The following is a 70,550-nucleotide window of genomic DNA, read 5'->3' as shown; positions in this document are numbered from 1 at the left end:
AGTATTAGGATCAAACAACATTGAAAATGTGCTTTTTTCCCCCACCAGGCTGGATGAGCATGTGTCTGGGAAGCCACTGTAACATACAGCCCCGTATATCACCATCACGCATTACTGCTGACAGTGAATGTTAACCTGTCAGCGAATCCCACATGCACACACACATACCAAACACACACCTCAGCCCTGCCCCCAACCCTTCCCAGCCACTATTAAACGTGCACATAGCACTGCGTAAAGGAGAGAATGTGTGGATGGGATATAGGGGGTGATAACCATTACAACCACAGGACAATGCTGCACAGTGCAGTGCACACTGCAATGTACTGCACATTGCCCTTAAACCCATCCCCAACCTCTCTGTCTCCCCATCCCCCTCCTCCCATTCCCCTCACCTCATCCTCACTCCTGTCCCTGTCGCCCCAGCTGGACCCCAAAATGAATCCCTGGTGAGTTTCTCTATAACACACATGTGAACTGACACACCTTGGTCAGAATGCGTTTATTTATTGCTCCAGTGCCTCACGGTTGCAGTTTGCCTTTACCTTTTTTTTTTAAATTTCTAGATTCTGCAACATATAATTCTTGCCAATTTTTTTCAGATACTAGGAGCCATTTACATATTTTACAGTTTAAACAACAGCCTTTTATTTGCAAGCAAATATACAAGACGCGCATGCGGACAAATGTGAAAATGGTGTGTAATTTTTTCTGGCTGTTTGTATTTCTACTGAGAGCCGCAATTACACTGCAAAAAGCAGACGTGAAATGGGCTGAGGTAATTAGCCGCTGCTAAACAGACTGTAACTTTACAGGGAAACAAAGGAATTAATTGCAATGATTATCAATTAAACTACAACGCGGCAGGAGAAAGAGCATTAGTGGTTATTTTCTTTCTTTTAGAGTTGCTCCAACTACACGATTAAACCCGATGTCTTTTTCTCTTATAATCTGTTGCCCCATCTGCCATTGTGGCCGTTCCAATTGCCAGACACCATTAGTTTATTTAGTTGATTAAGTTTTGAGATCTGGTATTAAATAGATATTTCAATAGTGGAATTTCATCAAGGGAATATCTACTTGTGTGTTTATTTTAAAAAACAAGACTGTATCAAAACATACCTGGTCCAGCGACCCAGGTCACCAAACTGAACAAAAGCAGGTTGGCAGCCCCGTGGCAGAGCATGATAGAGAGAATGAGACAGGTGGAGAGGAAGCAAAAGAAAAAAGGAGAAGTCATATTCATCGTTATTCACTGTGTGTGCCCAGGTGTCTGGCTGGGAACAGAGGGACCCATAAGTCAATGTGCAGCCCTGTCACAGCATTACAGCTAAATCAATGTCACTAGAGAGGGAACTGCTGCTGACTCTCATACACGGCACTGGGACTCCTTCTCTACGCAGACCAATAGCATTGACTCCGGAGGGAGTTGGAGAGACAAGATGTGTGCCTGTTTACAATCACTGTCAATACTGTGGGTGGTCTGATGGAAGAGAAGATGGATCCTTACTCTTTTGGGCGAGAAAAAAAGAAAAACCAGTCGCCAGTATCGGTGTTCCATTGTCCTCTAAATGGAAAATAATTTAGGTTTTCTTTTCTTTTGCAATGCAACATTTTTTAGGCAGCATCAACAGAGTCTTCAACTGCCATCTTTAAAAAAAAAAAAATTAGCATCTAAATTAAATCACTTACAGTGGCATGAGAGCAATCTGCTAAATTGATATTGGCTATCTATGTGGTATCTGTGGGATTAAAGTCGTAAGCCAAGAAGAGTGTTAATTACCGTCGAAATCAATTAACCACATTGTCATCATTAAATATTTAAAATCCTCCTTCCTGGTGGAGACTTGAGGTAATCTGCTGTACATTAGATGGGTTAATCCAGGAATTACGCCAGCAGTGATAGGCCGTGATATTTTAAAAACTCACACACATACTGAACATCTGAAGACCTGAGAGAGGTTTGCACCAGCTCCATGAGCTTTCAACAAGATTTCAACGCCATCGGTTACTGCTGTTTGGTGTCAGACTCATGGCCAAGGCTGAGATTTACTATGATATATCGGAGTGGGAAACTACTTTAGCCCATTCCCAGAGCCAAGGGTCCTGGCCATGTTTGAGAGAGCTCCACTGATTGTTGCCAGAGGGAATTTGTCTGACATCCAATCTAGAGTTCATTAAACAACAATCCCAGGAAACATGCTGCACATGCACATTGATACGCCCATACACACACAGAGAAAATGCCCTCCACCCATATGCACAGATATATACATTTGCTATGTGTGGCTGCCCTCATTGGCCTGCAGTCCTGGAGGTAGTAAAAGGGAGCGAGGGAGAGCACCTCTTCTCTCACACCTCACTACAGCTCAGAGGGAGGAACATCTTATCTCACTACTGCAGAGAGACCGAGAATTAGAGAGTGAGAAAGATGGATGGTAGAGGGTAATGTGAGCAGGGTTTTGCAGGAGAAGGACATAAGGGATTGTGAGAGAGAGAGAGAGAGAGAGAGTGGGCAAGAGAAAATAGAAGGGACAGAGAAAGAGAGAGAGAGAGAATATTTAATCAGTCTCATTTCCATAACTTCCATCTACCAAAGAAGCAGCCGTTGTGGTCCCACTGATTACAAATGTGTTGTTTTAGCCAGATTTAACAAAGACATAATCATCCGACTGACTACATTCATATCCCCCCCCCACAAGATCCCATCTCGTAGCAGCTAAGAAGGTACTGCTAGATGCTACAATGCAGCACTAACTAATGAAAACTCTCTCTACCGTCCTTGTACGTGTACACTGTACATTGATGTATTTTCCCCATTTAAATGCACACTGGTGTTGGGAAGGAATAGTGAATTGGTTTTATTCATCATGAGCCACGGTATAAACATGCCCGATGCTATGAAGTCACTCCAGAATGGTCTCCTAGCAACCGTTGTCAGGGGCAACCAGCATTCTCTGCAGACAGCACAGCGAGCATTGCAGGGAGAGAGAAAGAGAGAGACACATAGAGAGTGACAGCGCGGTGGAGAGTTGACCGTGGCTATAGATTACCGTTTGCAGAGCCTTCATGGCTTCAGCACAATCTTTGCCACAATCTTTTCAACCCTCATTCTGATTCATCAGCTACCATCATGTATAATTACTCATATAATAAGTCTATACACACAGAAGATCGGCTTTTTAATGTTTAGCGAATAGATTTTTCTTTTGCAGGCACAATCACCCACAGAAATCTGACCTATTTCTTTATTTCTGACACATGCTGTATACTCACACACCCGCCCAAAGCACTCACGATTGCATATACCAGTCCTCACACAACACCCACCCACATTCACACACTGCCCTCTACTGCTGAACCTCGAACATAATGCAGATAGTTCCTCACTCTAAATAAAATATGACAAAGTATAAGACAAAGATTTTAAACCTGTTTTACAAAGGATAACAAAAAACTATTAGCAGGATAGTGAAAGGAATGTGAATTATCTTTGCCACTAATACTGCTTCATTAAACTATTGCTGAAGGCAAAGCCACCACTATGATATCTACAGGAATATATTTACCCTTGTGTAGATGTACAGTAGTCCAACATGAGAATAGTAGTTTTAGCTTTATTTGACTCTGAATTACTCAAAATATTTAACCTAGAGGAGGTTGAAGATATGGCAATGGGGGAATTCATTTGTTTTGTTTTTCAGTTCAAAGTGGGATTTTAAATATTTCCATTAAAATGCAACTGTTAAATTGAAGAGACGCAGAAGAGATGGTGGAGAAAGTATGACCATAAAATGTGGTGTGGAAACCGTACTGTATGTGTTTGAATATAGACACTAGACATCTCACCACAAAAGGAAATAGATCTAAATTATTCTACAGCAGAAACACTGAGACCTATTATGGAAATGTACAGTATCTGTCTGCACCTAATAAAAATCTTCTGCTCTTTTGGAATGGATTGGAGACCACTTTGAAGGTAATAACCTAGAGGGCATTGTCACAGATTAGAGGAGGAGACGAAACCATATATGACATAAAGAATAAAATGATCTTGGAAATGGTGCATTAAAAAAGCCTTCATGTTCAGTTCCTCGTCTATGGATAAAGGATCATTTAAAGAATGCAAAATGGGGCAAAAAACTGGTCTGAGATATATATAGTTTGGTGGGCTTTGGCATCCACAGTGATGTAGATGATGGACCTAACACAGAATAACTTTATTTGAATCTTATTTGAATCATTTTGAAGCAGGATCTGGTAGAAATCGGTGCGTATGCTTAGATGAGACGTGGCTTTGAAGCAATACTTGGGCTGCTGGCTGGTGTGTGTCTGCTGGGTAATACATTATGCATTACAGAGGGGATTATTGTGGCTATAAGGTCATGTAATGCTTAAATCAGCGGCTCTGATATCAGTCATCAATCAGTCATAACATCAGCTTGTCAGCCTATTAGCAACACCCAGCTGCTTTAACTGGGACAAAAAAAAGCAGACTGCATTTAATAGTTACAATTGTGACCTGCTTTTACCCTCTGTGTGTGTGTGTGTGTGTGTGTGTGTGTGTGTGTGTGTGTGTGTGTGTGTGTGTGTGTGTGTGTGTGTGTGTGTGTGTGTGTGTGTGTAAATGTGAAAAGACTCATGGGGGGATGCCATTAGCAGTAACCTGCCGAGGAGAAGCATTCACTGTTGACCTTCCTGCTTCCTGACCGGCTACTAACTGCAGGGGTTTCATGTTTTAACTATCCAACTGTGCTCAGACCACCTGAAGAAATGCCATTCAAAGAACAAATCACAACACACAGACACAATACACCTCCTGCAGCCTCCTGCGATCCAATACACCTTAAAAAATCCATAGAGCACCATGTAAAGCACAAATAAGCACATTGTACTCTTTCCTTATGGAAAAGAGGACTTTTCTTGGATCTCATTCAAAGGTCTTTATCTCCCTCTAGAGGCAGAAAAGAGAAGCTACAAGCTACGATAAACAGTTAACTGCATGTGTCATGCTCTTTCATCATCTTCATTCTGCCATTGCTCCACAGGGAATCATCTGTAAAATGTGTGGTGGTTATATCACCCTTATATCCCCCTGCTTTTCTAAATCATGCATTTCAAAGTGGAACCTTTTTTATATTTAAAAAGACCATTCCTCCCTATAGAGCCACCCAGAACGCATTCACACTGCAGTTATCATAAACACACAGGTAAAGTATGTATTAATATGTATATACATATATATATTGATCTGGTTTCTTGTTACCCTGTTATATGTGCGTTTATTTCAACAAACACAGTTTTTTGCAATTGCTAAAACACAATTTCTTGAACTAGGCCCTTCTACACAATCTAACTCTCCTATATTACTTAATTGATTTTTTCAAAATTCTTTGCAGTATGCCAGCTGTTGCTAGGACAACCAAGGTCACAGTTTTGTCACTTCAAAAGAGATGCTGCAGAGCTGGACCAAATCAGCTGGTTATTCAGGCATCTCTGTTAATGGCTAATATGATCTTTACATCAACTCAGTCAATCAATAAAATAAATCTGTCAAAAATGAATTTGTGTAAACATTTCACTGTTCATTGTGACACCATTAGCAACACAGAGTAGTGGTAGTCCATGTGTTTCTCAACATTTAGTCCCTAAGTCACATTTCACAGAAAATATGTTGCTTCCTGTTGGAACAGGATGTTGGTGCTTACCCCTCTCCTCCGGTTTCAGTTGATGCACATGTTTTATTTCAGTAAAGCAGTTAGTAGGTCACTCTCCACGACCACCATTATGATACACGTCTCAACTGCACAAAGAGACCAACACCTTTCCATCTTCTGTGTTTTAGATAGGGGCCTAAATATAAAATAAACAATCAGTTTGAAGAATATTTTCTTAGCTTTCACTGAAAATATGAGCCAAAAGTAGTGTGATTGTTTTTCAATGGATAGAAATGTGTGAGTTACTGTCCAAAAAACGTATTACAGAGTAAAGACTCTGCAATTATTACCTACAATAGAATACAAATATGCAGGCCATGGCACCTCAACTCCAACAGCAAAGAGATGCAGAAACTGCAGAGAACAGAAATGCTATCAAACCATTAGTTTGAACAATAAATGCTGCATTTCTTCTCTGTGCTCCAGTCCTTCATTCTTCTTTAGTCTGAAGGTTATACTTCTGTTCTGACACAGTGGCTCAATTTAAAAAAGAGGAATCAGCAAAATATTCTTTCAGTTTCATAAATATGCACATATTAACCTCAAAGGTTTGTGTGTACTTGTACCTATACTGCATCCGTCCCAACCTATGTCACCACTGGCCTTGCAAGGTTCAGGACTGATTTAAAACAGTGGGTTTTTTTGGAAAGAAATATTAAAACATATTTAAATTCCAAGTGAAATGGAAGTAAGACCGTCTTGAGCTTCAGTGCTGCAGTTTTTCTCCAGTAAAACGAGATATTTGAGCAGTCTACAGTTACAAGCAGGATTTAAATCAAATAATTTGCATTTGATTAGACTGATTAAAGTGGGCAGGCTTGTTTGGTAAAAGCTTACATATAAGCAAACATCATATTTTGTTTTACACAAAGTAAATATGATTGGATTTTCATATAAGAATAAAAAAATTATATTTTTTATAAACATTTGAAATTTGCAATTAGAGACTGATGAGCATTGAAATCCTGGTTCAAGAGAGGGTGATGTGTAAGGATGGGTAAGGGATTAAAACAAAACCTTTCTCTCTAATTCTTATTTTAATCGAGATTTTTTATTATTATTATTATAATTTTTTTTTAGTAAAGTTTAAACTTTGCAAATGTGGAGTGTTTCACGGGTCATATTAGCTTCCCTGACAGTCTATCCTGTAAGTGCTGCTAACAAGACAGCTCTTCATTATGACAAGGACCTGTTCTCCGTTAACTCACTCCATATGGAAGACAATCAGTCCCACTGGGACCTGTGTCAACCGGAGTGTAAAGCGTAAGAGGCGTGCACACTGTAGTGCACACACAAAATGATACACACCCATGTACACATGCATACATTTATAGCAGAAGTAATACACACAAAGGGACAGAGAGTGAACTTGGAATCAAATTGAGATTGGTCTTCCTACTCAGACATCTGCTCGGTCCCAGAGACAGATGGTGAGCCAATCAGACCGCCTGGTGCCTCTGCTGCCTCTGCTGCTCCCCGCCGCCCATGCCACCAACCCGCCCCTCCCATAAACCTGCGTCCTGGCAAACATGACAGTTGGCACCTAGCAAAATGTGACACCAACATTGCCCTGGAAAACAATTTATGTATTCATTACATTAAAAACAAGCACATAGCAGAAAACCAAAAATGTGAATCCAACTCAAACCACTGTTCACTACCTAAATTCTAAACTATTTTGTTCACAGACAGTTTACATAGATTGAAGGCAAAATATGAGATACAGAACCAGACACAATAAGCAGTAGACAAAGAAAACTAACTGACCTCGTCAGCTGGTGAATGCAGAGCACCTAAACCATACCCAGGGGCTGTCCTCAGATTCGGCCATGATTGATTAAACTGGAATACACTGAGCTTATTGTGTTTTGATGCTGCAACACCGAGCAGAAAACCCTAATTTATCTACCCTGAAAGGTTTATTTCCACGGCAGCTTGACCTTAAAGGGGACAGCTGATAAATGTCATATTTGGGCTTTGCCGTGGGCGATATCTTGCCAGCCAATTAAAATAAGATGGAAATCTCTGAAAGTCAGCGCAGGAATCTCATTTTAATATTTCTGTCTGTTTGTTCTTGAAGCATTGACTGACTCCAGCATATGGTGTGTCATGTCTGAGTGTATGGGTAGTGTGTAAATGTAGCAGTGTGTGTGGGAGCGAGAGGGAAAGAAAAATGTGTCTCTTTCTCTGCTGTTGTTCAATCAATAAAATGGGCAGTATAGTATAGTGAATGCAATTACACATCGCAGCCCACGTTTATGCACAAACCCATAGACCGCATCCACCCAAGATTCGCATAATTAGCGAGTCTTGTTTCATCTGTGCGATTTTATCCCAATTCCCCTGCAGAGGTACCCAGAACAGAGACGGAGAGCCCTCATAAACATCAGGAAGAAGCCACAGAGACAGGGAGTGACTACCAGACTTTGAAGAGCATCTGCCAGTTAACACACATGCCGGGGTCACGTCCTGCTCGTTAATGGCTGTTTCATTAACCCCTTCTTCTCATCACATTCACAAGATAAGCTCAGTTGATAACCTGGCTCACAGCCTAGCAGCCATTAGATGCACAAGGAACTCCGTCACACTCCACTGAGAGCCTGACACATACATTAACATTCAGGACAGGATGCACTGCGCACACACACACACACACACACACACACACACACACCCACATACACTGCAAACACTCACATATTCACACCTGAGACCTTCCACTGGCTACACACACACAAACACGCAAATGACCACAGCTGAGCGAGCAGATACTTTGGTGAAGTCAATTAGAATCGAGGCGCCTTCACCTCTGCAGCTCATCAATAGTCCTGCTCAGAAGATTTAATGGTATGCTGTAGGCTCTCACACACACACACACACACACACACACACACACACACACACACACACACACACCACTCCTTATACATTTATGCATGTGGTGAGAGTTGAGAAACGTTTTCCTCATCTGCGCTTTTGGTTACTCGCTTTTTCTCTCATTTACATGTTTTCTTCCTATCTCACTCGGGAAAAGTGAAATTCTTCGCAGCTTGGTAAGGTCACGAACAAATAAAAAATGTATGTTAACATCTGTAATGAACTAATCTTAGCACCTAATCTAGCCTTAAGCAGAATTTCTTCATGCTACCCCTTTGATCTGAAACAGGCCAATCAATACTGTGATCATGGACAACTTTCAAAGCTGACGAGAGAGATTTAAAGCTCCGATCAATATCTACCCTGAGCTGTGACCATGACTTTGTGGATTAAGCAAATGGTTTCACGTTCAACCTTGATGCAACTAATTATGAAATAACATAAAGGAAACAGCATCAAACTGCAGTAATCAAAGTTGTTATGCCTACATTAAATCAAAGGACTTTATGTTATGCAAGTGTTATTCATTCATAGCAAGGAACCCATAAAGAATTATCTCTGCAGCTCTTTGGAGCTCTTTTTGCATTTTTTTTTAACTCAATATCTTAGAATAAAGGTCTGCAGTCCAGCAGCAAATGACAGACAGGTAGCTGCAACATTAGCTGTTAGTCAACGTTAGCTACTAGTCAACGTTAGCGGGTGAGGAAAGTCAAGTCAAGCAGCTAGCAAGCTAGCAAGACAAATGTTTTTCTTAGGAGTTATAAGGAACTAAACCAGAGCTAAAAGGAGAATAAATATCACACTTAAGTTTTTCAGGTGGCCATAAAACAGCACTCCTGTGTGATGGCAATGTTGCTCCATCTCTGCTGGATGTTAGCAAACATGTTAGCCATAACAACTTTAGTAACAACTTTATGAGGCGTCAACAGTCCTGCATTCTGTGATTGCAAAGAAAAATAAACGTTGGCACTTTCAATTCAGGTCCGCTGCTGTTATATGTTTGAGACTGACACGTATATCATTTAAAGTGTCTAACCTATAGTTCAAGCCTAACCAATTCCTAATATCAAGCAAGCATGAAGCATTCAGACTGCAGCTTTAGCTAAATGATTAATTGGAAAATAATTCAGATTTTTTGGTTTATTAAAGAGAAACATTGTACAAATAAGCAGAAAGGGAAGTGAAGAGTGAGAAGTACAATACTTTTCTGTAGTAGGAACAGAACACAAATGAGTAATACAAAACAAAACAAAAAAACAGTAATGACATCCAGCCTGTTAATGTGGGAAATTAATCTATACATACAACACATGGTTTAAGATTACATTCAGTTCTGGCAGTGAAAAAGGTGTGTGTGTTTCTGTCTGTGTTTGCTTTTGTACACCTAGGTGTGGATTGAGGGAAGATAAGAAAGGTGACACATTGAGCATTTTACAGTGTGACAGCATGAGAAATGTGAATTACTGAATTACTACTTACCTATTTATTACAGTACTAAGGTCTATTCCATTATTGTAGAAACTGCAAATTTATTGAGAGCATCAAAGGCACTTTGCAGGTCAATGACATGCACTAATACACAATGCAATGAGCAAAAAAAACACATCAACAGAAACATTCAACACCAATATGATGAATTTGTTCTAAGAAGTGGATAATAGAGACGTATTAAACTTTAAATCTTGGTAGTTACAGTTACAGTTAATATTTCACATGTATTAAATATTTCCAAATTTAAGGTAGGAATACAAGGTTTCCTTCAGTCCAATTTTATATAGGCCTATAACGCATGTTTGCTTAAAGTGAATCTGTGTAGAATTTAAATGATCTTACCTCACACAACAGACTTGATTTGTATTGTACGCATAGCACCTCTAAACACACCACTCTATTAATATTCATATATTCACACTTAAAACAAACAGCCAAGTGTATTAAATAACGCTGTTAATTTCATTGTTTTAAAAGAAACAGCAGATTGAACAACAGCATGATGAAGTGTCTGAAAGCTTTTTTCTGTTGTAAAGTAAAAGTGTCTCTTTCCCCCTGCACCAACTACAGAGCTTTAGTTAGCTGACATCAGCAGAGCCAGCTCTTAACATCACTCAAGCATGACTGTTCTGCAGTCTGACTGCAGCTTTAGGGAAAATGATTAACTGGACAATTATTCTGTTTTTTTTTTTTTTAAATGTATTATAGAGAAACTAGTACTGTACAAATAAGCAAAAGGGAAGTGGAGAGAAAGGCAAAAAGCACACAACGTTACTGTAGTGAGAACATAAAGTGGCAGATAGTGAGACAACATCAGTTAAAGAGAAGAAAAAAATGAAATGCCATCTGTTCCTGTGTTTCTCATTTATAGCCTACTAATCACCCATAAGAGGAATCTATGAAGATTGTATACAATGGTACAGCAGGAGCACCTTTAGATTAGGTTACTTTCAGTACTGGCAGTGATTAAGGTATGTGTTGTGTGTGAATTTAAAAGTGACACTTTCAATCATAGCATTTGATTTTGTGACTAAAAGATTATGAGATGTGAATTACTGAATAACTGGATATGCTCGCTCCAACTGGATGCACCAAAACTAACAAAACACTTGTTTTGACAGTTACATACAGACACATTTACTTAGGACAAAATGTTATCTGCTACTCCTCCTCTACCATTGTTACAGGGCAGTAATCAATTATCTCAGTATGATGTCATTCTGCTAACCCTCCCCCATACTGTTCAACCCTCTTCCATGTGTATACTGGTGGATCTATCTTAGTGTGCATCAGATCAGGAAGGGAAACTACAACGATAATATTAATTCAATAATCTCCAAACACTGATAATAACTCTTGTTTCATTGTGTCAAGTTATTTTAGGGACTAACACACATTTTGACTCAAGCTAACGTACATTGCAATTAAGTCCCATGTATACACACACACAGTCAGTACATCACGTCATAGAGCAGTGATTTGATTACCGCTGAATGAATCCTCTGGCTTGATCACACTGAGTCATCTGGCCGCCATCCTCAGTGACAGGATAATTGAATGAGGGAGAGTAATGAAGAGACATGGACGCCAACATGAAGGGCAGCATGAGGTCTTTGTTTTTGGGTTGCCTGTTTTTCTGAGTGGTTCTTATAGCTGGATGCTTGCCCAAGTATAAATAACACCTCTATTATCCGGTTATCAACGTGACTTTAAAACGGGCAAAGTTCAAGCCACACACATTTGGTAATACTTGCTTTGGCAGGTGCTTGATGATGTCATCTACCACACCAGTGCGTGTTTCCTGCAGGAAACAGGCAGAAGAGCTCCAACGGGAACACTGCTGGATCACTGAGGAAGCTGCGGTTCCCTCACTCTATGCAGAGCAGAACCCTCCAGCAATATGAAGATAATCCACTTAGCTTCTGTATGTGTCAAGATACCAAGTTGCCCTGCTTTCTCTCAGCAGCATTCACTCGGCCCAGTGTAACAGATAGCAAAATGCATAATGATCAACTGCCCCTGCTTATCGTAAAAGACAGCCTCTCTGACAGAACAAGAGATCCGCAGAAGTAAAACAAGACGAGCCAGAGCAGAACGTTGAGATAAACTGTGTTCCCATTTTTGACAGCCTCATCGCCGTCTCTAATTATGATTCCATGTGACACTTTATCAGCAATGTGTTCAATTTATGATAAACCCTGGATTAGCCGGAACAAAAAACTAAACCCTCTGACTGAAGCCTTAGAGATGTTGTTGAATTTAGTCTGGAATTAAATGCTGTTATTTACCCCCTGTGCTCATCAAAAGGTGCATGTTTAAAGCACCTCTTTATAAAAACCCATGTTTTATATGACTTTGTTGGCATTTCAGTTTGTACATCAGGGCACCCCCAAAAGGCATATCCATCATGGAGATAGCTGCTCTTTTCAGAGCCCTGAAGAGCGGGGCTAAACGGCTCAGTGAAGACCATAGCTGCTCCAGTTCTGATTTAAAGAACAAAATAAATCCTACAATCAAGAGCACACACATTAGTTCAGCTCTAACAGGAAAGAATTTCATGTAATCTCACAAGTCCAGAATCAAAAATGACGCTAGTGCAGAAATCAAGTTTCAGTTTAGGTGAAAGATAAAGCTAGGAGACATGTAAAGTCCCTGTGATAGAGATCTCTGCAGTAAAGCTATAACACGTCCCACTGAGGTCAAATGATACCATTTAGTTTGTGATCTGTTCCAATATCAGATGACAGCATGTCTCTGAGTGTCTTAGCTGGAGACAGACTTGTTATTGATCTCTTCATTCTTTTGCTAAAACAGAAACCCATCAGAGCAGACAGAAACACAGGGGGAGAGAGATATTGTTGGTTATATATAAAACTTGCCCATATCTAATTAAACTGTGATGATGATGAAGTGCATTTAGAAAAAAAGACTATAATTCCCCTTTGACTCATTTCTCCATTTCTCCTCCCATAGTATTTTATTGATCTAACCCATTCATAGCAATACTAGGATTCTAGCCATAATTCTCATACAATTCACAGCAGTCTCCCGCTCTTGGTCCAGTCTGTGACAGACATGAGACCATTTGATTTTATAGCCGAGCTAGAGTAAGTCTGTGCCAATCACTTTACTTTCAGACCAATAAAGCCCAGAGGAGAACTAAATCACAATTTATTGCACTTATTTTATTTGTATGAGCCATAACGGATGAATTGCAGAAAACAAGAAAACTTAATTTTCCCTTTTTTTGGTAACTGAATGAGGTCACTTCCTGCCAAATCTCGATTGAGCTTGGTGACTGAGGCTATCTATGAAAATTATTTGTGTGGATGTTTAATGTGGTTGATGTGGGTTATTTGTTGTGTTGTCAGTGCGAATTACGCTTATTAAAGTAGTTCCTGTGTAGCAGGAGATAAACACTTATTTACCTAAAATATTAATACAGACAGAGGCAGGAATCAATTTTTACACACACTGCATAAACTCATATTAATAATTGAAATAGGTTCAAGCTCTGACCTTTTCAGCGTGAATACAAATGCAATAATTTTTGTGAACACATCACTCAGCTCTGAAATTAGTTATCCAATGTCAATCTTGTCTGTATTTATAGGAAAATTCAACACAGACCAGATTTAAGTCATGTTATTCCTAAATCTTGGTGAAGTTAACAGCCATTGATAAATATCTGCCAAAGAAGACACCACAAGAGACAGTGACTAAATATTTAAGTGTTTGGCTCTGAATGTTGAGGAAATGTAGACAAATGACTATAATGATAAATGGAGAAAGTGACGGTAAAAACAAATTACTTAAAATATATATATATATAGTTTTCCTGTGCGAACTGGGGTGACAAGTCTGTCAGCTGTGACAGTAAATGCACTTGTAAGGTAACACCCTCTATGCTAATACTAACATGGTGTAAAATGGAGGGGCCATTTTTGTCCCAACGCCATACAAGGAGAAAAAAAACCCCTTAAGGATGAGTCTATTGAGGGGACAATTATAAAGGTGATATTATTTGTCGTAGTGTGCCACTTTCTGTGGAAAAAAAGGCCCACTTTCACTTTCTCCTCCTTTTTTGACCTCCTTCTCTTTTTATTCCTGCCTTCATCACTCACACTTCTTTTTTCTCCATCCTTCCGTCGCCCTGTCCATCATCTCATGCGCTTTGCTCCTTTTACTGTTGCCTCTACCCCGAGTGGGGTGCATGGCCTATCGCCATAGTAACAGACAGCCGTGACAGGTGGAGATAGCAGGTAGTGCGGTGATGCATGACCCCCCCTGGGACTGCAGAATGCCAACACTATAGAATGAGAATGAGCAGAACAAGATCTCTTACACGAAGTCACCCTGCATACAGGGTGTACTTTTCAAATCATCAAAGCTTATCATCAGAGGTGTCCGTGCCTTATCTGTATTCTACTCATGCAGCAAAGCCACACTGCCATTGTTCCACTGTGCGGCCGGACACGGGGCAGAGAGGAGTTCTATGGTTTTACGCATGTGTGTGTTTCTATTTCATCGCTCTCTATGTCTAGTTCTGATCCAAGCCAAGCCAAGCCAATCTGCTTCATGTCAGTGAGGGACTGGATTCTTCACTAACAAGAGCCTTCAAATCCTCTGCCATGGGCTGCGGTCATCTCTATAGTGTGTGTTTGAATTGATTCAGTCTTGGAGATGGGAAATGATTGCTACTAATGTCATACACACACAGACACACTCGCATCCCTGCAGCAACTTATATACGAGCAATTCACACACATGCCATTTTGATAAAAATACATATTACAGTAAATTATGTCTGCCTATGATTTGCACGGACACCATGTTCAGCACCACGTCCCAATGCCTGCAGTGGTCTGCGTAGGATTTCTCCCACACTTCACCACTGCATTAGTTGAACACGTGGAGGAGTTAGACAAAAGCTAGAGTTTTCCGAGTTGGATGCAAAAGACAGACGTTTCTTTAACACATAAAGCGGTTTAGGAGTCTTACTAGGAAGATATTGGAGGATTTTGAGCTTGTAGATGGTAGTTGATGGGGAGTAGCAAACAATCAACATCCCCTTTAATGAGATGACAGCTCACCTCCTGTGTTCGTGGCATGAGCATTTGCCATGAGGAGAGAGAGTGATGAGAGAAAGCCACAGCAGAGAAAGAAAGAAACAAAGACAGACAGTAGACAGCGTCTGCAATACTATACCCTCCGAGACTCACCATGAGCAAACACACGGCTGATTCAGGCATGAGTTGGACAGCCATGGTGGGATCCTCCTATGGATTCTTGTGAAAAGGGAATGTCGCCAATTTGCCAGAGGGACTCTCTTCTTTATCCTCTTCCTCGAGTCTTTTCGCAGGAAGCAAGCTCACCTCTGTCCAGATGAAGTCGGTTGACTGGTCCTCCCGCTCTGTGTCGTTAACCACCTCCCTCTGTCTCTCAGTCAGTGCTGCAGACAGCCTCTGGTCTCTAATTGTAATGCCACAGTCCCTGGAGAGCCTGTGACTTCCTGGTCTCTCTGCGACTCTTCAGACTGAGCAAAAAGCAATCCTCTTTCCAGTTCTTTGATCTGAGAGCAGAGCAGACCCCCCCCCCCCCACACCACACACACACACACACACACACACACACACACACACACACACACACACACACACACACACACACACACACACACACACACACTCCTCCTTTCACTTTTAAAACACTCCCCGCAGACCCCACACCCACCTCCCCCAAAACCCCTCTGACTGGGGTGCCTCTTGCTAAATGCTCCCCTCCCTCTGTTGCTGCCTTCTGCCTCCCTTTCCCAGTCTACTCCGCTCACAACACAAAGCACATCCAGGCGTGCACATGGGTGTCCGGTCTACTCTCTTTCCCCTGAGGCTGTCCTGTCGCTGCTCCACAGGGTGTAACCTGCATCAGTGATGCTCCCCAGTCTAAAGCACTCCTCCACTGAGGTGGGAAAGACAAACGATCACCTCTCCACTCAGAGATCCATCGCGGAGAGATCCCCTATAGGCTGATCCTCTGCCTCATATATCAGTTTCAGAAGGGCAGAGGATGAGGTAAAAGAGCAGCCGGGAAGAGAGAGAGATGGAGTGGAGAGAGCAGCCACTGGTGAGAGGGGTCCACACTGTGCTGAGCGTAAATGAGGGTGGGAGGAGAAGAGGGAGGGGAGAGAGTATTGGAAATGCAGAGAGCGAGAGCAGACCGCGCCTATCGATGCCGGATGAAACAGAAGGCAGCATGGGACGCGAGTAAATACACCTCAGCTCACTTAATGAACAGAGTGCGCATGTGTGCTTGTGCACAGATGATTTAGATTCATGGTAGCTGTCATGTTCACAGACACATGGGCTCCAGACTGTGATTTTTTTTTTTTTAGAGCGGTGTTTGGCATAAATAATTTAGACTGAAAACAGTCACAGCGTGGCTTTTGTCTCGTGTGTGCATAAAAGAGCAAGTAATGAGAAAGAGATGGAGACAAGGTGAGAAATCATGGAATCATACAAATATTAAAGGCTGCAGCTGGAAATAAAGCTCAGTGCAATCAAGTAGCACCAGCTCAGATTAAAATATTGTTAAATTGTAACTCATTTTATTTTGAAGAAATGTATGGACATGCATGTTTATATTGGTTTGTTAACAGCTGGGTACATAATCCCAACATTATGCTCAAATAAAGAAAAATGCGTAATAATGGTTACATAATACGTTTTATTTTTATTTATTTTTAAAGAACCTGCAGGTTAAGAACTAGTTGAAACTACATCCTCCTTGTTTCCATGTGAGTGAGTTATATTTTTTGTTTTAAATATGTCACTTAAACAAAAGCAAATGTAGTATACTAGTGTAGAAAAAACAACCGCGAAAGAATAATTCACATTTACTCACAAGATCTTTGAAGTACTGTCATTTGTTGGCTTGATAAGAGATCACATTTATTCTCCATCTATATTAAAGCTCACTCACTGGAGACTAATATAAATAATGCAGTATCAGTGGCAGCAAAGCTTGCTTCCTATAAATCACACCAAAAGATAAGCACATGCGGTAAATAAGAGATTGCCAGATTTGCAATACAGGCAATGTTTCTTACAACATTACCACCCCAGTCAGACAGCACATAATGCAGAACTGTGTGTCCTGTGTTACTTCCTCTCACAGTGCATGCTTGCTACCACTCATGCATCACAAGGAAGTCAAAAGATGTTTCACAGCATTTTTATAGCCGCTATAAAAACAGTAAGAAAAAGGAACAATAATCCAGTTTTGTTTCAGGAAAAATCAGTAGCCTTATGATGACATATTTCATGCTGATGTGTGTGATTTGAGTCTATTCAATATAATAAAACCTGTCTGGCTGTGATATGAGCAGCAAGTTCTTTGAAAATTCCTTGAAATCAAAATTAAATCAAACTTTGTGGGCATTTCTATGCAGCTTTTCCCCCATTTCTATCATTAAAATCTTTGATCTTTGATGTCATGACAACAGGAAATGTGACCCACATTACTTTCAACACATGCAGCCATGAAGTCTGTGCAGATCTTGCCAACTCAAAGGCTTTTCAGTTTAAACTCCTCCCCTCAACTGCAGCTTCAGGCTGCCGAGAGTACGGGAACAGGAATCTAGAACTTGTACATGTTTGTCACAGCTTTATTATGAACTCTTGATTCTTCCTGTGGCCAACCGTTGAGGAGTTATTCGGTGAGTAGAAGCCAGCTTTTTGATAAAGTATCAAGAACAAAACCAAAACCAAAAAGTTAGTGGACCATGTTTGTCAGTGTCTGCCATTGCTCTGATGTCTGTGTGTAAAAGATATGGCACTAACATAGTGTATAAAAACAGATGTCTACACAGTCATTAAACCCCTTCATTTATATTTAACATGTTTTTCTTTAATCATTTCCATATTTTTGTAATAGATTTGAGGTTTGTTGTACCTGGATCCAGCAGGAGATGGAGCTGTTGAGCCACAAGACTGAGCCAGTCGGTAACGAAAGCTTGGAGAAATGGGAGCCAGTTGGCTCCGGAGGATTCGGTCGTGTCTACAAGGCCAGGCACAAGGACTTGGGCATTGATGTGGCCATCAAGATACTTCATGATGGTGTTTGGTAAATGTAGAAATATCTGTAACTTTAACTGTTAAAAGATGAATTCATGCACATGTTAAATAGTAGTTCAAGGAGCTCTTTTGCTTTCTCTCTACTCCTTTCATCAATCCCCTGCCTCATTGCAGCCCCACCATGTCACTGTGGGACGAGGCCAGTCATATGGATAAGGCTCCCTGTGAGTATGTGGTGAGACTTTATGGAACCTATCAGGGATGTCCGCCTGTTGGAGGAACATCGACACAACAGGGACTAGTGATGGACTTCATGGGAAGAGGATCTGTTCAGTCCCTGCAGAAGGAACTCTCTGGTCCTCCACCCTGGCCCCTGGTGTGCCGCTGGGCCCATCAAGTGGCTGTAGGCATGAGCTTTCTCCATTCACGGAATCTTGTGCACCACGACCTAAAGCCAAGTAATGTACTGCTGAATGCCGAGCTTAACGCCAAGGTAGAGTGCCTTCGACCGAAACGCTTATGTTTACGTCAGCTATGAGGCTGATTTAATTGTTTCTTTGATATCATGTGTCCCTTCTTTCCCTGCAGCTTGCAGACTTCGGTCTGTCAAGAGTCTCCACCAGTGCTTTAAACAGCAACAGAGAAACAATGGGCATTATCGGAGGTTCCTACAGGTACATGCCTCCCGAAGCTTTTAATGCATCATATGAACCTGTTCGTTCTTTTGACGTATACAGGTAAGACATAACATTAACTAATACCTTTACTCTATATGGTAAAAACCTTAGCAGCATTAACATGTAACTGAAAGTCTCTTGCTCTCTCTTGATCAGCTATGGTATCCTGCTCTGGTCCATTATCACTGGTAAAGAGCCTTATCCATGTAGGTATAGTCTGTTTTATTGTCCCTCGTTTTCCACACCATTGTTTTACTTTTTTTGTCATTTATGTTTCCAATTTTCTTTTATGCAATGAAATTACATCTTACCATTGATTTTTCATCTTTATTTTCCATCATTATCTACAACTAAACCAAGCCCTGTATAAAACGTACATGTCCAGTTCAAACACTCAGTTATGGTTGTAGGTTTTCATGCATGTCTTCATCGTATCACATGCACTGTAGGTGCTAGTTACGACCTTGTGGAACTGAAGATTCCTTTTGGGGACAGACCTAGCTGTGAGGAAATTGACCAGAGGAGGGAACAAGGGTTGAAAGAACTGGTAGACCTCATGAAGAGGTGCTGGGATCACAGTCCCACCAAGAGGCCCACCTTTAAAAGTAAGGGTTCATTTATTTCCATATTACAAAATGTTCTAGTCTGAACAATATGTTTAAATCAAAACATTTTGTAGACTTGGTTGAAAAATACATATTTAAAACGAAACTTTGCTTCTGTTTCAGATTGCCGTGAAGACACTGAGAATGTGTTTTCAAAGCACGAGAAGGGAATTCTTAATGTGGTCGCTCAAGTCGTGACACAACTGGTACAACTCATAAATTTAACTTAATTTCTAGTTCAAATTAATCATGATTTAGGAACACTTCCTACTGGTTTATTGATTTCTCTAATACATAGTATTTTCTCCCTGTTTAACTTCAGGAGTCCCCAGCCAGTATTCAAGCAAACAGAAGCGCGGCTTTCAATGTTCCTCTTCAGACACCAGGTAGATTGTTCAATACTTTATGTGAGTCCAGGGGGTTTTAATCTCATATTATCTCTTACTTTCCTGAATGAAACACAATTTTTCCTTCTCTTTTTCAGAACAGTCAAAGTCAAATGATACTGTGGAGAATGCTCTAAGGTCTTCAGCACAGGTATGCTCAATGCTATTTGTCCTTTGGCTCATAGGAAGTTGAAAACAAATCCATGAGTAACTAATAAGTAACTTTATTTTACCAGGTTGTCTTGAGAAGAGAGAACAAAAGCATTTAGCCTACAGTCAGACCTGAAATACAATTAAAAGACTAGAGAATGGGATTATTGTTAAAACTGTATTATATATATCATTAATTGAAATCAATTTTATTTTGATGCGTGGTAATTATCATATTATACCACACGTCATTCAGTCATAAAGAAACAAAAACAAACGCGCTGTTTTGGATTGGTATTCTGAAACTAGTGTATGATACATTAAAATAGATTAAACAATATAGACTGAGAGAGCTTTTTATTTTTGCCAGCAGGATTCTGTGAGAATTTCTAATAGAAGAATGAGTAGAGCAGATAAAGGTGAGTATTTTTGTCACTGTAGTGATGCTCCAAGTCATGAAAATTAATTGTTTCAACAAAATATCTAAAATGAGCATGATAATAACATGTATCATTTCATCACATGGACTCTCATTAATGACTGAATCATGCATTTCCTGTGCATGTTTTCCTTCTTTTGTATTTTAAAACAGCAAAGTTTGTTGATGACTACAGGGCTAAGTTAATTCAAAACGTTACCGAGGTTATGGCAATAACAGATGCACTTGGAAACATGGTCCACCGTGAAGCCTACTCAGTTATTGATGCTAAAGCAACAAGCCAGGACAAAATGAGAGTGATGTATCAGAGGACATTACATTCAGGAGGAGAAGAAGCCAAAGCAGCTTTTTACGACACCCTCAAAGATCATCAGCCCGACCTAGTCAAAAGGCTCGGTAGGTTTCCTCCTGCCAAAATGACCAAACATGGGATTTATGACATTTTAATCCAATTTTTTTAATTTTACTTTCTTTTCCCTCAGGTGGCTTAATCTAAAGAAACAGTGGCCTTGCTTCATTTTCTGCAGCTGTCAAAGATTTTCCTTGCCTCTCCTCCTACACTTTCATCGTTTGTGAAAAATTCATATTTTATTCATTCTTAATGTTGTTGTTGTTGTAGTGAATATGAAGCCGACTTGTAATTGTCTTTTTTTTATACAGTGTTTAATTTCTTAACAGAGATTTTATTCTCTGTTTCCTGCCAAGAGCCTGCAGCTGTAAATGAGCTTATAACTTACTCTGGTACTGTTAAAAAGCTGTGAACTGTCCCAGTCAAATTAAAAAATACTTACTTACTTATTCATTTTTCTTAAGGAACATATTTTTTCACGATTTGTCCTCACCCACTCTTTTTCTTTTCGTTCAAAAAGTAACATGGTGTGCTGTGATGGGGATGTGGCTTAATTATCAGCAACAAACATGTTAACCATTAATAATATGAAGAGGGGATGTTGCTTGTTTTCTCAGGTAGGTGGGAGGGAGAGATGAGGAGAGAGAGAGAGAGAGAGAGAGAGAGAGAGAGACTTGGTAAGAGGCTTTTCTGGTTCAATCCCTCAGTAACTGTCACAAGCAGTCAGTCAGTCACCTGCAGATGATGGTGTCGAGGGCATCCCAGTCAACAAAGTGGCTCTCCTGTCTCAGTTTAATGTACAGGTTTTTTTGTTCACTATAATCACACTGAATGCTGGGCCAAACATTGAACTGAAAAAGGCAAAATAAAAAACTAAAGACAGGAAAGACTTGTTTTCTGGCTAACTGTAGACAGCCGACAGTATTCTCCACAGCCACTCTTAACTTCAGTCTGAAGAATCAATTACAACATGTTCTGCCTTTCTTCATTCACACACAAACACTTGTGTATGTCTCTGTTTCTGTCTGTCCGTCTGTCTGTCCTCGCTGTCTCAAATGAGCAAAGCTGGCAGCCTAATAGCGTTCTGGGATTTGACCTTTGTCTCATTCACAGCTCTGTCTCCTTGAGCTTTGCGAAAAGAAAAAAACAAAACTCACCTCTACAGTATGGTAATCCTCCGAGGGGAAAGTGTGTTCAAGTGTTATCCCTCTCTTCCTCAGTCCTACTGCCTCACTCCACCCTACACACCCATCGCACCCCACCCCTCTGTATTAATGCTCCCAATCCTCTTTGTGGGAGAGTGACGTCTGCTACTGTCAGAAACAGAGTTAAGCTCAGCAGGCACTGGGAGAACAGAGTGGAGAGAAGCTCCACAGATAGCCAAGCAGCACTGCCTCCATGGGGACGAATCTCTGCCACCTAAGCAAGACCTGACTCTCCTCTCCAGCGACTTCTCATGCCTCCGGCTGGGGGATATCATGGACTTCTAAATTTGCTGTGCCAAGATAGTCGACTTCATCAACAGGTTAGCTAAAAACTCTGTTTGAAGGCCAACTGGCCTCAGACTCCAGGGATGAGAGCTGACAAACTGAAGTACAAACTCTTCTCAGGACAAACAACACAGCTTTAAATGATTTTTGTTGCTGCTGTTTATGCAGTTTTCAGGTTTTTGAAAATGTTAAGTTGGGACATCTTGTAAGACTGTTTGCTTTGGTTAAACTGCGGCTCTGGCCACAAAACAGATGGCAAGACAGCTTCCTCCAATGTCAGGTGTGTCTGAAAGGTGTTTGTGTGGACGTGCACTCAAAGCATTGGGTGTTTATTAGTGCTTATAACTGAACAGCAATTTGAGTGTGTTGCTGTGTGTGGGAGCTGCTGGGACAACTGTTTTATTGTGTGAGATTGTGACTTTGTTTGTGTGTATTTAACAAGTCAGAAGTGCTTGAAGTGTGTGTGTGTGTGTATGTGTGTGGTGTGTAAAGTTGTGTGTGTGTGTTAGTGAGGTAGTGGGGCCCTGTGGAGGTCGTAGCCCTGGATTTCTTAGAGATGGAGGGTCATGGTTATGACCGGTTTGGAGATGGAGAGAGGGACACCTACCAAATCGACTACCGGAGGATTGTAGGGGACATGGAACCTGCACGACCGCGCATCCCAACCAGAGATGGGGAACAACCTCAACCCTACGGGGCCTTAGCCCACCCGCCGCCACATGGACACGGGCATGAGACTGCAGCCCAGCGATACAGTGCTACACGTATCCAAGCTGGATATGAACCAGAGAGGTCAGTGTCTATACTTATGCTCTGCCTATCACAGCACTGCATATACTGTAAGGTCATGCCCTTCTCTGATTTGCAGAAGTGAATGCGTGAAGCTTTATAACTTGTATCTCCAGCAGCAACGTTTTTTTGCTTTCTAGCACAGTTGGTTGTGTGCTTTTACAGGCCTGTTTATCTACCTGCGGCCAACCAAATCCTCTTACCTACTTCTCTGGCGTCACAGGTGTATTGAAAGTGATTCCAAAGACAAGAACGGATTGCTTTTGTGAGCATTTCCTGTCCCCACTCCAACATTTGTAATAGGATGTAACTACAGCATGTGTGTAAGAAACAGAGGTCAAGGAGGAGTCAGGCTTAACAACATGCATGTCTTGCACAAGGGATGAACACATCCAGACTAAACAAACATGCATTATTTTTGTGATATAGGATGCATGCACAATTCATTATATGATGCTGTGATGTACATGATAGAAGCAGGTGTTTTATTCATTGTTGTATCTATACACCCTCCAAATAGTCAGAGCTGGCACCTCGTTTTTTTCAGTTACATCATGTGTGCATGTGTGTGTTTTTTTATTTTAGCATGGCAGACTACTTGATTAGTGGAGGCACAGGTTATGTTCCAGAAGATGGATTAACAGCACAACAACTCTTTTCTATCGGAGATGGACTCACATACAAGTAAGAGATATGCTCAACAAAACACAAAAACAACAGCTACAATTTTACCATTCTTTTTACATTTACTGGCTAGTTCTATGGTGCGATACACTTCACACACTGACACAGGTGCATGTGCACATATAGACACATGTTACACTTATGCAATGTCTTCCATTAAATGTTTAGTAATATCAGTGATGATATATCAGCTTGGGTTTTATATGGAGGATTATAATGAGTAATACTACTTTCAAGGGTGACTCTGAGTGGGATCACAGACATTAAAAGCAGTGTGTGAGTGTTTGTGCACGTATCAGTGTGTTAATGGGTGTCGGTGTAGTTTCCTTAATGGAGGCTATATGCAGGGTTTATCAGAGTGCAGAGGATGAATGCAATGGGCTGAAAGGCTGACAGATTATGTCTGCTCACTGTCAGCTAAGTTTAATAAACTGCTGCTTTGCAGGAATATGATTTGAGCTGTGCAGTTCACATACACAACTAAAGCTGCATAATCCTTCTTTATGGTTGGTGATTGTTACAAGTAATATTGATTATTCATTAAAGTAATGTCTAACCCTCCCAGTTCCTAAGCGAGGTGTTCACCTGTGTCTGTTTTGTCTCCCTCCTCAGTGACTTCTTGATCCTCCCTGGTTTCATAGACTTTACTTCTGATGAGGTGGTACGTATCATTACACCGTTAAGCACATCACACGATGTATACTGTTCCCTGGTTCACGGTATATTGTTGATTTTCTTTTTGTAGGTGATGCACCAAGATAAAGTTCTATGGAAAAACATAAGCAGTTACATTTATCTTTTTTCATGTTAACTCCGGCATGTCTTACCTTTGGGCCACAAACATGTTCTTGACCTTGTCCTCAATAAAACAAATGTTTACTGTTATTTCGTATTCCTGACAACAATTCACATGCACGAACAGGTCTGTAATTCATCCCTTAGTCTTTGTTATGTTCCGTCGAGCACAAGGTTGTTTGTTTGGCTTGCTTTGTTTTCGTCTTTGCAAGCTCTGCTGGGACATTAAATTAATTTCATGCCTGGGTCACATGGGTTATTGCTGGATAGCAGGTGTTCAAAACAGACACACAGTTGCGTCATCTAACACTCAGCAGGTGAATTCAACAAGTCAACCTCTAATCTGTCTAAACTGGTTGATAGGTTCATTCGATGCAAAATAAAAACCAGCCTTGACATTTGGTTAACAAATGTGTTGCAGCTGCAACCCTGTGGGGACGTCGTTTGTAGGAAATCATGTCATCAGTGGGTCATAGGGCAACATTTAAGATTATATTTAGAATTTACTTTGCTCTAAGTGTTTATGTGTTTTAAGATCATAAAAAGATTTCTGTTTCCAAATGCATCCCAATTATTTAGGATCTAACCTCTGCATTGACGAGGAAGATAAGCCTGAAGACACCTCTTATTTCATCTCCCATGGATACAGTCACAGAGTCATCCATGGCCATCGCCATGGCAGTGAGTACAAGCACTGCAGCACTTTACACACAAGATATTGCTCCCTGAGTTTAGCATCATCCTGTCCAAGTGCACAAGAACATTGAGGGCCGTGGATACCTTTTCAGTGTTATTTCATCAATTACTTATCTTCCTGTGTGTCTGAATGGCTGGTTTCAGTTGATGGGTGGGATTGGAATAATTCATCATAACTGCACTGCTGAGTCCCAGGCCAACGAGGTGCGCAGAGTCAAGGTAAGATTGACCAAGTTGACAAACACATGAATTTACAGTTGACTCAGAAAATCACAGGACACTTTACTACCCACAACAACCCTCTCTCACAGTAATCTGAAAACAGTATACAATGAATGGCCTCTAAACATTCAACGTTTTTGTTCTTGCCAGAAATTTGAGCAGGGCTTTATTACAGATCCGGTGGTGATGAGTCCCCGACACACAGTGGGGGACGTGTTTGAGGCAAAGACGCGCCATGGTTTCTCTGGGATCCCTGTAACAGAAACCGGCAAGATGGGCAGCAAGCTGGTCGGCATCGTCACCTCCAGAGACATAGACTTTCTGTCTGAGAAGGACCATGACAGACCCCTGGAGGAGGTGGGTGTATGTGTTTATGTGTGCATGTGTGTGAGAACCCGATATATGCATCAATCCAAATGCTGTCAAATAAATTAGTGGTATATTAATATACCTGCACTTTACTGTTTTGATTCAGGCAATGACAAAAAGAGAAGATTTAGTTGTTGCACCCGCTGGAGTCACACTTAAAGAGGCTAATGATATACTGCAACGTAGCAAAAAAGGTAAATCTTTGAAGTAGGTCAGGCTACAGTAGAGCACAAGAAACCAGCACTTGGACTCAGATACATGCTTGGGCTTTTCTCTTTCTTCTTTCACTCATTTTATGCTCTGACTCCCCTAGGAAAGCTCCCAATAGTAAATGACAGCGATGAGCTGGTCGCCATCATTGCGAGGACTGACTTGAAGAAGAACAGAGATTATCCTCTGGCTTCCAAGGACTCCCGCAAACAGCTGCTGTGTGGGGCCGCAATTGGCACAAGGGAGGACGACAAATACAGACTGGACCTGCTCATGCAGGCTGGGGTGGATGTGGTAGTCCTGGTAGGTTATGCCTGGGGACTGATTAAGAATTTGGTTCGCATGTGATTTAATTCTGATGGCATATCACAGAGCAGTCAGAAAAGTTATCAGCCTGTTGATACAGAGGGTATGAATGTAGTGGCTTTGGTGTTTCTTGATGATTTTATTAAACGTGAACTGCTCTTATTGACGTTTCTATTTATTTTTTTTTAAATTAGAGGTATAGTATGTTCTTCATCTCTCACTGAAACTGTTTCATTTCAACAGGATTCCTCCCAAGGAAACTCAGTGTATCAAATCAATATGATAAACTACATCAAACAGAAATATCCTGAACTACAGGTTGTTGGGGGAAATGGTGAGCTCTCCTCATGTTCTTCAGCATCTGCGCTGTACACACCATATAACACCATCTTTTATTTGTATGACCTTTTATTCCTCTGTCTCCCACACTGAACTCTTTTCTGTACGTCTGTCTCCCTCTAGTGGTGACAGCTGCTCAGGCCAAAAACCTCATAGATGCTGGTGTGGATGCCCTGAGGGTGGGCATGGGCTGTGGCTCTATCTGTATCACCCAGGAAGGTATGTTGAAAAGTGAAGCACTGTTAACAACAGCTGGTTTAAGATAAACACTTTTGTATTAAAAAAAAACAATACAACACTGTAAATTAGATTGTGCATGATAAACCTTGAACAGATTTGTAATATACAATATTATTCTGTTGATCCTCAGTGATGGCATGTGGACGGCCCCAAGGTACATCGGTGTACAAGGTTGCAGAGTATGCACGACGTTTTGGAGTGCCAGTTATTGCTGATGGAGGCATTCAGACTGTCGGACATGTGGTGAAGGCTCTGGCCCTGGGAGCATCAACAGGTAGATAAATGCTGTTTCCTCCTGTGCACTCCTGTTTCCTAAAATCTTTCATTTTTGAGTGAATTACATTTGAATCATTTAGTTGGACAGTTGGAAGGTCTGAAGGTTTTTTCCCTGTTTGTTTTTTTTTAACCAAAAGACAGCAGTGTGGTCTTTTTGTCCTTGCCTGTTGTCCTGAGCAACATGCATAACCACATCCTATATTTTTGTATTCTCATATTTCTGCCCTCAGTGATGATGGGGTCGTTGCTCGCGGCAACCACTGAAGCTCCAGGAGAGTATTTCTTTTCAGATGGTGTCCGTCTGAAAAAGTACAGAGGAATGGGCTCCTTGGATGCCATGGAGAAGAATAACAGTCAGAAACGTTACTTCAGGTGAGGGAGTGGGGTTACAGAGGTTCTTAGGGGAAATGTATGGTCATAGGATGTCACAATGACACCTTTATCTCTTACTCTGTTTGAATTGTGTTTGTGCATCCAGTGAGGGAGATAAGCTGAAGGTGGCTCAAGGTGTCTCAGGATCAGTGCAAGATAAAGGCTCCATTCATAAATTTGCTCCCTACCTCATTGCTGGTATCCAACATGGCTGTCAGGACATAGGAGCTAAGAGTTTATCCATTTTACGGTACGTGTGATATGGTGTGTGTGTGCGTGTGTGTGTGTCCGTTTTTTACAGTTTAAGGGCCTTTAGATATGAGACGTGTGTTTTTGCACCAGGTCGATGATGTACTCTGGTGAGCTGAAGTTTGAGAAGAGAACCATGTCTGCTCAGATGGAAGGAGGAGTCCATGGCCTCCACTCGTAAGTCTGACCTCTGACCCCTGATCCCCGGTTTCTGACCTTTCCTCTCTCCTCTGCAACCCCTTCTTACACTGTGTGTCTTTTTTGTGTCAGAAACCTTTGTCAGAACCCTTTTCAATGGAATTTATCTGTGCTTAGCAGCATCAAAATGTGTCTTCTTTTTTTCCTCTTTTCTTACCCATGCTGTCAAATTAGATATTCTTTTGTGCCATGTAAGTACATCCATGTGGTTATCACACCTCAATCTCCTTCTGTCATTCATTCATCTCCATCCAATATTGCTTTTATAGCAGGGAAATGTTATCTCGACACAGGAGACGCTTTCACTCTTCTTCTTCTGTTTCATGCTTAGTTACGAGAAACGACTTTACTGAGGCGGGAGGAAGAGGATACAATCGAACAGGACCAAATGTCCCGACCCCAGCAGCTATGAGCAGATGCACCGGGCGCATGTGATCAAACTACAAACAGAAAGCTGTTGTTGCTGTATAACATACACACTCTAAAACCTGAGACTGCTTTTTCTGTCTTCTCCCCTCTAGCTCTCGTCCCTCCCATATCAGACCCCTTCATAGACAGACAAAACAACACACTTGAACCTGAATTCAAAGTTCAAACTTTACATGCAGTCACGTCCGCGCTTGAACTCTTTATCTGTCTTTCTCCCACTGTGGCCAAGGTACACTGGAGGTTAATGTCATTACCTGATCCCTTTCAACAAGCAAACGGATGTTACTTCTTTAGGATAAGCTTATCATTGCTGATCTAATGGGAGGCCCATATCCTGGTTGGTCTCTGAATTGAACCCTGATACAGGAGAGTAGGAAACACAAGAAACCTTGCAGAGGTGCAATATTAGTTTTAACTACAATTTTTATGTGTAGCACTACATGTTTTTGTAGGACATCTAGCAATCAAATACTTTATTTGCAGAACAAAAGACACATAACTTTGGCATTAAATGTTCATCATTTAATTTTAGAAAAAGAGTAAAGTAACAGAAAAGTAAAACAGCTTCATTATCAGCTCTGTGACGATAACTTGTGTATAAAGCTTACTTAACCAGGAAACATCTACATAAAGTACAATTCTCATTATCTTCTTACACAACTCTTAGTTTTTGTTTAAGCAAATTCTACATCATTTATCAGACAGACGAATATTTGCTGTTATATAATGGATGCTCTGCCCTGATCACCCTGCATGTAATCTCTCCTCCAGATTGTAAACTCTTTGAATGTGCTGCTGCTGTTGCAGAAGGGACCAAAGCTTAGCATCAGCCTTAATTCACATATTTGTTTTAAGGAGCGCTTTAAAGGAGTGATCATGTGTAATCTCACTCTGGATTTTCCTTTGCTCTCCTTATTTGATGCAGAAAAATACTCACTAACAAAAAGTTTGAGTGACAAAACAGAAGACTATACACACTTTACATGTCTGATTATCAGATTATAATTCCATACATTATCCTCATTTTATATTTATACTATAAATAAGTCTGAGTCACTTTGGCTTCCATAATTTCATTTAGCAATAACACATTAATGATTAAATGGTTGTTGACTGTACATAATGCGTAATGAAGGTAGTTATTGTCTTTTTTCAGGCTCAGTATTAATAATGAAATAGAGTGAAAAAAGTCAGTGGAGAAGGGTTGTAACAAACCAATTGCCCAGGATATATTTATTTATTTGTGTATTTGTAGACAAAAGTTATTTCAAGTAGATTTATCAGTTTTTAATGTAATGTAATCTTATTTTTCTGGGTGGTTATTACATTATTGGAATAACATATGTTGTTCTATGATAAAAAGTTGATCTTAATTTTGCAATGGCATGCAATAAATTAAATGAGCTATAGTACTGTTTAATAAAGTTATTTGACAGTTACTTAATAGTTTCTTATTTAAAGGTTACAGAAAATATAATTCAATACTGGTTGAACAACGACCGGTTTCAAAATGATGTCTATGTAAATAGTGTTGCACTAATAAAGAACATTTGACAAGGATGTTTTGATCTTGTTTTCACATGTCATGTCTTTAATAATATATGATGAAAAAAGTGTTGTTTTTCTGATCTCCAATAGAAGGCAAAATATATTTAAAATGTAACCACTTCAGTTTTAACTTTAACCCTTTCACAGGCGTAAGATTATTGCAACTTTGACTGTACTTACTACTAACATTTCAAAGATACCACTTAAATGGTTGACTAAGGAGACAGAACAAAAATATGCGGGACAAACTCAATAATTCTCCTTGAACTTCCAAGTTTATTACACAACACTGAAATAATTTATGACAGTACTGTGAGGAAAGCACTACATGCCAAAATCTCTGTTGTTACCTTGATTGCAACTTTGTACACACCTTAATGGCCAGCAAGGTGCTGATCATGTGTTGATGAAATATAATGCTTCACCATCACAAACAGCTTCCTTCGGTGAGTTCAATTGTGATTTGTATTGTTATTGTTTAACACTGTAGATGGAATTGTGTCCATACAATCCCAACAGGGAAGAAGTCAAGGGGACTTATGTCATTATATATGCAGTCCTTCTGAGCACGTCAAACGTTTTTCCACTATTGAACACACTACAGTACATCAACTGTCTAGAAATTAAACTTTGTTTGTCCACTTCCTATTAAATAAGGCCCTCCTTCAGCTGTGTATCCCATTCGATTTCTCTCTGCGGCTTCATATATCACAAAGCGCAACATGTCAGTTGTACAAATATTCTAAACTGAGATGAACTGTTATGAAGTCAAGTTTTGAACATACATAATATCAACAGTATAAATATCAGAGTATTTATAGAAAATAAGTTAGGTCTACATATTGTATCGATATTGTTACTTCCTTTCATTAGTTCAGATAATCATTTTCATATCGTATAATCTGATCTGAGTCCTATTTCTGTACAATGTCATGTGTATTTCGATCACAACTGAACTTTTACATCTTTCTACAAGTCAATGGTGTCACTGCAAACACTCAGGGTGTCAATTTGTCTGCACACGTTGACAAACTCCGCCTGTACAGCCAGATCCCATTCCAGCTGTTTGCTCTCACTCAGGTGTTTAGTCCCTGCCAGCCGGCCAGATCCACGACTGTCCTGGGAGGCCAAGCTCAGGGTTCGATAACGCCGGTGGTATGATAGGTGAGGTATTGCTCGGGGGAGGCTACTCTGAGCAAAGTTTTGACCTCTGTTGGCCCAGGAATGTGAGCGCAGCTTTTCTGTCTCTTTGGGATTGCTGCACAGGCCCAGTGTTGAACCAGAGACGCTCTCTTTCCAATCCCATTGGTCTTGTGACATTGCTGGCTTGCTGTGAGATGTCAAAGAACTATGCGGCTGGGAAGGTCTTAAATTGGACAGGGCTGTGTCTTGCTCCACGTCACCACAAGAAGAGGTTCGGTATAGGGCATTATCCATAGAGCTAGGCCCTTGCTGTGATGCCCCCTGGCTAGGAGAGCTCAAAGAGAGGCTGGAAGAAGCATGGACGAGTCTTGGCAAACCAAAGATACTGTGAGAGAATAAGGATTCATTGAACAGAGCCTGGTCAATGCTGCGGGACAGGTCAATGGGAGATGGGGGCTGCAGATCCACAGTTGAGTCAGTCTCCATTCCTAGGCTATCCAATAATGATAGCTGAAACTCAACTGCATTTTTAGGCCTGTGCGGTGGGCTTGGGGGTCTAGGGAGTGGTAGTAAAGTGTTTTGGGTTTGGCTGGATTTGGGGACAAGCCCATTCCCAGGAGGATCCGCCATTGAGAAAAGAGGAAGAGCCTCGGACTGTCCCTTCGTTATGACATCACAGACCACCACCTTTTCCTGCTTACCATGGGACCAAGATTCGTGAGAGGAGAGGACAGGAGAATCTGCAGCTCCCTGAGAGGGCAGGGTGAGCCCTCGTGAAGGGGAGCTACAGGAGAGGCGGGACCAAGATCCTGGCCGGGGATTGGTTATGGTCTTGATAGAAGAGTTGTTTGGACAGAATAGAGGGTGCGAACCAATGAGAGACAAACCTAGACACACCCCAATCTCACAGAGCCTGCAGCCTAACTGGTAGCCCCACCAGGGCCAGGGTTGGAACCCATAGCCATCAACCCCACCAAAACCAAGGGCATGCAGGATCCCATAAAACTGGAGGCCTCCACACCCTAACAAACACAACGAAGCCCCTACTCCGGCTCCTGCTGCCCTACCCCAGTCCTCCACTTTGGCAAAGGGGCAACGCGCAGGCGGCATAACGGCAGGAGATCCTCCACTTTCTCCATTGTCATTCAGCCGGTAGATGTGTTTAGTGTCGAACTGCATCAAGCAGTAGAAGGTGAGGTAGGAGCATGAGAGGAAGATGGTGAGGCATACAAACACACCCTGAGGAAATAGCAGGATCACTGAGGGGAGGCTGTGGAAGAGCTCGAGCATGCCAACACACCCTAGAGAGACCCCAGAATACAGCATGGACATACAAAGTAACAGACAAGGTTTGGGCAAGGCTGAGAGCGATCTGGAATTAGCAAGTGGGAATGAAAGATGCATGCGTGAGCGTAAGGAAAGAAGGATGAAGGCAAGAGAGAAGGCTGAAATCAAGCAGGGAAAGGGCAGCTCAGAGAGCAGCAGAGAACCCAGAGGGGGAAGACGATCTTGGTGATTGTAAGCATCATAGAGCAAACAGAAAGCTTGGATCCCTGCAAACGCTAGAAGGAACAAATGCAGCAGGGTGAAGTAGGGGCTTCCCGGGGGACACCGCAGGGGCAGGCCTAACAGGCAGACCACAGAGATTAGGCCAAATACAGTAAAGATAGACCCCAGGCCATAGACGTGTGCTTCCCACGCAAATCCCCATGTGGCGAGGGCAGAGTTCCAGTCCGAATACAGAGGGATGAAAAGGGCAGAGCTGAGAGTCAGATCGGGGCGCAGGGACTCGTCGGGGATAAAGTCATCTGAGTAGGTGGGAGTCAGGGACTGGCTTGATGTTTTGCAGGGTGTGGCAGCTGTGTCTGTGTTATCATCAAGCAAGAGTGTGCCACTGATCTTTGGGATAGGCGGGTCATCATCCTTGGAGTCATCTGAAAAAGCGAGTAAGAAAAAATTGAAACATTAACGACTTATTTGTTGATTCCAAAAGGTAGAAATTTTAAATACAGAGAGAACTGAACATTTTAAGTGTGAAAGTGGAGAGACTAACGCACTAAAATAAGATGATGAACATGCTAAACATTCCCTGCGGAACATCAACATTATCTTTATCATTATGAGCATGTTAGCATGCTGATGATGATTTTAATAATGGTGACATTAATATACGGATCCAACCATCATAATACGTTTTAATGAATACAGGCCAAAGTGAATAATATGCACAGTATTTTTGTCCAAAAAGAGAGCAGGGGAGTATCTGCCATGTGTGAAGTTAATCCATAATAAAACAGAGCAGGCTTGTAACGGGGAATCTCTAACTGGGTCACAGAGAGAGTGGGAGAAAGAGGAAGTAGTGTAGATAGAAAAATGTGTGTTGATTAGCCAGTATTGACCTCATTGCTGCTCTCATTCTGTGTGGCTATTATTAAGCACGGCCAAGAGGTGTTGTGCTGTCATTAATGTTGCATCCTTTACAAGAACATGCAGAGGTATTCAAATTGCATATCTGACTGTGATTGTGTAACCAATAAATAATGTAAGCATCTCATTCTTTTGGTGAAATACATTCAGAGTAAGCTGTATGGAGCCACCAGATTCAAGGAAACCTACTGGTTATAACTGGGATGTGTCAACTTCTAGTCCTCCATTAGCAGTATAGGGATTGTGTCAGTGCAGAAGCAACAAACTGTAGTATTTGATATATTTTCTCAACAATCCGGCTGTAAGGTTGTGTCTGGTTTTACTGTTATTGTGTCGGATACTGTTATGAGTACCAGTATTGAGAATAAACACATTTGTTTGTTTCCCCAATGCGTTTGTGTCATAGTCTATACTTACAGCATGCTACAAATGAAAATGCCAAATACTTTGGATAATAGTGTTTTAAACTAAAGTGTACAGCTGGAATGTGGTAAGAGCTTTTGATTTGGCGTTTGTTTGTAAAGTTGTGAAGCAAAAACACCAAATTTAGAAGTGCTTAAATAGGATGGAATGAAGTGTTTGCTTTTTCAAGAGTGGTAAAATATTTAATATTTTGTGTATATGTGTGTAGAGTTTCAGATATTGCAAAAACTGCAAACGCATTGGCACATTGCAGAAGGGTAAGTTCTCACAGAGTTATGCCAAAGCCCTCCTCCCTCTATGCTTGTGGACACAACACATCATTTACTTTGACAAGTGAGTGCCATTATGTGTGTGTGTACAATAAATACTGCATGTGCAGGCGTGCTCCACATTATCCAGTAGTCTTTGGAAGTGGGTAATGTACACCAACTGAAATGATGTGTGTGTAGGGTCTCTGCCAGCAGAATACCTATTAGAAACAGTCCCACATAGACTTAGAGTCTTGTACATTTTATTTTTGGTATTTAATGAGGGCAACACTATAAATCCTACTATTCACTATAAGCCAAAAGCAACAGGTTTGAACTGTGGTTGGTGTCAGGTTTAGTTAATGATGGATGCTCCAAATAAATATAAATTTCATTCAAGGCTCACCTTTATCTGCCCCCATGCTTCCAGCTCCTCCGTGTAAAATATCGCCCGTAATATCAATCAGTCTTTCTCCTGTCTCTTTCATTTGGACTGTGCTCTCCTTTGTCCCTTCCTCCATTAACACAGGAGGATCTTTGGTTTGTCCCCAAATGGCTGCTGGTGGAGTGGGGTGCTCAGGGCTGGGTCCAGGTCCAGCAGATAGCGGTGAATCGGAGTCCGGTACCGATGGAAATGAGCCAAAGAGAAGAAAAGGTAACTGTCCATCAGTCGTCTCATTCTGAGAGGCTGGGAAAGTTGGCTGATTCTCTCCTGTCTGTGTAGAATGCAATATGGATCGAGTATTTGTCTCAGCTGGCTGATACTTAAATGTTTGTTCCAGGGTGGGTCGAGGTGATGCTCCTCCTGCTGATGACCTTGTTGGTTGTCTTCTCTCCTTGGTCTCATCTTCTGTGTCCGAAGGTCTGGATATGATAAGTCCTTTCTCATTAGAATACAAAAGAGATGTCTCTGTGCTCTCCTGTAAATCAATGTATTCACCAATCACACCTTGTCTATCGGATTCCTCAGATGAAGATAGGGGCCAACTCACAGGCAGACCCAGGAAGTCAACATCCTCAGCCCCCATATCTGGTTGTTGTGCATCCTTGACATTTTCTCCAGCTATGAGATGAAGTGAGGAGAGGGGGAGAAGAAGATAAAGATTCCACAGAGAGTGCATGGCGAGGGTCTACAAAGTCCACCGCAAAGTCACATGCTGAAGGTTTTGAGGGCTATTGTCCAATCACATGCTTGACAGATCTTTAGTATCAGGTCTCTGGGGGATCTCATGCTCAACACACCTGGGGGGGAGAAAGGTAAATCACATTAAAACACAACCTGTGCAACCACTCATCAAACATTGTGCACATTTGCAATAAATAACTTGAATTTCTGCATATAGGGCGAGTGCTAAAATGCAAATATGAAAGCGTTCAAAACCTCATACCCTTTCATCTATAAAGTCCCATAACATACACACAGTACACACAACAGGGTGCAACTGTTCCTTCATTATAACAGCACTTTAAGAAAAATTAAGTACACAACTGCTTTCTTGTAGATGGTTCCCACTTCAGCTTTCTTACCTCATCATTAGCCCACTCTGCTGCAGCCTCTTTAAACATGTATGCTCGTTCGTCTCGCTGCATGCCTGCAGTCTCTCTCTCTCTGTAGCACTCTGTGTCCTTTCAAACTCACTGTGCTGTGCCCCTCTTCTCTCCATCAGTCGACACATGGGACAAACCCCACCTCCTCGAGACAACCCCCGCTGTCCCACTCTCTGCTGCTGCACTGATCTGACAGTCAGTTGGACTGTTTGCACGATCCAGTTCTCCTAAATACGAGGCATCATCCACACCACACTCACTATCATCTCTTACTGCTTTTTTCTGTTCAACACATCCCTCTGGTGTGTATGTGTACTGTGTGTGATGTTTAGTGTTTGAGAGGAGAAGAGAAGAGAAGGACGGGCAAGGACATAAAAAAGAAAAGGCATAAATATGTCATAGGTGCCAAAACATGTTCAATGCCCTGCACTGAACTAACCAGTGCAACAGATCAATACAAGCTATTGACCTTAATATACGACTGATGCTGTGCCCTTCCTCTTAAAGTGGCCATCACTCAGTTTGTGTCACAAACAGTGGTTAAATGAAGCAGGGAATTCTCTTTGAATGGCACACATGCATAATGCATGATTGTGGCTACTTATGCGTATATGTACTGGACATACAGAACCTCTGAACCAAGAGGATGCACTTCTTAACACAGAATTGCTAACCTGAAGTCTGTAATTACAACTCGTGACCTGGTTGCCATGCCATTATTGTGCTTTGACTCAACTGATCTCTCTCTGATGTTGCCATGTTACTTATTTTCTTTATTTCCTTATTCATTTGTGCTGTTTTAACCCGGTGGGGGGATATCCAGTAGCCTCGTGGCCTAATTCAGTTCCCAAGAGTGGTTCTAAAATAGACACTGATCCACATACCTTTGGATGCATTTAAAGTGAGAGATTTTGAAGCATAGCCACACATCTGTGCCGTCTCTTTGAGGCTGAGGTAGGGAACTGAAAATTCCTCCACTGACCATTGCTAAATTAGCAGGACACAGGATTTTTCAAGCCAATTTTATTGTCGAGTGTACACGTTGATTCCCCTGCCATCCAAAAACATTTTATAAATACGGATCAAACCACAGACCCAACAGATCCGCCAAACATATATTTAGCACAAAACACATAGACTTAAAGGCTGATTCTGCATGCCAAGAATGGAGTTGGCTGTGACAGTGAATACCACAGCCAATAATAAAGAGAGCAATTTACCAACTGTCTCCAAAGTTTATATTGCCGCTGCAAAAACTTCTGCTTGCAGGATAGAAAAAACTTTACTCATAACAGTGGGAATAAAGGAATTGAAAGGCAGTGAGGGCTTTGAAAGGTCATTCACACCGTCAGTCAGTGATGAAGATAGGAACTTCCCGAGGGGGTGGGATCAACACGCTGTCTGATGAGGACACAGGAAAGCACCAACCCAGCCGTAGCTAAAGGGACTGGATAGGAACAATGACAGGCCAAACATATGAGCTCAGTGAGGGACATGGCCAAATTATTGCCGCCTCACACTTGCTATCCTTATTCATTGGACAACTGGTTTCTGTTTAGACAAGTCATCCTCCAACAAGACAAAGTCAGCAGGGATTGGGGTGCAGCTGGACAATCAGGACAAGACACAGAAACAAAGCTGCACAAGCAAAGAAGATAAGGATAAAAACAAGCCATGGCACTGCTGGGATAAAGGGTGTGGATAAGACAAAATGATATGTTGTGAATTGATTCCTACTAAGCATGTCAACGTGAGCAGAGAAAGCCCTCTATTTGATTTGACCTTAAAGCTTTATCTCATTTCTCATTTGTTGGATTGATGGTTTAGGTTTGGCTTATTTGATGATTTAATGCCAGTGTTACACTCCCTCTTCAACATTTATAATCTTTGTGCATTTGTAACTGTTATTCCAAATGTACAGATATTATTTACACTTTTGTTCCTTTTAAGGGTTAAGAGGTTAACACACTGAAGAAATCACAACCACAGTCACAAAGACACATGGATGTCTTTGGGTATAATTTGGATGAAGGAAACTCAAATAAATACTGGGAAAATAAAAATGATGCCACACTGAAGGAAAGGAATAAAACATGTCCTTTTTGCATCAGTGCTGCCTGAGCTGGCTGATAGCAGATTAATATCTACTATATAACAAACAACTATGAACAGTGAAACTCACTCAACGCTCCATACAATACAATACAATTCATTATACTATGCTGTGATACATTTTCCCATGAAACAAAAAATTCAAACAATAAGTAATATACACTACATAAATATAAATATTAGATATATGTTATTATCTATGGACATTTTACGACAAAGAAAATAAATAAAGAGAAAACAAGAGTAGACCTATAATAGAACTTTTTTCACTGAAGACATTTTGACTTAATGTTATCAATGTCACCTGTGCTTTTACTACTCTGACATGTCTGTAAATGTCTGAAAAAATGCATAAAGTCACCATAAACTCAGACACATTATATGAATGTCCTGTCACCGTGATTTCCTGTTAGGTAAGACAAGACAACTTGTTACTGTGGTCTCTAGTTAACTCCCCTTTAATTTATTCGTTGGTGAGCACTATTTTGGATCGATATATAAGAGGCTCAATGACGAATAAGGCTTCTAAAAACATAATTTTAAAAAGTATTTTCAAATCGGATGTAATGCATATTTGTGTGTGTGGAACAATGTTGGTAAACAAGTCTCATTTGTGAAATTACTTTTCAAAGTGGTTAAATTCATTTTTAACAGTATTTTTGAACTTCACTGGCTAAAAAATGTCGGTGGCGCAACTGAATTTTTGTTAAAATATATATAATTTCCTACCATTCATTCTAACTGAAATATTTGGCAAGTATCTCTTAGAGTGTCTACAGTGCCTAACACATATCTATTTTGTGGACGTGTTTTGTATTTTTAATCATTTTAAATTTTAAATGCATTCTATTGGCCAGGTTTTTGATATCGTAAGCATCCGATTTTACATTTAAAATTATAAAAAATTATGATACAAATATACAAATGAATACATGTAATACAATAGTAACATTATAGTTATCAACTATTTGGTCACTTAAACCTATTATTTATTGCTCTAAATTAATGTTTTATCTGGTTCCACCACCTGACGTTTACCAGTTGTGCCACCTGACAACATTAATAATGCCAGGATTATGGCTTTTTACTTCAAATACAGTACCAGTCAAAAGTTTGGACACACCTTCTCATTCAATGGATTTTGAATGAGAGGTTAAAAACTGAGGTTAAAAACTGGCTCCTTATCTTGTTTACACACCAATTGCTAATAGCTTACCAAGGAAAAGAGCATCCCACAGTTATGCTCATAACACGTCATGATAAGTCATAATACAATAGAGTTAACCGTCATGAGGTTAGCTGCAGCATATTTAAGCATGTAACTAGTAGTTATATCTGGATGACCTACAGTACCAGTCAAAGGTTTGGACACACCTTCTCATTCAATGTTTTTTCTTGATTTTATTTTATTTCTACATTGTAGATTAATATTGAAGACATCCAAACTATGAAGGAACACATGTGGAATTACGTGGTAAACAAACAAATGCTCAACAAACCAGAATATGTTTTATATTTTAGATTCTTCAAAGTAGTTGCATGAGAAGGTGTGTCCAAACTTGTACTGTACATAATTTTATGTACAGTACATTTTATGTACAGTACCAGTTAAAAGTTTGGACACACCTTCTCATTCAACTACTTTGAAGAATCTAAAATATAAAACATTCTGGTTTGTTGAGCATTTGTTTGTTTACCACATAATCACATGTGTTCCTTCATAGTTTGGATGTCTTCAATATTAATCTACAATGTAGAAAAAAATAAAGAAAGAAAGAAAGAAAAACCATTGAATGAGAAGGTGTGTCCAAACTTTTGACTGGTACTGTAGGTCATCACATCCATATAACTACTAGTTACATGCTTAAATATGCTGCAGCTAACCTCATGACGATTAACTCTATTGTATTATGACTTATCATGACGTGTTATGAGCATAACTGTGGGATGCTCTTTTCCTTGGTAAGCTATTAGCAATTGGTGTGTAATTGTGTAAATAAATAAAGAAAAACCATTGAATGAGAAGGTGAGTCCAAACTTTTGACTGGTACTGTATATTGTATAGTATCATAGTAATCATGTTTAGTCCATAACATTGAATTAAATGATATATGTCATGAATTAATAAAAAAAATATTCTAAAAGGAAATGATGGGACACAGACATATGGACCTCATGTCATTGACCCAAGACTAAAGAACAACATGGTCCTTATAAATCATATAGAGTCTATATGATTTATAAGGACCATGTGAACACTGTCTATATTATCAGGGGCGCCGCTAGGGATTTTGGGCCCCATGAAAAGAATCTTTACAGGGCCCCCAACAAAGCGGCAAAATTTTTTGATGCTATTTTACATACAATTATGCATTTTAATGGTATTTTTGACTATCATTACCATATTTGTGAAAGAAGAACAGCATGACAGTTGACATGTACAGTAGGGGAAGAATATAAAACATGTGTGATTATATGTTAGTTAATAACTTAGTGTCATTATTTTTTCTGTATTATAATTTCATCATCATTAGGGGCCTCTCTGGGCCCCCCTCCATCATGGGCCCCTAGAATCCGTCTCCTTTACCCCCCCTTTTCGGCGCCCCTGTATATTATAGACATATATTATAACACTGTCTATATTATAGACATATATTATAACACTGTCTATATTATAGACATATATTATAACACTGTCTATATTATAGACAGTGTTCCCGTCAGAGGGCAGGGCTCGGTAGTGGATGCACCGGTTCGACCGGATAGTCTTGTCTGAGTGGAGCCCGTCGTGTCCGAGGGAGGGCAGCATTCAGCTCTCAGCTCCCAACAGCTCCCTGAAGACAACACGCAGAGGATGCAGAAGGAAGAGGAGGACGCTTGGACACCTTTGACGCAACGATATGCTTTATTAGAGCCCTGACATTCGTTAACTAACAGCTTACGGTGGAGCATCAGCATCCCTGGCACGGACGTAAACGCAGGTCAGTCACACACACACACACACACACACACACACACACACGCGTTGACGTAAAGTTACGTAGCTGACCCAGCTGCGGTTGTAGTTCCTAAAAAAAAAAGTTATTAAGGTCATTGTCGAGAACAGTTACCCAACTAATTGTTCACTTACAGTAGAGTCTATGAGATCACTTTTTATGTTATTATAATAGTTTCATCCCCCCCCCCCCTTTTGTTTCCTCTCTTTTTGCAGACACGTGTCGACACCATGTTGGGCAGGACGGTCCTGAGCAGAGGCATCACTGCCCACCGCCTCGGTAAGAACGTCACTTTCTACATGAATGAAGTCGCACCTCCTCCAGTCTCAGGATGTCAGAGCAAAGCCTCGGAGGACGACAAACCCCTGATGCTCATGCTGCCCTGGATGGGTTCACGTCCCCAAGCTGTGGCTAAATACTGTGACATCTATTTCCGCACCGGCTTTGACGTGCTTGTAGTAGAGAGTGAGGTAAGAGCACAGCACAGTGTAAAGTATCAAGAGATTTACTAAATGACATAATGAAGCTGATACTAAACATAGTCACTGCTTTGTATTATGATGTACAGTACCAGTCAAAAGTTTGGACACACCTTCTCATTCAACTAAATCTAAAATATAAAACATATTCTGGTTTGTTGAGCATTTGTTTGTTTACCACATAATTCCACATGTGTTCCTTCATAGTTTGGATGTCTTCGATATTAATCTACAATGTAGAAAAAAATAAAAATAAAGAAAAACCATTGAATGAGAAGGTGTGTCCAAACTTTTGACTGGTTAAAGCGTGTTTCCAAGTATCTATTCTTTTAAAAACTGCTTTTACTGTCCAAAAAAACAAACAAATATCCACCTCCTTCCCTTGAATTGTGTCACAATTTCTTGTGTTTCCTAATTAAATTCCCTGCATAGTGTGAGACATAAATAACAAAGACCTTTATGATGTTTTCATATGATAGAAGCGTTATGTTAAGCTCGCTGTGTCCATTTCTCAACCTGGTTATTATTACCTTCTCTTTTCCGTTTTGAACATCCGTGCTCGGTTTTTTTTATACAGTACCAGTCAAAAGTTTGGACACACCTTCTCATTCAACTACTTTGAAGAATATAAAATATAAAACATATTCTGGTTTGTTGAGCATTTGTTTGTTTACCACATAATTCCACATGTGTTCCTTCATAGTTTGGATGTCTTCGATATTAATCTACAATGTAGAAAAAAATAAAAATAAAGAAAAACCATTGAATGAGAAGGTGTGTCCAAACCTTTGACTGGTACTGTAGGTCATCACATCCAGATATAACTACTAGTTACATGCTTAAATATGCTGCAGCTAACCTCATGACGGTTAACTCTATTGTATTATGACTTATCATGACGTGTTATGAGCATAACTGTGGGATGCTCTTTTCCTTGGTAAGCTATTAGCAATTGGTGTGTAAACAAGATAAGGAGCCAGTTTTTAACCTCAGCTGTATGAGTTACTCAAGATCAAGATCAAGATATGCTGTATTGCAATACCTCTTGAACTAAAAGGCTTCATTTAAAGTCTACATACATGCGAACCTCTCAGGCTCGCTTGTCTGTAACCTCTGTGATCGCTGACCTTTTGAATACTCCATAAAACGATGGGCCCTGAACTCAGACTCCCTAAAGCCAACTGTTGTTTTTACTCAAGGTGCAAGAGTTCCTGTGGCCTCGCTGGGGTCTGGATCATGGAAAGAGGTTGCTGGAGTTGCTCCAGAGTGAGCGCTTTGTGTCCCGCCCCCTGCTTGTCCATGCCTTCTCTATCGGTGGCTACACATTTGCTCAGGTGCTGATTCATGTGTCCCAGGACACACAGAAATATCAGGCACTTACACAGAGGATCAAAGGCCAAGTCTATGATAGCCTTGTGGTGGGCTCGGTGGAGACAATGGCCATTGGTCAGTTCAGTATTAACTTGATTTATAACATTCAATTTCATTCTTATTAGTATCCATTCATTTTATTTACACTTTTATGAGTAGGAGTGAAATGAATAAAGTGTGTTGTTTCTCCTCTTTTTACAGGTCTAGCTAAGACTGTATTTCCAAGATGGGAGACACTTGTCAAAAAAGTAAGCCTGTTATACTTTGACATATTCAGACGCCAGACGGTGGACTACTTTAACACAAGCATTGATACTTTTTGGAACACTCCCGTCACTGCTCCTGCACTGTTCTTCTTTTGCGAGAACGATCCAATGAGTGACCCGCGAGCCATGGAGGAGGTTATTGATCACTGGCGGAAGTGTGGGATAGACATCACAGCAAAGAAGTGGGAGGACTCAACACATGCAGGTCACCTGAAGAGGCACAAACAAGAGTATCTGACCACCCTAGAAAGTTTCCTCCACTCACTGCACTTCGCCCCACTGAAGGCCAAGATGTAAAATGATTTCATTACAACAAAATGCCATATTAACTTGACTTTGCTTTACTTCTTTGTTTAATTTATAATATGTAGTAGCATACGAGATGTTGCCATTATCAGAATGGTTGCCGATTCTATTTATGTGGCAGATTTCCTTACAGGTAAACTCATTCTAATTTATTAAACAACTAAGCTGAACACACATCAGTTTGAAAATATTTTGTTGAGTGAAAAAAAAGTTGTATGACTCCATGTATGAAATGAAACAAGGACACCATGCTGTTTGTGACATGGATGTTAAGACATGTTTGCCTTAACCTTTACTGATGTTTGATTGTGCTCTACGCTCACTGAGTAATTGTACTAAATTGCTGCTTTGAGGAAGTTGCACTTTAAAGGTGTGCAGTTTTGCACTGTGACAGTGAACACAGAGAAATGGAAGTTGCATGTTACTTGTTAAACTAGCCAGTGGAGGCAACATAGTGAAGGAAACAAAGCTAGGTCAAACAGATTTAAGTTACTTGAATTAAAATAGAAACGGAGCAAGCCAGGTGTTGTGGAGAGACTGAGAGAGAGATTAAAGGAGGTGGAGGAGAAAGGGCTTTTTGAGGAATTGGGTGATCAGGAGCTTCCTGAAGCAAATAATGAAAGCCTGGTACACTGAAACCTACATAGGTTTTAACACTAGTAAGTAAAGGGTTTTCTCGTCATTACTCTTAATATATGCAAAGCGAAAACCAAGTTGTTCCAAGAAGCCATCGTTCATGCACTTTGTTCTACTTTCTCTAAGCCAAAACACAATTTTGTCATTGCACAACCTTTCATGTTTACACTAATGACTCTGGGGACTTGATTCTAGTATTGGTCTACTATTGCTTAGAAGAATGTTTTTTTTCCACAACAAATGCTCAGTGCTGAGAAAAACACCAGCACATTGCCTCTTGAGGCAGAGTCAGCGTAATGAGCCTCAGTGGTAAACCTGTATAAATGACGGTGCTTTCACAAACTGCCAAAGCAACAAGTGGCAAGTTAGAATTTATTTTTATCTTTTGCAAATTAATGAAATGTCTATTGAACTGTTTGTTTTTAAACATGTGCCTTTAATATTGTAAAGATATGTGTCTTATAACTTGGAACAGTTTTACATTTCTGATTTGTGCAATAAAATCCCTTAAAAATGATTTGTCAACATTTTCTATTTTCCATTTAATTTAACTAAATTTATATAATTTGTGCTTTTATTTTGTACTTGTTTCTCACTTACCTCATCAATTTTTTGTTATTTATCTGGAGAATCTGCTCTATTGCATGCAGTTCCCCTTTGGTATAAAGTACTCTATATGTACACACAGACATACAGATACACACATACATCAATAATAAATAATATAATAATAAAGGCATGGACAAGCAGGGGGCGGGACACAAAGCGCTCACTCTGGAGCAACTCAAGTCGATGTGTCCTTGGGCAAGACACTTAACCCCAAGTTGCTCCTGAAGGCTTGCCATCGGTGTGGACTGGATGTTGCATGAATGTTAGTTAGAGTCTGATGGTGGCACCTTGCATGGTAGCCTGTCATCAGTGTGTGAATGGGTGAATGATATGTAATATACTACTGATTGTAAGTCGCTTTGGATAAAAGCGTCTGCTAAATGACTGTAATGTAATGTAATGTAACTCCAGCAACCTCTTTCCATGATCCAGACCCCAGCGAGGCCACAGGAACTCTTGCACCTTGAGTAAAAACAACAGTTGGCTTTAGGGAGTCTGAGTTCAGGGCCCACCGTTTTATGGAGTATTCAAAAGGTCAGCGATCACAGAGGTTACAGACAAGCGAGCCTGAGAGGTTCGCATGTATGTAGACTTTAAATGAAGCCTTTTAGTTCAAGAGGTATTGCAATACAGCATATCTTGATCTTGATCTTGAGTAACTCAAACAGCTGAGGTTAAAAACTGGCTCCTTATCTTGTTTACACACCAATTGCTAATATCTTACCTAGGAAAAGAGCATCCCACAGTTATGCTCATAACACGTCATGATAAGTCATAATACAATAGAGTTAACCGTCATGAGGTTAGCTGCAGCATATTTAAGCATATAACTAGTAGTTATATCTGGATGTGATGACCTACAGTACCAGTCAAAGGTTTGGACACACCTTCTCATTCAATGGTTTTTCTTTATTTTTATTTTTTTCTACATTGTAGATTAATATCGAAGACATCCAAACTATGAAGGAACACGTGGAATTATGTGGTAAACAAACAAATGCTCAACAAACCAGAATATGTTTTATAGTTTATATTCTTCAAAGTAGTTGAATGAGAAGCTGTGTCCAAACTTTTGACTGGTACTGTATAAAAAAACCGAGCACGGATGTTCAAAACGGAAAAGAGAAGGTAATAATAACCAGGTTGAGAAATGGACACAGCGAGCTTAACAGAACGCTTCTATCATATTACATTACATTACATTACATTACATTACATTACAGTCATTTAGCAGACGCTTTTATCCAAAGCGACTTACAATAAGTGTATTCAACATAGGTATTCAAGAGAACTACTAGTCACCAGAAGTCATAAGTGCATCTCCTTTCTTAAACAAGCATCTTAAAGCATAAACCAGAGCAAAAGTATAGTGCAGAGGCAAATATGAAAACATCATAAAGGTATTTATGTCTCACACTATGCAGGGAATTTAATTAGGAAACACAAGAAATTGTGACACAATTCAAGGGAAGGAGGTGGATATTAGTTTGTTTTTTGGACAGTAAAAGCAGTTTTTAAAAGAATAGATACTTGGAAACACGCTTTAACCTCCGGGGCGGTAGGCGGCGTAGAGAAGCGTTGTCTCCAGACCACTTCCGCTACATTTCCAAGATGGCCGCCCCCACATGTAAACATGCGACCTGATCTGCTCGCTATCGGTGTTCCAGTTTAGCAGTTCTGTAGCATGTATTCACCCGGCCCAATTGTGTGACACCGAGTGGTCCGATATTAACATCCAGTGTGGGATTGTTAACATATAGACATCAGTTTGTGAGTTATAACCGAACCAGAAAAGGGGCTATCACTAGCGAGCTAACAGCTAACGTTAGCCATGGAGCCGAGAGCCACGGAGCCGAAAGCCAAGGAGCCGAGAGCCATGCCTGCACGGACCCTGTTCGTTAACTCCCTGCCGGCTTCAGCTACAAACGCACGGCTGGAGGAAATATTCTCAGAAATCGGTCCGGTCAAGCAATGCTTCGTGGTCACAGAGAAAGGTAATGTTGGTACTGTCATTTATTTGGGGTTCCTTACACAATCATTTAAGGAGAACAGCTACTCTAACCTGAGATACGTTAACTGAACTGTTAGATCTTACAGAATGACGTTTGGGCCTGTGTGTACATACAGTACCAGTCAAAGGTTTACACACCTTCTCATTCAATGGTTTTTCTTTATTTTAATTTTTATTATTTTCTACATTGTAGATTAATATTGAAGACATCCAAACTATGAAGGAACACATGTGGAATTATGTGGTAAACAAACAAATGCTCAACAAACCAGAATATGTTTTATATTTTAGATTCTTCAAAGTAGTTGAATGAGAAGGTGTGTCCAAACTTTTGACTGGTACTGTATATAAAAAATAATGCAAGTCAAAAGTCTCTATTGGAGTTAAAGTAGTAAATACAGTACCAGTATGTGTTCCTTCATAGTTTGGATGTCTTCAATATTAATCTACAATGTAGAAAAAAATAAAAATAAAGAAAAAACATTGAATGAGAAGGTGTGTCCACACTTTTGACTGGTACTGTTTATATAAAGACACTTTGCTGAATAGTTGCAGTACAACGAAAAACATACATTTAAACATTAACAACCTGTTTTTATTTATAAACCAGGCACAGTAAAATGTCGGGGATTTGGCTTTGTCACATATGCCATGGAGGAAGATGCACAGCGAGCAGTGAAAGAAGTCAAGCAATACGACGGAAAGAAGGTTTCTGTAACAGTAGCGAAGAAGAAAATCACAGACAAACGGAAAGCAGGTGTGTATTAAGGCATTTTCCCAAAGCGAGCAACTGGGAGAACTCCCACGTCGTGTCTACTTGATAACATTGTCCATGTCTTCCATTCAGCAACTACAGAGCCAGCTGCAGCACCAACAGAAAATGAGCAGAAAGCCAAAGGCTTCAGGAAAACCAATCTGAAATCTCGACTCATCATAAGGAACCTGAGTTTTAAGGTACAGTGTGTTACATGGTCGTGACATGCTACAACTGACAAGACAATTTGGATTCATTCTCTGATCTTCAGTAACATATCTGCTGTTAAAATGGTACACTCACTGCTTGACCGATAACATACGACAATGTGTTACAGTGCTCAGAAGATGACCTGACACAACTTTTTTCCGAGTTTGGAAAAGTTCTTGAGGCCAAAATTCCCCTCAAACCAGGTAAAAATAGCTTCAATTCATACTGGATGCACAAATGGGCCAAATAACATGTTGAGTTGAGTGAAGACTGGTTATTTCTGTATGTTTTTTTCTTTTCTTTCTGTAGATGGGAAGATGCGCGGATTTGCCTTTGTCCTTTTTAAAAATTTGTCTGAGGCAGGGAAAGCGCTTAATGCCATGAACCTGAAGGAGATAAAAGGTTAGTGAGTGAGACGCTTACTTTGCTGTTGTGCGAGAAAAACATTGTTTTTATCTCGCACAATGTGTCAACAATCATTGTTGACCCTCAATTTGGAAGATTAACTTTTATTTAGTTTGTATCGTGTGACTGCATTTTAAATGTTATTGTTTCATTCACAGGTCGACAGGTAGCAATTGACTGGGCCGTGCCTAAGGACAAGTTTATCGCCACGCAATTGTCATCAAGTGCAGGTAATATTCCACATTTCTCATCTGCAAGACAACTACTTCAATTTTATTATCCACTACACAAACAATTACAGAAAACAACTTATATAGACAATAATAAACATTGGAATTAATATAGTAATGATTAACACTGGTTTGTTTACATAATAGGAAATAAGATTACAGAAGCAACTACAAAAGAGTCCGACACCAAGGGTGACACTGAAGACGAAGACGAAGAAAAGCCACAAGCACCACCCGAGAAGAAACGGTATGAACCTCTAATATGTACACCTGTATTAAGATGCCACCAGGTGTTAAAAAACAGGTTTACTTTACTGTTTAATTTTGCTTTTGTTTTTAAATTCTTTCAACAGAGTCCATTCCAAACCATCTCTGCCACAGGTGGAAGAATCCCAATCAGATGATGATGATGATGATGGCGAGGAACAAGACAGTGAGGAGGAGGAAGAACAGGAGGAGGAGGAGGATGATGAAGATGAAGAAGAAGACGAGAAAGAGGTTGATGATGTGTCCCAGGAAGAGGACGACGGCAGTGACGATGATAAGAGCAGCCTTGATTCAAATGATGATGAAGATGAGGATGAAGAGGAAGATGAGGACCAAGAAGAAGATGAATCAGGTATCAATCCCCAGCTTATGTTTTTCATCTTTTGCATGTAAATTAAAGTCTCATATAAATGTGGTTTTGACACTGCTTGTCTGTTACCATTATCTCTAGCTAAAAAGAAAGCCCCAAAGAAACTTCTCCCTTCAGATGTGAAAGAGGGCAGAACAATTTTCATCAGGTTTACAATTCTTTTCACTACTTCATCTAAAACCTGCTTTCGTTTATCATACTTGTGCTCCATTTCATTCTCAAATCATCCACGCATTCGTACCAAGTTATCATCTAATCGCCATCTTTATTCATCTTATTCCCGTCTGATTTAGGAACCTTTCCTTTGATACAGAGGAAGAAGGTCTTGAGGAAGTCCTGCTAAAGTATGGAGAGCTAAACTACATTAAGGTTGTTATCCACGCAGACACAGGACATTCAAAAGGTTAGTCAGCCGTGCTTGAATGGCCACTCTTCTCTTTGTTGTTTAAAACAGGTTGATTCAATTGTTATGTCTTTGTTGTTTTACTAGGTTGTTCCTTTGCTCAGTTCAAGACTAAAGAGGCTGCAGATAAATGCTTAGCAGCAGCACAGGATGAGGCAGAGGTAAAACCTTCTGGATGGTTAACAAGAAATATACCCTGAGTCTGCCCTTTTTTATGACACGGCATCATCTGTTCCGTTTTCTTTTGCAACGAGTTATATAATGCTGCCTTGTTGTAACATTGGGTTATTTGATGCAGAACGGAGGCATCCGTCTCGATGGCAGAAAGCTGTTGATTGTGGCGGCAGTGAGCAGAGAGGATGCTTCCAAGCTGAAAGTGGACAAGGTGAAAGTGGAAACTGGCACCAGGAACCTGTATCTGGCCAGAGAGGGATGTGAGTAAACCCATTTCATGCCCTTCTTTTATTTGTCTTTGCCATTTTTCAACTTTGTCACTGAGCTCTACAAGTGACCCTCTCACCTTACACGGTTACTTGATTCACTGTTAATATAAAAGGTATCGCTTCATGAAGATTTAACTTAACAATAACACAACCAAGATCAACGACTTAGGAAAGCGATGTCAGTCTGGTGTATTGAAATATGTTTAGTTGTCACATTGCTTTGCTGAATTGCTTAAATATCTGTTTTTATAATGCATGATATTCTCTTCTGACCTCCAAACCAAGTGATCCGTGCTGGAACCAAAGCTGCAGAGGGTGTACCTGAAGCAGACATGACCAAAAGAACCAGAGTGAGTTCCTTTTTCATTTTTCACTTACCATTTAATATGCTTCTTGCTTACAAAGTGAATTTAATGTACAATAGTTTATCTCACACTCATCCTCTTTCAAATGACTTCTATTTTGGCGTCTATTTTTTTTCCCTTAGTTTGAAGAAGTAAAGAGGGCCAAGCTTCGGGGCTTAAATGTGTTTGTGTCGAAGAATCGTCTGTGTGTCCATAACCTGCCCAAGTCGGTGGACAATAAAAAACTCAAAGCACTCTGCCTCCAAGCAGTAAAAGGAGGCAAGGGAGTCCGCATCACAGAGGTGAGAACCAATATGGAATTCTGGTAGACAATTCATGAAATGTAGCAGTTTTATTGTAGCTGTCTATTATTGATTGGCAGCTTTGTAAAAACCTTCCTGGAAAAAGTTTTGTGTGAGTAGTATATATTAATATTGGCTGTCAAGGAGCACTGTGTCTGTGCGCCCAGTAGGGGGTGTTGTTGTCATTCTTATTAAAGCTCTGTGTGCGTTCTTCTTGTGTGTGTACCTTCTGTTTCTCATTTTAGTGCCGGGTGATGTATGACAAGAAACCAGAGAAGGGTCAGGTGACGGGACAATCATTAGGTTATGGCTTTGTCCAGTTCCAGGCCCATGAACATGCTCTCAGCACACTTCGTTACCTTAACAACAACCCTGACATCTTTGGTTCACACAAGGTACATTCTTTTTAACAGAGTACTTAGGTGCTGAAATTCTTATCGGTGTGTTTTCAAAGAGCGTTGCTTTGCTTTGTTGCCACTGTACTTATTTACCTTCAGACTTCACATTGTGCTGATTATTTGTTTGTCTCACTGGATTATATTTTTATTTCATCCTTCAGAGACCTATCGTTGAGTTCTCACTGGAGGATTCAAGGAAACTGAAAATAAAAGAATTGCGAGAACAAAAATACAAGGTGCGTTTATATACATTTTTGTTACAGTTAAACCTTAGTCCTTGGTCAAATTGACAAATCATTTTTTTTCTAAATGGAAAGTAACCCTCTGGATGTCTTTGCAGGAAAGGAATGTGGCTTTTAAAAAAGGAACAAAACCTCAGCCCGAGACAGCCGAAGATGGAAAAGGACCCAGGAAAGCTGTAAATAAAGCACAATCCTCATCAGAGCAGACACAAAACAACGAAAGAGGTATGAAAATATTATTTCAGTTTTTTCAATCTTTTTTCCTTATCCCAGTTGAGAGAACCTCATGTACAACAGGAAGTTGAACATGAGGCTTTAATGCAGATGAGCTCTGGTTTGCTGTTGTCCTGTCACAACACAGATACAGTACGGCACACTAGTGCTCTGGAGAAACCATAATACATTTGACAAACTGAATTAAACTCAACTACGGCCTTTTTATTTCTGCTCTTCACATTCACACATCTTTACTTTTATTAATTATTTGATTTTCTTTATGTCCACTTTTCTGTGTTTATCAGCTCCCGTCGATAGCCAGAAGGAAGGCGGACGCTATTTAGGCTTCCAGACCAAGCCTGAGGTCGAGCACGTAGATTTGCAGAACGGAAAGAAACGAAAGAAGGTTCTAACCTTCCCCACCCATCGGGGGCCTAAGATCAGGTACACTTCTTTTTACCTTTTAATAGTCTCCTACTTACAATGCACTGTGTGTCGCTCAGTGCTTAAGCAGCTAAATTAAGACAGCAAAATTCAAAACCCTTGCACTTTGAAATATGTGTTTAAAAAAGACATTGATAATATTAGAGCAATCAGAAAATGAAGTACAAAAACTGTTAACTATTTCTATCTAAAAAAGTATTTAACAGTCATGTAAAACATTGGGTAAACATGTCACAAAGCTGACCATATCTTAACAATGAGCGTCAATCAGTTATTCATTATGAAATGTTGTCCTTAACAGATTGCGTGACAAAGGAAAGCAGCAGGCTCCGCCACCCAAGAAACCAAAGCCTGGATCCAACAGGAAGGACCGTCAAAGACAACAGATGGAAAAGCCCACACAGCGCAGCAACCAGGTTCATACATATTTTGTTGTAAATGCTTATTTGCAGTCTTTGGTCATATTCACATGACACGTTACAGTAAAGAATATCTGCTGATGCACTGGTTTATCAGAAAGTACAGACAACAGTAGGTTTGTCATTTTTCATTCATTAGGCATGGACACTTAGACAACCTGAAGATACAGTTCAGCTCCAAAAAAAAGCTTAGAAATCTCTTTGACTCCTACTTCAAAACTTGCCAAAAGCAAATCAAAACAATCCTAATGGATGTAACAATATTAAGATTTTAAAAAAATCAATCACTTTATCTTAAAGATAGACATGCATGACATAAAGTTGCACCTGATTCATGTTTTTCAGTAGTTTAGTCTTTTATTAAATTGAAGGATTTGCTTCCAAGTGAAATTGTAGTAATATTATTTTAGAACAGTCAATCCTATAGACTGGGTCAGACCCACAGGTGGGTCAAAGTACATTTTATTAGGGTTGCCAAATACATTTTCAGAATTTCTTCCATCATCTTTTATTTATCTGTAAACTGCAGTACATATTTGAGCCAGATGAGGGAGCCCGGATGTTTGTTTTATTCTTATTAATGTCACCTACCTAAAACGTTAAATGTAATATAAAAAGGCTAGAATACATCCTGTTTGCTACATCAATGAGAAGAACAAAACGAGAACCTATAAACGGCGCCTAAATGTATTTATTTGGTCTCATTCATAAAACATTTATCATGTATATATTTTCTTTTTTACCTGTTTATGGTAATAGAAGGTGATCTGGAAATGGCAGTAAAAATGGTTAGGAACGCTAATTTACGCAAAAATTAGCTCCTCTCCGGATTTATAGATAAAGCCTATTGTGAATTGGGTCGCAATGTTTTTGTTTTTGTTTTTTTTGTTTTTTTTAAGTGGAATCCCAGAAAAAAGTTTTGGTAACACTGTTTCAATACGTCAAATTTTGTCAACTTCTTTTCAGGGTCTAGCATTTTAGCAAGCAAGAAGATGTATAGTTTTTTTTCTTTGGTCAACCAGCCCTTTATTTGTACAGACTGTTAGATAACGGCTTAAGGTGGTGGCTAGTTAAGCCAACAAGCTAACACAGAAAAGTTTGGCAAGTACTAATACAAGTGCCTTGCAGGAGACTTATTTTCTGGTATTGTGTTTTTACTTTTTTAAGTTTATCTTTGCAATATTGAATGTAAGGTTTTGAAACAATAGCATGCACGTTTGGTGACACTCTACCAGAGTTGTTCTGTTAACGCCTAATGACTGTTGTTGTTGTTGTTGTTTGTTTTTCCTGAAGGTTAAACCCACAAAGAAGAATTTCAAGAGAAAGGGTGGGGACCGTTTTGACAGCCTGGTGGAGCAGTACAAGAAGAAACTGATGGATAACAGTTACAAGAGCACCAATGTCAAAAGAAACAAGTGGTTTGATAGTTAATGCTATGTGTGTGTGTGTGTGTTTGTGTGTATGTGTCTGAGTGAGGGGGAGACAATGTGTTTAAATCTTAAATGTTGAAGGCTACCACAACAAAGGTCCTCCACAATCGACATCTTGAGGTTTTAAATACGTACAGTGGTTCTCATAAAGTAGTTTTGTGTCAAATTGTACAGTTAATTACGCCACATGTGTGAAACTGTACTGTGCCCGAACTTCCTTCATCGTCTTCTTGCGTTAGTGTATCCCTGCTTAAGTTTTTTACTATAAAAACAAACTGAATAATTCTTGAACTTGGCTTTTTATGAAAATATATAAAGAAAACATGAATTAGTGTTTTATTGTCTATGCTTTTTTATTTTGTAGTAATCCATATTCATGGGATTCACAGATGTGTCAGTTCATTATGGCAGTTTCCATTACATTCACTGTTCTTGATACTATTTTTAAAAGGGAGTTAATCATAAGCCTGTAGCTCCCACTCATAAACCTTGAAAACAAGTGTAGCAAGAGATGAACTCCCACAAGTGACATTGTGTATTAACCTGGTCGTTATGCCTTTTCACTTCATGCTGATCCCTTTTCTTTCACTTATTACACAACACGAACAAACTTGAATATCACAATAAATGTTTGTTAAATATTTATTCAGTTTTAATTCAATAGAAAAAAGGCGAAATATTAAAATATTATCTACAGATATAAATAACCATTTTCCGGAAGAGCGGATGATATTGCACAAACATGGAAGTTACCCTTCCTTTCCTTGTAGTTCTCATACAAACACAGCTGTTATTCTTGGCAAGTTTCCTCCCAGTTTTCAGGATTTTACAGGGATGACGTCACTGCTAGTTGGGACTTTTCCTCTGCCAGCTCATTTAGCTTCATGATTTAATTTCTATACACGTCCATGTTCATCACTGAGAGCGCTTTGTTGATACAACAGTGGTGTCATATTACCAACACTTAATTTATCTTTGTGTGCAAAGCATAAATCAGTTTGCATATAAAACAATCCTGCAGAAGCTACATTTAGGCTGCAGACATCCTGATAAGACAATGTTAGAAAATATATATTTTCTAAATAAACTATTTCAATAAATACAAATGTATATAAATAAGAATAAATTTCTTCAAAATACATAGGAAAAGTTCAACATGGCCAGGTGGGAAGTCAGACATCACTGATGCAGACCTGACAAACGGTGTCCAAAAAGGAAGCCAGCAACTTACAGATATCGGTCCTAATGTCTGTCTCTCAGCAAGTCTCAAGTTGATCCAGATTTTTCAGCAGCACACTGAGGAACTCCTTCACTCTCATGAGCGCCTCGATGCTCACCGTGTGAATGAACTCTTTTCGACTCTGCAGCTCTTGGAGCGGCCCCGGCACTGAGGGCTTTGGCCTCTGCTCACTGCAGTGGCCCTGCCTCCACTGATTGAGGTAACCCGTCAGTGAAGAAATCTCAGTCTTGACCTGGGCGACTCCGTTGAGGCTGTCACAAATCAGGCTGTTATAGCCCTCCAAGACTGTCACAATGGAGGAGGGTCCATACAAATCATCAGCAGGTGGAGTGAGAGTCAGACCGGCGGGAACCTTCAGAATGGAGGAGATCCCGAATCAGTCGAAAATATAGCAGTATATATACCTTTTTGTAAACACTTCAGATTTGCACTCCACACAAAAAGAACCATAAATATTACCTGGAAGTCTTTGCTCAGCTTCACCACCAGCTGTTCGGCCCCCAATTTCACTTTGGATTTCATCTTCACAACGTCCACTGACAGAGGAGCAGCTGAGCACAAACTTAAAATATGCAGCAGAGAGAACAGGAGGGCCAAAGTGTAGTCCATATTTTTTTTCTCTGGATGTATCAAATTCAAAATGACACTGGTATTCCTAGAAGAAAAAAAAGACATGCATGTCAATCTCCCTTTTAATGTGTATCCATCTCTCACCTGTTTCAACATTATGTTATCTTGCTAAGACAGCAGGCATATCTGCATGTCATCATTGTCCATCACAAATGCTTCCTTCCAGTAATTACTCAATATGTTTATTTATGGCAGCAAATATTTGTGATAGGGACACCTGTGAATTCCTGACTGTGTAACAAGTACAAAGATCAGTGCTTTTGGCAATACCTTTTATTGTCAACCCCCAGTTTTTAAAAAACCTCTGCCACATGCTCTTAAAAGAATAGACGGAGGGGTATTAGCTCATAAAAACCTTAAGCTACGAGACACATAGTCTATAAGTATTAAGAATTTCTCTTAAAAACAACGACTCAACGTCCACACTTATAGAAATAGGCATCTTTTACAAATAAATCCAGCATTCAAACATACGTCAAAATGCTGTTAGTCATTAAACAAACAGATGCACTGGTAAATAATGAAAGAACAAATGTGACTGTGAGCACAGACAGTGAAACGAAGACGGAAGAGTTGAAGCCTGAGTTAAGGAGATGGTGACCGAGATGGAGAGGAGAGTTGACCTTACCTTGGCTGGATGTCTGCGCTGTGCCACTGTTAGGCTCCATCAGGACATCTTATAGTGGATGGCTGTTGACTCATCTCTTACTCACCTCTCTCTTAACCCCACGTCCCCCCCATCATCCACCCCCTCACTTTTACCTCTCACCCTCCCCATACCCCCTGCCTCTCCCGGTAGTACTGCAGCAGACGGGAGACAACTTTCAATAAGGGAGTACTTTTTTGCTGACATATTTGAGTCACTGGGCAACAAATTGACAACACTGTTGATCAAAATTCAGAATTAGTGGTACCTCAAAGTTTATTGATCAAAGTTCCAACAATGTTTCTAATTCTGTGACTTTGGCAGCTTGATATGCCGTATGCCGTATATGTTCTATCCTGTACTGACATTCACTTATCTTCACTGCTCTCTCTAAACATTGCCTAATGCCGCCCGTTACGTCAGTATTTATTTAGGACTTTCTAACACACAGTGTGCCTAAGCACCCAGTAGCATGAGTAGCATACAGTAGCAGGTAATAAATAAAAAAAACAATAACAAAAACAACAGCAGTGATATGAAATAGACTGACATAACTCTTCTCCTGACTAATCTCCCGTTAATTCTCGGAATATATTAATGAGCTGCATCTCATAAATGGAGATTGCTGGCCGATCAGGTCTTTGTGTCCTTATATCTTTGGTTATGTTTGGGAATCTAAAATAAGATTAGACAATCCTTTATTAGTCCCACAGCGGGGACATTTTTGCAAATGTCTTTCATGTCTTCATATCTTTATCATTGTACATTTGTTTGATTCATTCATCATTTTTCATCATTATTATGTTTCATTTAAGTTTGTTCAATCTGATATTTTCTTGTATTCACAGTGTTAAATATGATTGTATCAATAGGTATCAAATATGACATATACAAAATGATTGGAAGTTGAAATAATCAATACTTTTTTAGTGCCTTCCAGTAAAACATACAGTGTCTGAGTCATCTACTATACTTAATAATAATTCACATTATACCAAGGTATTGTGCAAGGTTTTAGCTCAGCAACACAATTTTGAATATAGTTCATGCAGTTTAATGCTGCATCTTAGTTACAGACATAAATCTAAGTTGATGACCGTCTGAACATATTGCAAAAGTTAATCATCATGCATCATCTTTTCCAGTTCAGTTCAGCAGATTAGGAGTGTGATGATCTGAACGTCGACCAGACCGCAGTCACGTTTCCTCCAAACGTCTTGAGCAAAGCAAAATAGTAACATGTAGTTGTACAGTTCTTTGTAGGTGGTACATTTCCATGAAATGATTGTGATAGTTACCTGGTAATACATTCTATTATTTATTCCTTATTTTTGACAACATAACCTAATGTGGGTGATAATATCCTTGTTATAATCAGTTTCTCCTTTTCATACACACCTAGTATGAATACATATTATCAAGTATTTTAACAATCACTGTTACTGTTATCCAGTCAGTTTCAGCTGTCACTTCTGCAACACAAAAACATATTACATTACATTACATTACAGTCATTTAGGAGACGCTTTTATCCAAAGCGACTTACAATCAGCAGTATATTACATATCAGCCTCAGTGTTCATTTACAAAGAATTGCCTGAATTTGAAGTTCTGCTGAATTAAAGAAGTCTTCCAATGAACAACAATAGCATTGTCATGCCATATCAAGTAGTGCCAGATGTTTCTTATATAAGCCTCCTGTCTTTATAGATGTCTCAGCCAAATGTCATGCATACCTCTCTCTACAAGTTGATTTCTTTCTGCTAATCTTTTTCATATTCAATGCCATTCTTGCAAAAGTATTTTCAGAGTGGATATTCTTTGGAAGCAGATGTTTGTTGTTAATCCATGCAGAAGGAGGGGAGTGACTGCGCTGAGCAAGTTTCGGTTTTTCCGAAGCGAAAAGAGTTCAGAGAAGCCAAGAATGTGTGTTAGAGGGAGGCCTGCAGCCACAGGGAACACAACCTTAATGGTAATTTCAGTTTTCTCTCAAGGTAACTTACAGTAAGTCCTGCGAACTGTTAAATGCCTCATGCAGGGCACACGCACAGACTCTCACACACAGAGGTCTCATAACATTATCATCACATGGTCATTGCCACACTTTGAGCAGAATAAACAGAACAGTGATGGGATGTGAACGTTGTTGGGAAAAAGAACACACACTAAAGGTCATGTTTCTGGGAAGGAAAGTAAATTGGTGACAATATCCCACTACTTTCAACAGGAATAGTGTATTATTCATGAAGAAAAACATGAAGGAATGGAGTATTGCAATTGGATGGATAGTTTCCAAATATTGATTAAAGTCTCTTCAGAGCTGTTCCCTGAGGGTTAAGGGAGCTCGCTTGCCAGCAACAGAGCAGATTTTATCGCATGGAAAAATCCCGACATCTGTGATTAATTAAAGCTGCATTGTCACTAAAACTATTTTTAAAACAAGGGTTTAGCCTGCCGATATGTAAACAGGAAAGGTTTAAACATAATGTGGATGGCCAGTCTTGACTCGGTTATGACATAATTTACTCATTCCACCCCTCAGTGGAATATACATTCATTATATCCGGATTACCTATCTGTGAACAAACAGGGCTGCCGTATCCGTGGCATCTGTGGTGGTACCGATTTGACTTCAAAAGTTAATCAAAATGTTTATGTCTCGTTTGATCGGCTGATCCTGTAAAAGGAAAAATGGCTCATTAAAGGGGTGAGTCAAAGGCATTTCCTCTTTGCCAGACATTGTTACTTTATGCATCTGTTCATTTAGCCCACAGATCTCAGCATGCTAGAATTAGTTCCTAACAGCAAAGATACACACTTGTACTTTTGTGGCTACTTTAGAAACCACATCTACAGCTTTGTGAGTCCAGAGTGTCATGTTTGGATGCCTCTTGTCTCTGGGATCACGGAGGATCAATCAGACTGCATCCCTGTCGCACAAGAAGTCACCTCCAGGACTATGACAGAAGGATGCTGCAAGGCTTCATTGATAATTCATGAGGACTTTGTGTCACATGATTTATGGGAGCATATGAGTCACACCCTCAGAAGAAGTGTGTGCCCCACTTTTATCAAAGAATACAAACTTGCCCACACAGTAATACTGCATGCACAGTATCCATTAATCATTTAGGGCCAGCAGAATGGATGCCATTACTTCAACAGTGTAAGAATGATGTGGAATCATACACGGACCAAGATGTTAAAAAGTGTTACTAACCTGCCACATATGTAGCACTGGCTGAGCTGTGGTAATGGGCCTTGCACAGTATTGGATTACTTTGCCAGATGCAGCATGGAAACCAGGAATTCCACTCGGCAGGATCTGCCTGGATGAGTCACAGGAATGACGGGAATTGAGATTCATTGATCCTGCATGTGCTGTCGTTCAGGATGATGTGTGTTTTTGCACCCCAGACACTTGAGTGACGTTAACACCATAAAACTGGTCTGAAAAGACCTGAATCAGCTTTTCATTGAGGGGGTGGTTTAGAATGATTCCAAACTCTGTAAAAGTCCAGTCATAGCAAGCAATATCTTTAACAAAATAACATGTTTAGCAACACTGGACGTTTTTATGTTCTAAAGACAAATAATTCAATAACAAAAGCGACCTTTCACAAAGGATCAAGCGAGTAAAAGTGTTAAACTCTTGAGTGAACTTGTGAAGACTAGAACTAGTGACATGTTATGCAAGTTCCAAGATATTTTAAGGTTTATCCGGCTGATGGCCTTTCCCACCATTTCTGATGTTGAATAATACATTTGTAGCACCTTTACAGTAATCCCTGTTCGTTCCAGCCAGTCAGATCCCTGCAGGGTAAGTTTTAGCCAAGAGCCTGAAACAGACTTACTGGAAATAAGTCCTTGCTTTTCTTTGGATTTTAATTTATTTATCATCACACAATACTAAGCACAGAAACTGTCACTGGAGATAATTCAAGTCAATGTAAGAGTTAAAGCAAATCTATTTTAAAGGAATGCAAAACGTTTTACATGATTTTGTAGACCATTTTGTGCATGTATCGTTACTTTCATTAAATTCTGAAATTTCCAGTGCAGAAAAAATGCAGAGTATCTTGAAATATGACATGATAAAATTGTTGTTCTGTAAGTTCTGCAATCAATGCAATCCTACAGCTTGACGCACGCTCATGTAAAAACATACAAACACGACCTGGGATGGCTGAGGCAAACAAGCTGATTGATTAACAATGCAAGTAAAATCTGAAATCAAAACCATTACACTTGTGCATATTCACTTGGACACAATGTCTACAACTGAACTTTTTGCATGACAGTGATTGTATAAATACACACATAACAATACAATTCACAAAACACATAAATTGAACCTAAGTGATATTATCTCTTTCTTTCAGAATACATTGAAACACACTTTTTGATGGTGCTGTATTAGCACTATACTATTAAAATATTGGAGAGGTTATGTTTTAATCCTGTTTTATCACCAGCCTATTGATAGGGTGAGTGTGAGTGATGTGTTTCGGGTATGACGTCTAACATTGTTCCAGCTCATTAGAGTTTGAGTGGAGGCCTGGGAGGGGACTGTGGGGATATTGAGAAAAAAATTGAAAATGGTGGTTATCGGAATTATGCTTCTGTTTTTCCCTCTGAATGTGTGATATCTGAGCTGTCTCCTGTACTGCGCAATAAAAAAAGAAATAATTAAACTACAAGAAAGTACTGGAAAGGGAATGCTTCCATCCATCAGTCCATCCATCCAGCCAGCTCTTTCTTGTGGCCCTCCTGTAAGAAAATATAATCAGTCCTTTTGTGTTTTAAATGCATTATCTATCAATTGTAAATGTGTAGTGAGATACATGAAACCTGTGACTGTGTAAACCTGAAAATATGTGTTGAAGTTTGCTAAAGCCTAATTGAACTTCTCTCAATCTCTCTTTCTCTCTCATTCCGCTTCCATTGTTTTGGTTTGGTTGTATTTGGAATAGCTTTACCTTTCCATAGACAATTCAACTTTTCAATGAGGATAAACAAAATGGCAGAAAGAGGCATAGCCAGATAAATTGTATATAGGTGTATGACTTGCCAGACATTTTGGGATTTATTTATAATTATGTCCAGGTCGAGGGAGTCTGCATCCAACAGTGTGTGATTGATATTAACTCTTCTAAATGTATGTGTCAGAAAATCTAATGGTTTTTTTCCCTCTCAAACCTGAGTGTCCACAGACAAATGAGAGTCCAAAACTGGACTGTTGGCTCTAGGGAGTGATGTTATGCTGCTTTAGCCTCAGTGGAGGATCAGGAGATACAAGTATTCTTTCATCATTACCTCTACGTAGGCGATCTGTCCAGAAGTAATGGAAGGTGCACGAATGAACTCCACCATCTGTCGATGCTGCAAGACAGGTTGTCCCACATCGTTATCTGCTGGGTTCCTAATCTTGTTTCCAATTAAAACTAGCAGCAATCTCAGTTAGAATACATAGTTTTGTACAAGTTTGTCACTCCTAGAATTCATCTCATATGGCTCATCATATGCATCACTTCCAAGGTACTTGAACTGAGTTTGGGGTATTCATCCCATTGAGATGAAAAAGGTCTTTGACAAGTTGTCCCATTACAAAGTCTTGACCAAAGTACTAAAAAAATTGCTCTCTGCAAAGGTAAACACGTTTTAAATGGTCAGGTGTTTTTGGTTATGAGGTAAAATGCCAGCACTTTGTTTTCTTCTTTTCCAAACCCGATGGATGAACTCCGTCAAATGAGTCCTGACTGAGAATCGTAATGAATTAAAATGAATTAGAGGAATACTCTCCTTTCCTGCTTCATAGTTCCCTAGACAGATGGAAACTGGTTCAATGCAGTTTTAGCTTTGTTTAAACCAATTAACACATGTTTTCAATATTTGTATTTCAAGTCTGAAAAATGTCATACATTTTCACTTCATCTATCACTTTTAATGTCTGCTTCAGAAAGTAAGACCAATCATTTTAATCAGCAAATCTTTCTGGCTGATGGCTGATGTCATGCATTTCCTGGAGTCCTTCGAAGACACCGTTAAGGAAGCACTGTTTTTTAGGAGCATGTCTTCATCTAGATTTTCATTAAACTGTGCTCAGTTTTCAATGTATGGCATCTCAGTGAATGAAATGTGAATGTGGACAATATTGTGGATTTATTCTTCCACGGTTTAAATGCACAAGTTACCGCTGTGGCCAAAAATCCCTCATTGCTATGAAAGTTCATTGTGAGAGCAAGAAAATTATGTCATGAACGCAAAAAGTTTTTCCAGTGGCCTTTCTGTCAGAGGTTGAAAAGAAACAGCCTCTTTTTTGTTTGCGTTCCAGTATCAAGGTAACAAGGAAGTGGGTGCAGCTAGAGGGGATTTTTAAAAAGGAAAAAAGTCTTTGCATGCATATCCATGTCAAGCATTTATCTCCACAGCACCTCTTCACTCAACAGAGTGTCATGTGAGCTACATGTGACTACCACTTTAATGGTCACACCACAACAGGTTTAAGAGAGCCTCATTTTATCTCAGGACTCATCAGGAGGTCAATTTACATAAAAAGTAGCTGATCTTCAACTGGCAAGGTGAAAACACTTTGTGTTAAAATAAACCACAAGTCATGATTCAAACAACCCCAAAAACATATTTTCACTGTCTGCAGATCCACACAGAATTAAAAGACTTGACATTTTTTAACATTTCTGATTTTGCCATTTGATTATTGCACGTCTTACAGTGAGTTGATTTTGTTGATGCTATTGACTTTGCAAATGCTCTTTTAAAAGTGTGTTCATCTTTCTTTATAGATCCCCTCCTGACACATATCATTATCCTAGGATAATGATATGTGTCTGAAATATAATTTATAACTCTTATGATTACGTCTATATACACCTTCACCTCCATTAAAAACTTCAGATGTTTGACTGCTGGACACAAGCTGTCTCCTACTTCCATTCTTACTCAACTCCAAAGTAGTTGTGATGTCGCAGGGCATGAACATGCCTTAAATGGATATTTAAGGTGAGGAGACAAACTTTCCTCCCTTCAGAAGATGAATTTGAATACCACCTACCATATCATTCTGCACAGTGAGGGTCTAACATCCAAGTGAGTTAACAATAAGCAACAGTAGAAGTAGCAATGCTTTTTGGAATGGAAGGAAAAAATCAGACTGACTGCCCTGATGGAAGCAGGTTGAAAAAAAAACCGTTCACCATCATCATTAGGATAATTGTTAATTTTTTCACAAAATCAGGACATTAGAGATTGATTGATTTGTTGTTTAAAACACAGGTAATGGGTCAAACAACACCAGAACAAGAGTTCAAAGGTAAAAACTTTCACACTAGAAGACAGAAAGCTGGCAGAAAGCTTTCTTTCTCAAAGCATCACATGACCGTTTTGGAGTCAATGAATGAAGCATGGTTTAATAATGTGATTGCATGCGTTTAACTGGAAACCATATCTCATCACTGCTTTGACGTAATGGTGAATCAATAGGCCTGCAACTGATTATGCTTTTACAATTCTTACCAAAGAAATTCATACACGAGAAATGTGGTTGAAGAAATGAGTAATAAAAAGAAAATGAAAATGAAAAATTTGTGGAGAAATCATTTATTGAGTTGTGACGTGTTCACAGGAGCTAATTAATCACTTTCTTCCCCAATGCAATGCTGTGTGAGACAACAGCTTCTCATTCACTTTATGGACAAACTTATGCCTTAGCATTTTTGTAATGTATTACACAGTATTGCCTGAACAAATGTTACAACTGGTTTGCAAGCAGTGTAATCATGATGCAATACATTGAATTAATAACTTATTGCATTAGATATTTCAAAAACAAGGACCCCATCATCATTATCATGGTTATCATGTGAACTGCTTGTTTGTCCATGAATTTGTTATGTGTGCGGATGTAATTCAGATTTCCTCATATTTAAAAAAGCAGAGCCACACTGCCACCTTCTGGAGGATTTATGTGTTGCTTTAGATGCATTAAGAATTTGGGTAATGGGCCTCAATTATTATCCCCAGGAACAGAAACCTACCGGTTTTAAGTGAAAACAACAAAATCAGGGAATGATGTACATCTCTTTAAACCACTTAATGGCAGGTATGATTATTTTAATTGTGACAGCTTAAACCACACACACAATGTTTGTGTTGAATGGGAAAGTCAAATACACAATTTCACAATTGTACTCACACTTAACTGATGTAAAAAAAAATATATAAATTAGGGCTTCACGATGTATAAATTGAGCTCTGGGTGTCAAGAGGGAATTATATGCAAATCTTTCTTGATGTTAGGGTCCCTTGCAGATGCTTTTTGGGGTAAGGGCTTCCTGGATAGTCATGTGACAGCAAGCCCAGACCGCAAAAAGACCTGAAAAGAACAAGCCTGCTCCTCTGATGTCATGGCCGACGATCATATGCAGTTTGCGCAGCATCTGAAACACACAGTAACAGATCTATGAGACTGAACACATGTTAGGAATAAAAGGATTCAATTATATATAAATGTCCTTTTGGGATAAAGTGACAATTTGATCCAAACATCAAGCTTTGAAGAAGAATAGCGATGATGTTCAGCACTTCATTTTGACTATTTACTACCTTGGCCAGTTTAATGTGTATGGGTGAACATTCACTTCAAACTAAAAAATGGAAAAGCATTCCACGAAAGCTGGGGAAATTACATAATAATATGTGATAACAAAATCAAAATTGCAGACATTGTCACTGTGACCTATTACAGTAGGCTTCAATCTAATAAACATCTATATCATTAGCTGAAAGATTTAGTATGGGACATGGGACACAATAAGATAAGTGTAAAAAAGGTCATATATAATGATATTTCAAAGGTTATTGTTAACAGGTCAACACCAGCTTGTACATTCGTCATCTCACTATTTGTACAGTTAATGTTTGTTGTTGATGTTTGTTATGCTGCCTTTTCCTTTATAAAATCTATCTTTCTATCTATATATTTTAAATTTATCGAAATTGCTTTTTGTTTGAAAATAGTTGGTAATATGTTAAAACTGATGGATTAGACAAACGATACAATTCCCCATTTGAAATGAACAATTACTTATAATACAATTTTTTACATTGATCACGTATGACCATATTCTAACAAAAATAAAGTCAGTCACTGATCTTTGTAGGAGCACTTTCAGTATTGTCGATTACAGATTGACCAAAATTACAACAAACTCTGAACGGGAGAATTAAATCAAAATATTGTATAAAATGAGCTGCTGCACATGGACCCAATACACAAGCACACCTGTATCATCACCAAGCCAATCAATATCAATAAAAAAACAATAAAACAAACCACAAATCCTTTTAGAATACACATTACTAGATGCAAAGAATAATAGTTGGAAAATGTGTGAAATACTGGTTTCTAGGCAGCTTCCTAAATTCCGCTTTGTGATTTACTATCATCACACCTTACACATCAGTCACCCTTATGGGGTGTAATGCCAATTTGCAGCTTGTAAACTAACAAAGCATTTGAGTTTGACTTATTTTGCTTCTTTATGAACAAGAGGAATTCAGTGAAATTTGATCACCTGTGAATAACACTGAAATGTCCCAGAGCACTTTGTCACTTTCTAATAGAAAAAAAGAAAATGATGTACTGTTTGTGAATTAGTAAAGGGAAGAAAAAAGCAAAAATGTTGAGGGTATAAGTACATTTTTATGTGAAATGCTGTGTAAAATGATGATTTGGAACAAAGCCAGAGAGGCAAAAAAATCTGTTTTTTAGATGGTTGGATGTTAAATTTGGATCCAAAAGATAGTGTAAAGGTGAGATGGTGCATGACCAAAATAACGAATAGAATATCTAACCAACTGATTATACGCAAATACTGCTTTCAATACACCTATTACCCAAATAATGTACAGCTATTCACTATTTCACACAGGTGCAGGAAAAGGTAAAACATATCATAGCTGGGGGCCTATCTATTCTCACAAGGTGACATATCGGTGGATGTGATCTAGTAAAAAAATGACTGACAGAGATGGGATATTTAATGAAGTGCTACTGCCAAACAAAGATGCTGCTGTCAGTGCGGACAAAAGAGAGGAGACCACACTGGATGATCTTCATGTGAGCTGTCCATGGTCCTGAAAGACTCACTGAACCAGCCCTGCCGGTAAACGCCCTAAACCCTACACACACACACACACACACACACACACACACACACACACACACACACACACACACACACACACACACACACACACACACACTTACCTCCTCTCACGACATTGTGCATGTGTGCAAGTTTGTGTATGTCTGTTTGTGCATACGTCCGTCTGAATGTGTGTAGGTGTGTGTTTAAGCAGGATCTCCCTGCTGCATGCAACATGTATCCCTCTCGGGGTTTTTTTTTTTCTTGTAACAAGGGTTTGAACTGTCATTTCATCCTGGCTTTACTCACGTCACCTGGCCGGCAGCCTACTTACTACCCACTGAACAATAACCCAGCTCTAATGATGTGTGTGATCGCAATCAGTGGGACATAAACACACAGATATGACAGCAAGAAAAAACACTCTGAACTCTGACTGTGAGGTGATGATTCAAAGTTTTTTTTTTTGGGAAAAGACGAAATCTCCACACATCGAGCTGCGAGCAACCATGACGCGCACAATCTCCAGCTACACTTACTGACATCCCTCATTACTACAACACAAATGCTGCACCGCAACTTTAAAGACCAAAAAATGTGGCACATTTTTACATGAACAACATCATGTAAAAATGCAAGAATAACTGGTCAACAGCTGTATTGGTTTATGAGATGATGGAGAAAGGTGCTCGTTACCTCTGGTGCGTCTGGATGCGAGCGCTTGGCAAAAGGTCGGGATTGTGTAAAGCCCTTGGGAGAAAGAAAGAGAATCAGAGAAAGACAAATAAAACAGAGTAGAATCACATGTGAGAAAATGGCAGAGAGATAGACAACATCACAATACGTAGGCTACACACAAAGATCACATGAAGAACAAACAGCCGGGGCCGTGTACTACAGCAAAGCAAATCAACACAAATGTTCTCGAAAATCTTATTCCACAAGGCTGTGGATGAGGAGAGAGAAGAAAAAAAAAAAGCATCCTTATATACACACCTCCCTTTACTACCGCTGATGCTCGAAGGGTTGGGACGACGTGGTGCCACTGGGATCATTCTCACTTCTGCATTCTCTATTTTTCGATGCATTTTTGGAGGAAATACACTTCCATTTTGTACTCGTTTCCATCCTTTCTGTAGGAAATACTGCAAAAGCCCCAAATGGAAGCCACTCAATTCCTCCAGTCTGCGATTGACCCGCATTGACGTCATTGCGTCATTAGGTCTCCCCTGGAAACACGGGGCTCCCAAAAATAGCAACACATTAATTCAGCCTGCGCTGGGGTTGGCTTGGCGGGGGGGGGGGGGGGGGGGGGGTGACTATTTGTATCAATCCATAACCCCTCCTCTGATTCTGAGCAATAATACAGCCCTCTCTCTCTCTCTCTCTCTCTCTCTCTTTCTCTCTCTCTCTCAAGGACGAGCTGATCACGACTCACTGCTATTTTTGGAAAGAGAGAGAGAGAGAGAGAGAGAGAGAGAGAGAGAGAGAGAGAGAGAGAGAGAGAGGTGGGTGTGATGAGAGACGCCCGCACCTCTGCTCTCCTCTCTCTGCTGGCTGGCTGAGAAACAGAAACAGCACCACGGGGATAAAAATAGCAAAAGAGCGGTCATCCATCCATCCAGCCAGCCACAGAGGAGTGTGGGAGGAGAGGCAAGACCCTAAACCTCATTAACGGCCATCGGTCACAGTGTACCGGCCTGTCACGCTGTGAGATGGCTTCCACTCCCATTCATTCATTCATTCATTCATTCATTCATTCATTCATTTTACATTCAGTAACACACCGCCATAAAGCTGTTCATTCATTCATTCATTCATTCATTCATTCATTCATTCATTCATTCATTTTACATTCAGTAACACACCGCCATAAAGCTGTTCATTCATTCATTCATTCATTTTACATTCAGTAACACACCGCCATAAAGCTGTTCATTCATTCATTCATTCATTCATTCATTCATTCATTCATTTTACATTCAGTAACACACCGCCATAAAGCTGTTCATTCATTCATTCATTCATTCATTTTACATTCAGTAACACACCGCCATAAAGCTGTTCATTCATTCATTCATTCATTCATTTTACATTCAGTAACACACCGCCATAAAGCTGTTCATTCATTCATTCATTCATTCATTCATTTTACATTCATTAACATTCATTCATTCATTCATTCATTCATTTTACATTCAGTAACACACCGCCATAAAGCTGTTCATTCATTCATTCATTCATTCATTCATTTTACATTCAGTAACACACCGCCATAAAGCTGTTCATTCATTCATTCATTCATTCATTCATTCAGTAACACACATTGTTCATTCATTCATTCATTCATTCATTTTACATTCAGTAACACACCGCCATAAAGCTGTTCATTCATTCATTCATTCATTCATTCATTCATTTTACATTCAGTAACACACCGCCATAAAGCTGTTCATTCATTCATTCATTCATTCATTCATTCATTCATTCATTCATTTTACATTCAGTAACACACCGCCATAAAGCTGTTCATTCATTCATTCATTCATTCATTCATTCATTCATTTTACATTCAGTAACACACCGCCATAAAGCTGTTCATTCATTCATTCATTCATTCATTTTACATTCAGTAACACACCGCCATAAAGCTGTTCATTCATTCATTCATTCATTCATTCATTCATTTTACATTCAGTAACACACCGCCATAAAGCTGTTCATTCATTCATTCATTCATTCATTTTACATTCAGTAACACACCGCCATAAAGCTGTTCATTCATTCATTCATTTTACATTCAGTAACACACCGCCATAAAGCTGTTCATTCATTCATTCATTCATTCATTCATTCGTAGCCCAATCAAGAAAACCCAGCTGATATATCATCAGAGAAGCTGATTTCACTGCAAGGCCATGTTAGCCTCTACCTTAGTCATACTGAGCTGAATATGTCAGCTGGCCACTGAAACTGCATCATCTTGTCTGTCCATTGAAAGCCCACATTATTCACCCATAGAGCAGAGGAGAGGTATAAAGCAAAGCCATGTCACGTGGACTGTTTTTGAAATTGTTTTCCATTAACATCTTTGCATTGATTTGTCTTCGGTGTTATACCAGATACTATATCTATGTGTTTCTCATCGCTGTCCTTTCACCTTGGGTCATAAAATACCTGCATTTTCATAAACTACAAACCATTCATTTACAACCAAGATCATAAAAAATCGGAATAATATCACATGTTCCCATAGCCATTGATACACAAATGGAAAGTCAGGTGAATATCATTGTTTTATTCTTGTTGATTTACAATTGTCAAGTCTAATCTTAGAGTTTATCATATCCTCTATGTTGATAGTGAGCTTTGTGTTAATCTTAAACTGCTGAGGCCATCTACTGGTTATTTGAGAGACCTGCATATAATAGAAACTCTTGCATCATCCTTTAAACCGCACAGGTGGACCCCTCACTCCCTCATTTGGTGGTGCAGTTTGGTACTACATTGACTTTTGGAAGTAGAGCATTTGGAAATGGTGGGGTGGAGTCATGGTCTGCCTTCTTTCTCACTCCTGTCCCACTGAATATTGGAGATGGATTAATGGACAGCCTGACCCCTTTTTTGTTTGTTTACAATGTACATGTTTTATCCTCTGCTGTAGACAGATGAATGTTGGATTTCTTGTGACAATCAAAGTTCTGCTCTCAATGAGAGCAGAGGAGAGCTTAACCACTCTGAGGATAAGTGACATTCAAGAAGCTGCAATGGGCTCCATAAACAGCAGGTGGCAGGATGGAGCACTATCTGGAGGCAAACCTGTTGCAGCACATCCATAAAGTATAGTGCAGCTTATATAAGCCTCTTTTTCTGATGCCTTGCCAAAGCATGAGCCTCTGCCATTTGTAAATAACTCTGTCCCTGAATATGCATGGCTGTAGCACTGATAATTTACACATTCACATATCTTAACAATGAGCCACCAGAGGACGTCTAAATTAAAAAGATGTTTGATTGTGTGAGTAGGATAGTGATAGTCCGTTACTCACTTACTTTGCACATCTATGTGTACATTGAAGAGCACATATCCTTCAGCCAAACACTGTAATTACAACTTCCATCAGTATTATTTCAGCCAGGAGATGCGTCTGCCATGAGTGAGTGAGTGAGTGGGTATGCACCTATGTGTCTGTCCACGGCTATTCTTGCATTCTCTTGCAGCAAGCTGCACAATATTTTGGGTGCAGGTTGTTGCTGCATGCTGAAGTACCTCTCACATTTATTGTTTTAGATGCTGTGTTTGGCCAACCGAACAACAGGACTACCATTGCACACACTGCTGTACCTCGCTGCAACTCAGGCGCTGCTAAGCGGGTTGACAGCTTTGTGGGTTTAATTTAGATTTTTGCAAGATGTGTTTGCTTGTTTTTGAGTTTGAATG

At 39.8% G+C, this 70,550-nt stretch overlaps 6 protein-coding genes across 12 annotated transcripts; 4 read left to right on the top strand and 2 right to left on the bottom strand.

Annotated features, from left to right (window-relative positions):
* The first annotated feature begins 17,685 nt into the window (after positions 1–17,685).
* LOC129108125 (receptor-interacting serine/threonine-protein kinase 3-like) lies at positions 17,686–21,641 on the top strand. Of its 5 annotated transcripts, none has more exons than XM_054619798.1 (12): positions 17,686–17,799; positions 18,049–18,206; positions 18,332–18,650; positions 18,746–18,894; positions 18,991–19,040; positions 19,284–19,439; positions 19,563–19,645; positions 19,762–19,825; positions 19,924–19,976; positions 20,346–20,394; positions 20,568–20,810; positions 20,897–21,641. In XM_054619798.1, exons 2-12 carry the CDS (start codon positions 18,052–18,054, stop codon positions 20,908–20,910), a joined length of 1,335 nt encoding a protein of 444 aa, XP_054475773.1. In that variant the 5' UTR covers positions 17,686–17,799; positions 18,049–18,051; the 3' UTR covers positions 20,911–21,641. The 5 variants fall into 5 exon arrangements, with proteins under 5 accessions (XP_054475773.1, XP_054475772.1, XP_054475775.1 ...); XM_054619797.1 differs by having other exon boundaries at positions 18,046–18,206; XM_054619800.1 differs by having other exon boundaries at positions 18,018–18,206; positions 18,746–18,831.
* A 1,214-nt stretch (positions 21,642–22,855) lies between these two features.
* impdh1a (IMP (inosine 5'-monophosphate) dehydrogenase 1a) lies at positions 22,856–28,436 on the top strand. 2 transcript variants are annotated; one of them, XM_054619785.1, is made up of 15 exons: positions 22,856–23,045; positions 23,628–23,726; positions 24,339–24,387; positions 25,101–25,202; positions 25,362–25,436; positions 25,590–25,796; positions 25,915–26,002; positions 26,122–26,321; positions 26,568–26,658; positions 26,787–26,882; positions 27,034–27,177; positions 27,410–27,551; positions 27,658–27,801; positions 27,894–27,977; positions 28,330–28,436. In XM_054619785.1, the coding sequence occupies exons 1-15, from the start codon at positions 22,891–22,893 to the stop codon at positions 28,349–28,351; spliced, it is 1,698 nt and encodes a 565-aa protein (XP_054475760.1). In that variant the 5' UTR covers positions 22,856–22,890; the 3' UTR covers positions 28,352–28,436. The 2 variants fall into 2 exon arrangements, with proteins under 2 accessions (XP_054475760.1, XP_054475761.1); XM_054619786.1 differs by lacking the exon at positions 23,628–23,726.
* Positions 28,437–30,944: 2,508 nt separating this feature from the next.
* prrt4a (proline rich transmembrane protein 4a) lies at positions 30,945–35,337 on the bottom strand. Its single transcript, XM_054619775.1, has 2 exons — positions 34,623–35,337; positions 30,945–33,052 (listed from the first exon to the last, which is right to left on the bottom strand). The coding sequence occupies exons 1-2, from the start codon at positions 35,335–35,337 to the stop codon at positions 30,945–30,947; spliced, it is 2,823 nt and encodes a 940-aa protein (XP_054475750.1).
* A 5,291-nt stretch (positions 35,338–40,628) lies between these two features.
* Positions 40,629–44,431, top strand: si:dkey-5i3.5 (uncharacterized protein LOC565091 homolog). The gene is made up of 4 exons (XM_054619810.1): positions 40,629–40,857; positions 41,088–41,342; positions 42,551–42,797; positions 42,924–44,431. Exons 2-4 carry the CDS (start codon positions 41,103–41,105, stop codon positions 43,283–43,285), a joined length of 849 nt encoding a protein of 282 aa, XP_054475785.1. The 5' UTR covers positions 40,629–40,857; positions 41,088–41,102; the 3' UTR covers positions 43,286–44,431.
* A 1,698-nt stretch (positions 44,432–46,129) lies between these two features.
* Positions 46,130–53,761, top strand: rbm28 (RNA binding motif protein 28). Its single transcript, XM_054619778.1, has 20 exons — positions 46,130–46,533; positions 47,161–47,307; positions 47,398–47,504; positions 47,642–47,717; positions 47,824–47,916; positions 48,078–48,149; positions 48,297–48,396; positions 48,503–48,768; positions 48,868–48,934; positions 49,080–49,189; positions 49,277–49,350; positions 49,488–49,623; positions 49,918–49,982; positions 50,120–50,278; positions 50,524–50,673; positions 50,838–50,912; positions 51,017–51,143; positions 51,440–51,578; positions 51,880–51,994; positions 53,291–53,761. The coding sequence occupies exons 1-20, from the start codon at positions 46,371–46,373 to the stop codon at positions 53,426–53,428; spliced, it is 2,379 nt and encodes a 792-aa protein (XP_054475753.1). The 5' UTR covers positions 46,130–46,370; the 3' UTR covers positions 53,429–53,761.
* A 538-nt stretch (positions 53,762–54,299) lies between these two features.
* LOC129108139 (leptin-like) lies at positions 54,300–56,010 on the bottom strand. 2 transcript variants are annotated; one of them, XM_054619818.1, is made up of 3 exons: positions 55,926–56,010; positions 55,127–55,322; positions 54,300–55,019 (listed from the first exon to the last, which is right to left on the bottom strand). In XM_054619818.1, the coding sequence occupies exons 2-3, from the start codon at positions 55,274–55,276 to the stop codon at positions 54,684–54,686; spliced, it is 486 nt and encodes a 161-aa protein (XP_054475793.1). In that variant the 5' UTR covers positions 55,277–55,322; positions 55,926–56,010; the 3' UTR covers positions 54,300–54,683. The 2 variants fall into 2 exon arrangements, with proteins under 2 accessions (XP_054475793.1, XP_054475792.1); XM_054619817.1 differs by lacking the exon at positions 55,926–56,010 and having other exon boundaries at positions 55,127–55,671.
* Between the last annotated feature and the right edge of the window lie 14,540 nt (positions 56,011–70,550).

This window comes from Anoplopoma fimbria, chromosome 19, assembly GCF_027596085.1.
Source record: "Anoplopoma fimbria isolate UVic2021 breed Golden Eagle Sablefish chromosome 19, Afim_UVic_2022, whole genome shotgun sequence".
NCBI lineage: Eukaryota > Metazoa > Chordata > Actinopteri > Perciformes > Anoplopomatidae > Anoplopoma > Anoplopoma fimbria.
The sequence above is the reverse complement of the archived record's forward strand: the minus strand, read 5'-3'. Positions and strand labels throughout refer to the sequence as shown.

What these genes read in the sequence shown, in the direction of transcription:
- LOC129108125 (XM_054619798.1), top strand. Translation starts at nt 18,052, where the DNA reads ATGGAGCTGTTGAGCCACAAGACTGAGCCAGTCGGTAACGAAAGCTTG. An exon ending in ATGCCGAGCTTAACGCCAAG is followed by an intron (nt 18,651 to 18,745) that starts GTAGAGTGCCTT and finishes CTTTCCCTGCAG; the next exon opens with CTTGCAGACTTCGGTCTGTC. An exon ending in CAAGAGGCCCACCTTTAAAA is followed by an intron (nt 19,440 to 19,562) that starts GTAAGGGTTCAT and finishes CTTCTGTTTCAG; the next exon opens with ATTGCCGTGAAGACACTGAG.
- impdh1a (XM_054619785.1), top strand. Translation starts at nt 22,891, where the DNA reads ATGGAACCTGCACGACCGCGCATCCCAACCAGAGATGGGGAACAACCT. An exon ending in AGTCAGAAACGTTACTTCAG is followed by an intron (nt 27,552 to 27,657) that starts GTGAGGGAGTGG and finishes TTGTGCATCCAG; the next exon opens with TGAGGGAGATAAGCTGAAGG. An exon ending in AAGAGTTTATCCATTTTACG is followed by an intron (nt 27,802 to 27,893) that starts GTACGTGTGATA and finishes TTTTTGCACCAG; the next exon opens with GTCGATGATGTACTCTGGTG.
- prrt4a (XM_054619775.1), bottom strand. Translation starts at nt 35,337, where the DNA reads ATGCACTCTCTGTGGAATCTTTATCTTCTTCTCCCCCTCTCCTCACTT. An exon ending in AAGCATGGGGGCAGATAAAG is followed by an intron (nt 33,053 to 34,622) that starts GTGAGCCTTGAA and finishes TCGCTTTTTCAG; the next exon opens with ATGACTCCAAGGATGATGAC.
- si:dkey-5i3.5 (XM_054619810.1), top strand. Translation starts at nt 41,103, where the DNA reads ATGTTGGGCAGGACGGTCCTGAGCAGAGGCATCACTGCCCACCGCCTC. An exon ending in TGCTTGTAGTAGAGAGTGAG is followed by an intron (nt 41,343 to 42,550) that starts GTAAGAGCACAG and finishes TTTTTACTCAAG; the next exon opens with GTGCAAGAGTTCCTGTGGCC. An exon ending in GGTGGAGACAATGGCCATTG is followed by an intron (nt 42,798 to 42,923) that starts GTCAGTTCAGTA and finishes CTCTTTTTACAG; the next exon opens with GTCTAGCTAAGACTGTATTT.
- rbm28 (XM_054619778.1), top strand. Translation starts at nt 46,371, where the DNA reads ATGGAGCCGAGAGCCACGGAGCCGAAAGCCAAGGAGCCGAGAGCCATG. An exon ending in TAAGGAACCTGAGTTTTAAG is followed by an intron (nt 47,505 to 47,641) that starts GTACAGTGTGTT and finishes AATGTGTTACAG; the next exon opens with TGCTCAGAAGATGACCTGAC. An exon ending in AGGGAGTCCGCATCACAGAG is followed by an intron (nt 50,279 to 50,523) that starts GTGAGAACCAAT and finishes TTCTCATTTTAG; the next exon opens with TGCCGGGTGATGTATGACAA.
- LOC129108139 (XM_054619817.1), bottom strand. Translation starts at nt 55,393, where the DNA reads ATGTTGAAACAGGTGAGAGATGGATACACATTAAAAGGGAGATTGACA. An exon ending in AGCTGAGCAAAGACTTCCAG is followed by an intron (nt 55,020 to 55,126) that starts GTAATATTTATG and finishes TCCATTCTGAAG; the next exon opens with GTTCCCGCCGGTCTGACTCT.